The sequence below is a fragment of the Nannobrachium achirus genome (genome assembly GCF_963921795.1).
Source record: "Nannobrachium achirus genome assembly, chromosome: 4".
In the NCBI taxonomy this organism is placed as follows: Eukaryota; Metazoa; Chordata; class Actinopteri; order Myctophiformes; family Myctophidae; genus Nannobrachium; species Nannobrachium achirus.
The window spans coordinates 52066729-52138817 of NC_137813.1; the positions used below are offsets into that span (position 1 = coordinate 52066729).

The 72089-nt window shown below is 41.5% G+C and overlaps 1 protein-coding gene and 2 long non-coding RNA genes across 3 annotated transcripts; 2 read left to right on the top strand and 1 right to left on the bottom strand.

Annotated features, from left to right (window-relative positions):
• Positions 1–14097: 14097 nt before the first annotated feature.
• On the top strand, positions 14098–18380 carry LOC308284381. Its single transcript, XR_013962009.1, has 2 exons — positions 14098–14277; positions 16292–18380. It is a non-coding gene; the product is annotated as an uncharacterized lncRNA (long non-coding RNA).
• A 2795-nt stretch (positions 18381–21175) lies between these two features.
• LOC308284380 lies at positions 21176–25419 on the bottom strand. The gene is made up of 2 exons (XR_013962008.1): positions 25306–25419; positions 21176–23264 (listed from the first exon to the last, which is right to left on the bottom strand). It is a non-coding gene; the product is annotated as an uncharacterized lncRNA (long non-coding RNA).
• A 5512-nt stretch (positions 25420–30931) lies between these two features.
• On the top strand, positions 30932–45960 carry LOC308282989 (scavenger receptor cysteine-rich domain-containing protein DMBT1-like; the record flags this gene model as incomplete). The annotated part of the gene is made up of 15 exons (XM_080723376.1): positions 30932–31211; positions 31696–32001; positions 32092–32400; positions 32489–32650; positions 33395–33538; positions 34025–34118; positions 34448–34716; positions 39322–39564; positions 39911–40060; positions 40510–40624; positions 40742–41009; positions 43266–43461; positions 43835–44056; positions 45069–45162; positions 45792–45960. 15 exons carry the CDS (start codon positions 30932–30934, stop codon positions 45958–45960), a joined length of 3021 nt encoding a protein of 1006 aa, XP_080579502.1.
• Positions 45961–72089: the final 26129 nt, after the last annotated feature.

The following is a 72089-nucleotide window of genomic DNA, read 5'->3' on the forward strand; positions in this document are numbered from 1 at the left end:
TTTGCTGAGATATACTTTGTTGTAGGGATAATTTATTAGTGAATATATTTTCCCCATCAACTTGAATGGCAAAATGCTAAAACACAACTTGCAATTTCCCAGAATTGCAACGTTCAAGTTTAACCGAATTCCTTATTTCTTTAGCTATTAGGTATTAGAAGAGGGATTGATTGATTGATTGATTGATTGTGTGTGTGTGTTTGTTTGATTGATTGATTGATTGATTGATTGATTAATTGATTAATTTAATTAGCAGGATTGTTAACAGTACATGTAGTACAGTCAAATGTTATGCTAAAAGGAAAACACAAATGTCTCAACTTCTTAATGTTGATGAACAAATAAACAATTCTACTTTTGATGACCCTTTAAGACAGTTATAGTGCTGGTTTGTAATTTGAACAATAATGTGCAGTAGCCTATATGTTTTTTTTTCTTTCTTTTTTACTTTTTCACACACAATCACAGCTAAGTGTATCTACAGAGAGAGTAATTATTGAATTAAATAATGAACAGTAGTTGTTTCAGGTTCAGTTTTATTGTCACACATATCCATACAGGTACAGATACAATGACATGCTTGTGCCAGGAGCACTCTCAGCCTATCTTGCACATGGTAGCGTGTAATGTCCAATCTCTTGTGTTTTCGTTTCTTGACAAGACGGTAGTGTGTGACAGTCGTGTAGTAGTGCAGAAACCACAACTCGAGAGAACATTTTAGAGTGAACATCACAGTGAGCTGACCGCTTGCATGGAAGGAAGTCCTGCAGTGTGTGTATGCCTGCACCTAACTCTCCAAAGCTTACGGTAGTTCAGAGCATTGAAAGGATTCTAAACCCACCACAAGCTTGTGGTGTTAGAATCCTTTCAATGCTCTGAACTACCGGACCAAAATGGACCAATCCTGCAAACTTTGGAAGCCAATGTTTGCCAATTCGGATGGGATATGAAATACCGGACAGATCCATCTTGATCACATGACTATAAAGATACTGTGTACCGATTTCAAATCTGAAGGAATAATAGGAATAGTAGTCTCCCTTTCGGCTCTTGGAGACAAAAATGTGTTTACATAAAAAAATGCAGGGCAAAGGTTTCTCCTTGGCCTCTAGGGAGTGCACATACAACATTTTACACTGATCGGTGGAGTTATACTGTAGGTTAAAACACAAATCGGCCTGTTAAAGTGCCACCATGAGAACATTATAGTTCTATGCTAATCAGATAAATGGAAACACCTGTGTTGGTCCTCAACATGGCCATTTAGGACTACAAATGCAACCCATGAATATTTGATGACGGGGTCATCGGTCAGTGGGAGACTCAGTAGGAGACATTAGGAGAACGCCAATCTTCAAAATATTGGCTTAGGAATGCGATAAAAACTAATGGTGTGTGTAACTGATAGAAAATAAGTCATTTTATGGATGACCTACTTGCTACTCCTTTAAAGTCTGCTCAAATACATCAGCTAGGAGATATTATTGCGACCGCCAGGTCGCAGTTACTATCAAAACCTTGACCAGCTGTCCGTCAGTCAGTCAGTCAGTCAGTCAGTCAGTCACACGTCACACGTCACACTTTTGCCCTGCTCATATCTCCGCAACCGTTGCCCCGATCCATGCCAAATTTTGCACACACACTCCTTGCCTGCCAAACCACAATTCTCACATGACCCTCTTCTAGCGCCACCATGAGGCCAATTCTTGCAAAACACATTTATGGACACAGCTCCTACAATTTTTGCCCTAAAATCACGCAAATCGGTACACAGTATGTCTACACTCATGTCATCAACATGGATCTGTCCCATTTAGCGCCACCTTCAGGCCGATTTTTTTAAAACACATTTTTGGACACTGCTCCTACAGATTTTGCCCTAGAATCACGCAAATTGGTACACAGTATGTCTACACTCATGTCATCAACATGGATCTGTCCCATTTAGCGCCACCTTCAGGCCGATTTTTTTAAAACACATTTTTGGACACTGCTCCTACAGATTTTGCCCTAGAATCACGCAAATTGGTACACAGTATGTCTACACTCATGTCATCAACATGGATCTGTCCCATTTAGCGCCACCTTCTGGCCGATTTTTTAAAACACATTTTTGGACACTGCTCCTACAGATTTTGCCCTAAAATCACGCAAATCGCTACACAGTATGTCTAAACTCATGTCATCAACATGGATCTGTCCCATATAGCGCCACCATCAGGCCGATTTTTTCAAACACATTTTTGGACACTGCTCCTACAGATTTTGCCCTAAAATCACGCAAATCGGTACACAGTATGTCTACACTCATCTCATCAACATGGATCTGTCCCATATAGCGCCACGATCAGGCCGATTTTTACATATTTTGCCCTAAAATCACGCTGCGACCTGACGGTCGCTTATCTCTCGATTAGGGAGTCTTACTGGTCTTACCACATTTTGGTAATTCATTGGCATAATAAGCATTATCTCATCTGCATATTTAATTGGATCAGCTTTTGATTCGCACCTATCGAAGGCTATAGTGTAATATATTTTTTGTATACCAAAATAATCAGCAAAGTGCCTAAGTAACTATGTTAATTACTGTGTGTGATGCTGTTCTTTCCTCAAGCATGTTTTAGAAAGCACCACATCTCAACTAAGCACTACTTCTTTGCTTTATGTTTTTTTGCTTTATGTTTCATTATATTCATTGGCACTTGTCTCATACTAGAAATTCGCGGCGGCTGTGCCGCCGCTCCATTCCTAGGACTTCGCGCCCTCCGGGCGCTCAGGCAGGACTGCTCTATATTTGATCATTGATGCTTGTCTTGTAGCGGGGACTCTGCTGCCGTGCTCTGCACTCACTTGTGGAGGCAGCAGCAGCAGCTGCACATGCAAACACAGTAGTGTCAAATTTCACTCTCTCTCTCTCTCGCTTGCCCGCCCCCCCTCCCCTGTTGCCTCCTCTCTCTCGTGCTTAGCGAATGAGCGGACGGCATAGGGTTATGGGCGGTATTCCTTACGTCCTGACGACTACCGACTACCTATGCGACGACTACCTATGCGACTACCTATGAGTTGAAGTCGATGTAAAGGGGGCGTGAATGGGCTTGGAAGTGGGATGCGGCAATAAGCCCATTGTAAATATAAGATTGTCACAAGGTTAGACACCTCATGCACTTCCTCATTTGTTGAATGTGGTTCGCCCTGCAAACCACATCCACAAAGATGGTGTGCAAAGTTTGAAAAGAGCACATATGTAGCATTCATGTTACTTGGAGTGTTACTAGGAATATTTTCACTTTGAAAAGGTTACAGTTCGATATAGGAAGGCACTTTGCTTTTTTGACCCTTTGCAATTATTCATCATTTCCCAGCTGTATGTACTATGTCGTTTTGTCTACATGTTTCAAAGTGTAATGTCACCAATAGAAAAACATGAAATTAACTTATGGTCTGTTTTTCCACCTGCAGTTATCCTGTACATACCTTCACATGCAGGTAAGTAACCTGTCTTCTTATTTTCCTTTCGGCTGTTCCCTTCAGGGGTTGCTGCAGCGAATCATTTGCCTCCATCTCACCCTGTCCTATGCCTCTTCTTCTTTCACAACAACTAACTTCATGTCCTCTTTCACAACATCCATAAATCTACTCTTTGGTCATCCTATAGGCCTCCTGCCTGGAAGTTCCAACCTTCTACCGATATACTCCCTCCTCTGTACATGTCCAAACCATCTCAGTCTGGCCTCTCTGGCTTTATCTCCAAAACATCTGACATGCGCTGTCCCTTAAAGCCCCTTTTCGACTGACATGGCCCAACAACACACCACTCCACACCACACCGCCCACCTTTTCCACTACAAAGACCTGGGTGGAGTGGTGTGAAAGTGGTACTAAACATGGTACCAGTATCTCGCAACTCATGTCATCAACACTACCTGCACATGGCCCTCTTATAGTGCCACCATGTTACAGATTTTTGCAAAACACATATTTTGCCACTGCTCCTACTGACTTTGAAGTTTGCACACAAATCACGCAAGCCACGCACATCCCCCTACACCCATGAACCAATGCCACTTACAGCCCAATTTGTGTATACATGTGACCTGACTATAGAATTTCTATTTTATTTTATTCTTTATTAATATATATCGGACCAGTTACCCATATATGGAGATCCCTGATACCCATATATGGAGATCCTTGGAGATACGGGCATATTGGTTGGATCAGCGGTTCTACAAAAAAAAAGCTAAGAACATAGGCAAAAATCGGAGCAAAAGTTGGAGTCTGTAGAACCAACCGTGTGCTGTGAGACCCCAGACATGCTTACTCGGTTACTCGTTATGTGAAAGTCCTATGACGTCTATGATGTCTGACATCATACATACAATCCCTTTTATGCCCATACATGGAGATGCCTGTCTCCAGCCGCACTGGTTGGACTGACATGTATAGTCTATCGGATATATGGCATTCACAGATATGGGCTTAATATTGATGACATCAGGGATCTCCATATATGGGCTTAAAAGGGATTATATTAGTGTGGTTCCCCTGACATCACAGTGATGTCAGAGCATTTTTTGTCTTGATAGAAGCTGCTCAGATTAGATTAGTTGGGTCTTCCCTGTGCTCTGGAATGAAGTGGAGATCCTTCATATCAACTACTGGGGATCTTTTTCCTTTCATGTTCAGGTTTAGTGAGGCTGGTGGGTGGAAGTGATGAGTGCTCTGGCAGGGTGGAGGTCTATCACAACAACAGCTGGGGAACAGTCTGTGATGACGACTGGGACCTGAAAGATGCTGAGGTGGTTTGCAGAGAGCTGAGCTGTGGGACGGCACAGAGAGCTCCTGGAGGTGCCCGTTTTTGGTTTGGCCAAGGGACTGGTTCAATCTGGATGGAAAACCTGGGTTGTTCAGGAAGTGAAAGGTCTCTAACTGACTGCCCCCACAGAGGATTTGGTGTACACAATTGTGGACACAATGAGGATGCTGGTGTCGTCTGTTCAGGTAAAAGTAGATGTCATGTCACAAATATAAAATAAATGTACAGTATATCAAATCGCAAAGGTGCAACACTATTGTGTGAGTGTGTGTGTGTGTGTGTGTGTGTGTGTGTGTGTGTGCGTGCGTGCGTGCGTGCGTGCGTGCGTGCGTGCGTGCGTGCGTGTGTGTGTGTGTGTGTGTGTGTGTGTGTGTGTGTGTGTGTGTGTGTGTGTGCGTAAGTGCGTGCGTGCGTGCGTGCGTGAGTCTTCAAAATACTAATAATTATTTTTGATATACCCTGTTCCTCCCCCCTTCCTCCCTCCCTTCCCTCCTTTCAGGACCTCAAACATCTCATTCTCGTCTGCTAGTGGTTGGTTCTGTAGCTGCTCTGCTCCTCCTGTTAATGCTGCTGGTAATTGGTAACTGGCTGATGTTGAGGAGGAAATTCAGAAAGCCTGCAGTCGAGACTATCTACACAGCCTGTGAGTAATACTAATTCTATGCACAATAATGCTACGCACACCAAAGTCCTCATAGTGGTGCCGCCGGCACCACTTTCCAATAACAGTTAGACACACACATACACAAACGCACGCACGCACGCACGCACGCACGCACGCACGCACGCACGCACGCACGCACGCACGCACGCACGCACGCACACACACACACACTACATTTAATAACGTGCAATCTGTTTCTTTAATGGTTCTTACAGCGTATTTGGGTGTAATATAGGGGCACGTCCTGTTAAGGCAAACGCCGATAAGGCAAACGCCGATAAGGCAAACTAATGTACTAAACCTCCTTTTGTTATGGTGAAATGTGAGCTCACCTGCATCGCGTTTCATGATCCCATTCATGCGTTTTATCGTGCGCTTGCCCAGGCCTTACGGCGTGGGCATAAATATAACAATTGCATTCACCACGGCTTCGCGGGCACTCGCGCCTGCGGCGCTCGGGCGCGAAGAGCAGGACCAAGGTCCGCTGGCCTTCGCACCCCTTGCAATGTCGTGGACAATAACTGTGACATATAACCATTGTATAGCTCAAAATTCTTTATTCATCACTACGGTTGGAGACCCGGGCAGTACATTTGCCCAGTTTGCTTTATCGGCGTTTGCCTTATCGGCGTTTGCCTTAGCGGGATTTCCCCGTAAGATGGTGGATCTACATGTACTACCAGACTAGGAATTGAATGAGGTCAAGTTGATTTGATTTAACATATGACACCAACACTGATATACCTTATAATGTATGTATTTCTTCTTAGGTGTGATGAACGCCCACAATACAGAGGGGAGAGATGGTGATGAAGAAGAGCACCAAGGCACCGATGATGACAGTGATCATGACTATGAGAACCCGTCAGTACATGGAGGGTTTGAAATGAAGCTTCTTTTAGATTTTTTAATGAAGGCTTAATGTCTAAAATGTTAAAATGTCATCCGTGCAATAACCCTTGCACCCTTTGACTGATATTCTTGCCCTGTGTTTATTGCTTATCGAGTGTTTTTAGGTTTTTTATTGTTTTTATGATGTTTTATGTTTTATTGTATTGGAGCTTCCGAGCATACGTTTTTCACATGTATGTACCTAAACCGAGCATCTAAATGACAATAAAGTGAATCTGTAACTGAATCTCCTGTGCTGGTCATTAACTATTGTCTTCTCATGTCGATCTCAGAGACCCTGTGGCAGTCAGCAACATGCACAAACACATCAGCAAGAATGATGCTGTCTATGTTAATACTGACCCAAAGAAGAGCATCAGATATCATCCCAACACTGGAAGGAGAGCAGTGGAGGGTCAGAGTGATGAAGATGAAGAAGGACACTACATGCCCATGAAACCCTGCAGTGAACATGAGCAGGACAACATCTATGTTACCCCAGACATGAACCCTGAGAGCAGCACCAAAGAACACCTCAACCCTGGAAGGAGAGCAGTGGAAAGTCCACTATGTGTTGTTGTTGAAGAAGAAAACAATTACATAGCCTTTGAACCTTGTGATGAAGATAAGCAGGACAATCTATCCTAACTGATATGACTAGCAGGCTAAGACCATGTTCAACGTAAATGTAATTGATTCAATTTAAATCTGTTTTACTTCGGGCAGAGAGAGGAAAGAAATGCGATACAAGACTGTTTTGGATTGGAATCCAGGTCCTCAAATACCAAGTGGCTCAGCCAGTTGAATGTTTGTATTCTATTTAATGTATTGAATAGAATACATTATACACAGCATGTTTGTTATTTTGAATTGATCTGTGTTATTTTATACACCATGAAGTAGGCCTATTTTACGTTGACTAAAGCCTTATGATAAAGAGAAGTTATTGGAAATCATCAGGAGATGGATCTCCTCAGGTAGAACTTTAGTTCAGGTCTGTAGATTTTGAAACAAGCTGGCGAAAATGAAATGCTGAATTTCCCTTACAATGAGCGAAAGAAAATAGTCTAGTTAATCTCTTTGATACTGTAAATAGGTTGCTTTTTGTTATTAGTTTGCATGCATTTTAAGGAAACCTTCATAATCTATTCTAAGCAATCATAGTGTGAACATTGAGAGAAAACTCACAAATATTGGTTTTGGTTGTAATTTAGCTTTCGGTTTATTGTTGCCATTGCTTTTGTACACTTTAACATGGAGGTCAGCCCTTGCCTGTACATTATGCAATGGATTCTTTATGACATTATGCCTGTTTGTTTTTGATGACTGTCAACTGCAAACAATTCACCATCTCAATTTGATAGTTTAACTGTGCATGAGACCACCATAATTCCCCAATATATTTATGTATTAATTTAGTTTTTAAGATACATCTGCAGTGCTTGATTTGTTGAAATGACAGTAGATGCATTATATGTCAATAGGTTATTTGACTGCGACTGAATCCTCCTTGCTATAAATCTCTCATTGCTCACTCAGGAATGAGGCACTTACGGTAGGTATATAATGCGTGCAATGTAATCTGTCTCAATAAAGAGGAAGTCTCACAATAATCATGGTTTCCTGCACACATATAGATGAGAACTCACCACAATAGGGGTGAGACTAGACACTTCCTAGTCTTCAGCTTCACTGGAGACTGACAGAGAAGACCCTTTCAACGTATCTCTGCACCATGGGACCCTTAATATGGAGAAGAATCCTGTATTTTTACATGAGTGAGTGCAGGTTTTATTATTCTATCAATTGATGTCTCCGATGTATTAATATATAGAAAATAAAGGTATGACTACAGATTAACAAAACATTTGGACACACCAACTTAATTGTGTAGCCCACGGTCAAATTAGCCTTCATGATTTTGGGTATAAACAATGACAATCAGTGTAATATCACTTATATGCCGATATCTCATTTTGCTGACCAAAATGAAGCTTCTTTTAGATTTTTTAATGAAGGCTTAATGTCTAAAATGTTAAAATGTCATCCGTGCAATAACCCTTGCACCCTTTGACTGATATTCTTGCCCTGTGTTTATTGCTTATCGAGTGTTTTTAGGTTTTTTATTGTTTTTATGATGTTTTATGTTTTATTGTATTGGAGCTTCCGAGCATACGTTTTTCACATGTATGTACCTAAACCGAGCATCTAAATGACAATAAAGTGAATCTGTAACTGAATCTCCTGTGCTGGTCATTAACTATTGTCTTCTCATGTCGATCTCAGAGACCCTGTGGCAGTCAGCAACATGCACAAACACATCAGCAAGAATGATGCTGTCTATGTTAATACTGACCCAAAGAAGAGCATCAGATATCATCCCAACACTGGAAGGAGAGCAGTGGAGGGTCAGAGTGATGAAGATGAAGAAGGACACTACATGCCCATGAAACCCTGCAGTGAACATGAGCAGGACAACATCTATGTTAACCCAGACATGAACCCTGAGAGCAGCACCAAAGAACACCTCAACCCTGGAAGGAGAGCAGTGGAAAGTCCACTATGTGTTGTTGTTGAAGAAGAAAACAATTACATAGCCTTTGAACCTTGTGATGAAGATAAGCAGGACAATCTATCCTAACTGATATGACTAGCAGGCTAAGACCATGTTCAACGTAAATGTAATTGATTCAATTTAAATCTGTTTTACTTCGGGCAGAGAGAGGAAAGAAATGCGATACAAGACTGTTTTGGATTGGAATCCAGGTCCTCAAATACCAAGTGGCTCAGCCAGTTGAATGTTTGTATTCTATTTAATGTATTGAATAGAATACATTATACACAGCATGTTTGTTATTTTGAATTGATCTGTGTTATTTTATACACCATGAAGTAGGCCTATTTTACGTTGACTAAAGCCTTATGATAAAGAGAAGTTATTGGAAATCATCAGGAGATGGATCTCCTCAGGTAGAACTTTAGTTCAGGTCTGTAGATTTTGAAACAAGCTGGCGAAAATGAAATGCTGAATTTCCCTTACAATGAGCGAAAGAAAATAGTCTAGTTAATCTCTTTGATACTGTAAATAGGTTGCTTTTTGTTATTAGTTTGCATGCATTTTAAGGAAACCTTCATAATCTATTCTAAGCAATCATAGTGTGAACATTGAGAGAAAACTCACAAATATTGGTTTTGGTTGTAATTTAGCTTTCGGTTTATTGTTGCCATTGCTTTTGTACACTTTAACATGGAGGTCAGCCCTTGCCTGTACATTATGCAATGGATTCTTTATGACATTATGCCTGTTTGTTTTTGATGACTGTCAACTGCAAACAATTCACCATCTCAATTTGATAGTTTAACTGTGCATGAGACCACCATAATTCCCCAATATATTTATGTATTAATTTAGTTTTTAAGATACATCTGCAGTGCTTGATTTGTTGAAATGACAGTAGATGCATTATATGTCAAAAGGTTATTTGACTGCGACTGAATCCTCCTTGCTATAAATCTCTCATTGCTCACTCAGGAATGAGGCACTTACGGTAGGTATATAATGCGTGCAATGTAATCTGTCTCAATAAAGAGGAAGTCTCACAATAATCATGGTTTCCTGCACACATATAGATGAGAACTCACCACAATAGGGGTGAGACTAGACACTTCCTAGTCTTCAGCTTCACTGGAGACTGACAGAGAAGACCCTTTCAACGTATCTCTGCACCATGGGACCCTTAATATGGAGAAGAATCCTGTATTTTTACATGAGTGAGTGCAGGTTTTATTATTCTATCAATTGATGTCTCCGATGTATTAATATATAGAAAATAAAGGTATGACTACAGATTAACAAAACATTTGGACACACCAACTTAATTGTGTAGCCCACGGTCAAATTAGCCTTCATGATTTTGGGTATAAACAATGACAATCAGTGTAATATCACTTATATGCCGATATCTCATTTTGCTGACCAGTTTTAAACCAATTTTCTGTAAAGTTTTTGTTGGTAGTTACTGCACTCTGGCTTTGTAGGGCAATATGTGTGTGTTTTTCTCACTTACAGAGATCCTTGAAGTTTCGATTTGAATGAAGTGAGGGCATTCTAGGTCAATTTATGATAGTATAGTAACTGGTATTGAGTTCATCATTATGTATGAATATTTACTGCATGGTCAGAGCCCAACACAGTGTTGTCTGCTGTAAGATAGATCCCAGTAATGTACGATGCTTCCTGGGCACTGAGCAGAGACGGACGGGGTGAGCATCCTCAGTGTTGACCTGTTACATTATTACATAAATGCCTAATCACAATTATTTGAGATAATCACAATTATTTTTTGCATAATTGTCATAATCATTTCCATGTTGAAAATCTTTCATACTGTTTATTTAAAAATAATAGTGGAAATAGCAGATCTGCAATCTCTGTCAAGTTAGTCATTACTGCCCTGTGCACCTTTTGTTTATGAAGCCTAAACAAAGCCAAACAGAAAAGTATTTTTTATTCATAATGTTCCAATGTTTCAATGACAGAAAAGCAATTAAATCGTTAATAGCTATTATTTGAATGACAATTAATGGTCAAGTAAAATGTCATAATCATGGCAATCATGCGCTGCACCCAGATAGAGGCAGTGGGCTGAGACATCCACACTGATGGTGGATGCTGAACATCACAGTGACCCGACGGCTTGCATGGAAGGAAGTCCAGCAGTGTGTATGCCTGCACTTAACTCTCCAAAGCTTAGTTCAGAGCATTGAAAGTATTATTCTAAACCCACCAGCCACCACTAGCGTATACCAATACCAGGGCCCCAGCCTTTATCAAGTTGCAGCTAGGCCTGTCGATGTATTCCCTTGAAGGCCCCCCTGGTCTGCTATGCTGTTGGTTGGCTTCCAATCAATCAGTCAGTCAGTCAGTCAGTCAATCTATTAAATGTTTTAGAAAGTCATTTCATGTACAGCACAGGATGAAAGCGCATCCTGTTGCCTGACCATCTTCTACACACTTGCACAGTGGCAGCTGTGCACATCCACACGCAGACACTTTATATGACACATAAAACGTGTGTATTGTTTTAATACAGATTCATAAACGATTAATATTTTATAGATATTTAGCCTGCTTCATAATTTCACAAAGAATAACATCCCTGGAGAGAATATCTCTGTGATTGTGGTATCTCACAAGGCTACTTACTCATTTAGATGTACCTGCAGCAGCTGTCAATCTAACAGCTGAGTTCTCTCCCCCATCTATGCTTGCTCTCTCACTCTGTCAGCAAATCTGTACCGTGTGTAACTATTTGTATGTTGTCTTTATCTTTAGTACACACCCTTATAAGAACATGTTTAGAATAGCATCTCTGTCAGAATGGACTATAAGAACTGTATGATAATGGTACAGAGGGTTGTGCCCGGAAGGGGCTGACAGGACAGGCCAGGAGGCCTGTCCTCTGATGCTGTGAATGCTGTCACTCTGTTCAACTTTTTGCCTCTTTGAATAAATCTTTGTCAATTCTTCAAATCCTTCATCCTTGTGGAACATTCATATTTTTCTATAACAATTGGCGAGCCAGGAGCAATATATCATCTTTCACCATAGTTGGATACTTGCTCTCGGAAAGGAGATTTTTGAAAGCAGACCTAAAGCAGGTCCACCACCATGAAGGACAAAGAGGAGACCACTACAGAAGCAACTTGCAAGCTATGCAAAATCAACAAGAACTGACTTTCATCAAATCTACAAGAATGGAACCTCGCGGATCAATCTATTCTGTGAAGACAGCTCCAACATCACAGACAGAGGGAAGCTTGCTGTTCACTAACAAGGAAAGCAAGCCTACCACCAAATCACACAGATTGACAGCAGAGGTGACGGAATCGACCACGTCGAACACCAACAGACTTTTGCCACAGTAGGAGGGGACCAAGCAAAGGAGACACATGCTGTGTAGGCACGGGAGCCACTGGACGCTGGACCCACAGCCAAGTGGAACCAAATGGACCCCCACAGCAAGGGAAGATGGGAGGACAACGCCATGAAGACTACAACAACTATATGTTTGATATTAAGCTGAGTAATTTATATAGGAAAAATTAGGACCACAATTAAGTTCTCTTTTAGACAAAATTATTAGGCATCTAACAAGTCCTAGATTTGCCTTCTGACGTCAGACGGAGTTACGCAGCAGATGTAAGACGTCTTGGGATTTGTTCCTTTTATCTCTGTCATGAATAAGATCATAATTGTTGGAAAATGTTTCACCTGAGAAATTCAGGTTAAACAGAATATTAGCTAAAAGTTGATATCTAAAATATGAGTCAACAAGGCATTTGCCACTAATGTGAGAATATTTGGTTTTATGGTCTAAACTCTGGTATTCCAACATTGAAGAGTTGTCGGGCAGCTCCGGAAACGTTTTTAGACATGGAATATTTTGCATGACCGTAACCAGACGAAAATATTCTCTAGGACTTTCCATGATATAAATATAGAATATTTTGCATGACCGTAACCAGACGAAAATATTCTCTAGCCTCGACGGGAGTACATGCGGGCTCTTGATTTTGTAAAACAGAGTTTCAAAGTACAAACAAATATAGATTTCACATTTACTAAATTCTAGAAATGTTTCTGTTGAAAACACTTGTACGTGAGGACTAAATTCCATGTGGCAAGATTCCATGTAGTGAATCGCACTAAACACACTTGGACGTGAGGACTAAATTCCATGTGGCAAGAAAATTATTGCAATTCCACGTGATGCTATGTTTAATTCAGACAACCCTTAAGAACGAGAGAAACCTCTCAAACCCAAACAAGCAGATCTACTATTCTGTAAGGTATAGCTCAACATGTAATTGTCTGAAATGTCTATTGATTTGGCACTCTATAAATCTCCTGTCATATGTAAATGAATGGTTTATTCATTCACAAAAGAACTGTTAATGACCATACTTTGACCATATTATATGGTCAAAGGGAGGAATGTGGTAGAAATATTTATAGCAAAACAAGGCTACTCATTTAGATGTACCTGCAGCTGTCAATCTAACAGCTGACATCCATGGACTGTGACTTCTACTCCTACTCTGTGTCAGCATAAAATCTGTGATGCTATACTATATTATATACCAACACATTATCATCCCCTGTTCGTCAGAGGGTTGACGTGCTGACACATATGCCCATGGCGTTTATTCAAGAAGCTCCAAGACCGGCTCATGAGCCGTGGCGTTTATTCAAGCAGCAGGAGGAATGGGCTCCTTGCGTTCATTCAAGCAGCAGTGGCTGTTGGCTCTCCGCCCACTCTTTCAGTCGTGCTAGTGAGGTTACCATGGCAACGCGTCAATGGAGCGCTCCCTAGCGCACCATTGTCAGAACCGGGATGCTGTTACACACGTGTATCAAACCAGCATCCCGGTTCTGCAACGGAGAGCTCCATTGTCAGAACCGGGATGCTGTTTTGATCGTGTTTTAAATGCACCAGATCACACACCATGAACCACCCACAGAATCCTGTAATTTTTCTGTGCATTTCAATACTAGATTTGTAATTTTTCGATGGCTAGATGGCTTAGAAAGGACAACGTTTATATTCTTTCCAAATATAAAATCAAGGTAGGTTGCAGGAACACACTTCCTAATGAGTCACAGAGAATGACGTTTGGTAGGCCAATCAGAGGTGGGTAAGGGCGGGTCTTCTCGGGAAGGTCGTGTTTTTGATTGGCTAATAGTGCCTGTCAGCATTGCTTTCACACAACACTGTGTGTGAGGATGAGGCTTTGTTTGTTTACAGTTTACACATGCACGCATGCATGCAGTGCCTGGCTGGTAGGAAGCTCACGGAGAGCCACGGATAACGTTTTGTCTTCTATTGCAAAGTCCATTCAGGTAAGAGTAAATACATTGTTAAATCCATCACTAATGTTAGGATGTGGTAGCCAATTGGGATGCGTGTGTTTGTTTCACTGTTTGATTGTCTGCTTTCTTGGGACATTTAATGCTAATGCTGTTGCTAAGCTGATTTAAACAACTACAAGCTAAAACAGGGGTCTTCAACGTTTTCAGGCTAGGGACCCCTTAGCTGAGAGAGAGATGAAGCAGGGACCCCTTAGCTGAGAGAGAGATGAAGCAGGGACCCCTTATGTGAGAGAGAGATGAATCAGGGACCCCTTAGTTGAGAGAGAGATGAAGCAGGGACCCCTTAGTTGAGAGAGAGATGAAGCAAGGACCACTTAGCTGAGAGAAAGATGAAGCAGGGACCCCTTAGCTGAGAGAGATAAAGCAGGGACCCCTTAGCTGAGACAGAGATGAAGCAGGGACCCCCTAGCTGAGATAGATAAAGCAAGGACCCCTTGAGATGAAGCAGGGATCCCTTAGCTGAGAGATAAAGCAGGGACCCCTTAGCTGAGAGAGATGAAGCAGGGACCCCCCACTACACCAAGCCTATTTGCCAACAATAGCAGATCTACAAGCTCTCAACATGGGAGGCGTTGAGAGCTTGTAGATCTGCAATTTTTGTCTTAAGTTCCCCTCAAAATAGGGATTGAACCCCCAAGTTGTTAATTATCCTATCACACAAAGATTTGGCGACCCCCCCCCCCCCCCCCCAGGGCCCCTATAGTAACTCTGAGGACCCCCTGATGAAGACCCCTGCTTTATAGCCTATGCCCCCCCCCACATCCTTATTGATAGGACAGTAGACTGACAGGAAATGCAGATATACAGTACATAGCAATGCATATATAATAATAGTAGATATATAAGCTGCCGTGCTGCGAGTTTGTAGATGTGCTAATTTTGAAGATCCTTGATCAACATGGTTAGAGTGCATATGCTATGGAATAAACTAGTTTATTGTCCTGCACAGACGTGCAGGACACACTACCCTGACACCAAGTGACCAACTGGCCCACTATGAGCCTGTAGACATCTATTTTTTGAGTATGACGCGTGTAGATCTGCTTTCTTGGACATTTCTGTAGTCAATCAATTACCTGGTTATTACATCTATTAACTTTTTATAGTGACTATACAATATAGCACACTCCATAGGAATTAATCTAAACTGTGTGTGTGTGTGTGTGTGTGTGTGTGTGTGTGTGTGTGTTGTATTAAAGATATAACCTAGAATTATATGTATCTCTTTGTATGTAACATGTTCATGCTTTGTGATATGTAAATGCAACCCAATCATATTCTGATTGGGTTGCATATGATGATTTTTTAACCTAGTGTTCAGGTGTATGGCTCTTAAATTTAAATTTATGTAATTGAATTCTATTGGTTCATTAACTAATTGATTGTTGACACCCACCATGGAATATGACCTATTTATAGGCTCCAATGCCACTCACTTGTAACTTGAGAAAGCCCTGTTGGGCGAAACGTTGTTGGTTGAAATTAAAAAACGTGAGAGCATTATACGTGTGCGGACATTATCCTTTATTCATTGTTTCCTGGATCCAGCACCGTATACACATTTTGGGGATGTGCATATGCTATTCCTTTGTTCTGTGTGTGTATTCTCCTCAGAATAGGGATGCGAGGGTTCATGTTGTTAATCTGAAAGAATGATCATTTCACACAAAAAGTGCTGCGAGCTTGTTGATCTGCTGTTTTTGAAGAAAAGAAATTAGTGCAAGTTTTAATCTCTTTTAAAAGCGAACATTTGTAACACAACTCCCTGCACTCTCTAACACTGAGAGTGCACAAATGGAACCAAATGGATTTGGTTCCATTTGTACTTTGTCAAAGTTAAGGGGAGACCTTCAAATTTGTCGTACTGGTCGGGCCAGCGGTTAACAGCAGCAGACTCTTGTAGTTCTGGTGTGAACAGTTTTTGCACTTTTTGATTTAGTAAAAATGTGTCTAAACTCAATTCCACTCTCATATATTCATATAGGTTGATGGAGGATGGGATTCCGTCATCTTATGAGGACCTAACTGGAGCATAGCTGGTACAACCTGCAGGGAGCCTCTGCTAAGACACTGCGAATATACACCCAAGCCCTGGTCTTCTCTGCAGCGGATTACTGTGCCCCAGTCTGGAGCAGAACCCCCGTGCATGGCAAGGTTGATGTGGCTATCAACAGTGCCCTCCGTATCATAACTGGATGCCCGAAGCCTAGCCTACCCCAGTGTCCCTCTTGCCATTCGTCATGGGAATAGCCACGGCCGGCTGCCTCCCACGTCCTGAGATGCTGGCATGGCTATATGCGACACCGATGAAATGAAACTAGCTTTTACTTTTTCCTCCACGTCGCTGACTCCAGTTGCAGGAGCGCGTTGTGCAGAGCTTTGTTCAAAATAACTGAGGAACACACTGGAACAATGTTGACGGACATCTTTTCCTATGTTGGATTGGATTAATACCCTTGGTGTCAATGCGTTGGAAACGTGGAGGTTTTACCTGCCTTTTTTGCTTTGATGCCGCCTTTTGTGGACCTGCTTTTACCTGCGGCTATGTGGACCATAACACCATGTACATACATACATACTGCTGCTAAGTGGACCTAATCTCATACATACATACATACATGAACTTTACACTTTGAATACGGTACATCATCATTGGCAGGATCTGCTGGTAGGGCTCTGGGTGGCATAATAGCAAAAAAACAAACAGCTGGGTGATCTGGGATATGCTGCTTACTCCAAACTATTTCACACGTGTGTTTGCCCTGTCATGGACTATTATGGCAGGTGTATGGGGCTCAAACACAAATATGAAAAGGGCAAATGGTCCAAAATAGAGCGATACAGTATTTCCTAGGTGTGCATACATTTGCCCAGGTATTGGCAATAACAGGAGATATGGGATGGGAACCGTGTGAAGTAAGGTGGAAGGGCAGCATGGTAGCCTATTGGAATAGATTAATCAGAATGCCAGAAAATAGAGTTGCCAAGAAAATATTTATTTGGGATGTATCAATAAAAGGTGCATGGGCATTGGGCAAGTACTGTGGATGAGATGCCCCTGCACCTTGAAACTGGTAGATACAGAGGAGTAGTGGAGGAAGAGGGGGTTTGTATTTATTGTGACATAAATGATATTGAGAATGAGTTCCACTTTATGTTCTACTGCCCTTTGTATCATGAGCTACGTCAAAGACTGTTTAATAAGTGTAAAAACCTAGATTTGATATGGTTAAGTGACGCAGAGAGACTTTGTTGGATTTTTGAACACAAGATATTTGCACTGGCAGAATATTTAGAGAAAGCATGGGACAAACAGACAAAGAAAACATATATGTAAGGTATATTTATTTTGTTTTGTCATTTTCTTTTCTTTTCTTTATAATATTATTGTTGTGCACTGTGTGCAGTTTCCAATAATGGAATGTGGTATTGTTTATTCATGTTTGGTGTCTTATAAGCTCGCAAGGGATGGGTCTTTTCGAAGTATACCATGACACGAAAAAAATAAATAATAATAACCGGTTATGCTTAACGGTTACACGGTTAATTTTCATAATAATATGATCGCATTGTCCTGGTCCTGGATACTGATGATAGCCAAAGATATTATTATGCCAAGGTACTATATTAGTGTTGTGTTGGTGGTGAAGGTTTTCCATGAGGTGATTTATATAACCAGAATACACTGTGCCCGTTTGTCTTCTCATTCTGTATGCCCATGGCAAAGAGCATTTTTACTAAAATGTCCACCTGCTGGACAGGTTATTCAATGATTGGAATTGATTAATTCAGAATCAAGCATTCAACTAAGCTGTGAGTTAGATGATGAACATGTTTCCCCTCTCTCTGCCCTGTTTTTTTCCTGAAAATAAGTACACCTGTAGAATGTGACCACAATGATTCTGATTCACAGAAAAAAAAAATTGTAATACAATCATGAAATCATGTTTTCATTCCCACTTCAGTTCTAGGACACTTCGTAGCAACACCAGTGCATATTACCAGTACACAGGATGCCAAAACATGTAATGTGTGATGTATATGTGCCAAGAACAATAAATTCCAGGAATATGTATCATGTCTTTGTGTTTATTGATAATGAAATATAGCTATGTATTCAAGCAAATTGTGCTGTTACAGTATGTCATACATACGTACATGTTAGTACAGTAGGTGTATAATCCAGCTATATTTGCAGACTAAATGTGCTTTACAGTAACAAGGACAGAGATCACCAGGCAGGGAGTTTCACTGCCAACAGCAAATACCTGGTTGTGATACTGTAGTGTTATATTGTAGTAATAGTGTGTTATTACTGTCATATTACATAGTGATACAACCTTTCTGACATGATATGATATAGTACTATTGTCAGTTTGGTTTTCATCATAGCTTTCCATCAACTGGACTATACTGTATATGAGGCAGATATGTGTACAGCAGGGTTCCCCAATTAGTTTTCCCCAAGGGCCGAATTATGTCTAGGATACAGGGCCACAACATTGCAGGGGGTGACGGTGGTGTTCCCACTACTCCAGCGACAGTTTTCGTCGTTGTCAGGTGAAAATCTTGAATGTCTAAAACTGTTCGTTTTGAATTTATCATATTAAAAATGATTTAAACTAGTGAAAACAGCCGATCTACAAGCACACAACGCTTCGCGTTGCGAGGCGTTGTGTGCTTGTAGATCTGCTGTTTTCACTACTTTTGTGCGACGGCCTTGTATGATTTACGAAAGAACGTACAAATTTGGAGATACGAGATTTCCACCCGACAACGACGATATACTAGCTTTGTTGCTGCTCTTATACCACCATTATTACTGGGGTTGGTGTGGGCCAGACAGTAGCCCCCCGCGGGCTGCAAATGGCTCGCGGGCCGCCTATTGGGGAACCCTGGTGTACAGTATCAGATGTATGAACAGTTAGAAAGATGTTAAATCAACAGCATCTGTCAGCAGTGAAACAGCAGTTAACTTAAGCAGGCAACTGAACTGTCTTGCTTCTGGAGCCCTGGTAGCCAGGCCCTGGACTGCTCAAGCTGCGGCAAGCACCAAGAACTAGAGGCAAGAAAATTTAATATGGGAGCCAACCCAGGGTAAAGCACTGGAGGGGCAAGAAGTACCACATGCTGTAGATGCACTGTGCGACAGCTTATAGCTAACAACACTGTAGATTTCAGGGTTTAGGTTTCTCAAACCTTCAAAGTTCAAGGTCTCCTCTTAACTCTGACAGTGTACAAATGAGCCAAATGAACCCTAACGAGTCCATTTGGGTTCCATTTGTACACTGTCAGAGTTACAGATTAGTATGGGTCAATTTGGACCCCCCTAAAGGAACCCACAGTGTCCCTGGAATCCACTTTGAGAAACACTGCTGCTCTAGGTTAGGGTTAGGGTTAAGTTTAGGGTTCGATTTAGGGTTAGGGTTACTGTGACGTCAGACCACTCTAACAGAATGGGTTTGCCACTCTGATAAAAGTCAGATATTGATCATAGTGTAGGCCTCACCAAGAGGCATTCCTTGTACGGTGGCACCTACTGTAATATAGACGATCTACAAGATCACTACGGGTTGCTGATGCTACTCATTTTGAGCTTGTGTGGATTGGTTCTTTTCAGGAAGTGGTGATTCCAGGGACTCTTTACGGACTAAGTTCCTTTAGGGGGGTCCAACTTGACCCATACTAATCTGTAACTGTTCATACATCTGATACTGTACACCAGGGTTCCCCAATAGGCGGCCCGCGGGCCATTTGCAGCCCGCGGGGGGCTACTGTCTGGCCCACACCAACCCCAGTAATAATGGTGGTATAAGAGCAGCAACAAAGCTAGTATATCGTCGTTGTCGGGTGGAAATCTCGTATCTCCAAATTTGTACGTTCTTTCGTAAATCATACAAGGCCGTCGCACAAAAGTAGTGAAAACAGCAGATCTACAAGCACACAACGCCGCCTCGCAACGCGAAGCGTTGTGTGCTTGTAGATCGGCTGTTTTCACTAGTTTAAATCATTTTTAATATGATAAATTCAAAACGAACAGTTTTAGACATTCAAGATTTTCACCTGACAACGACGAAAACTGTCGCTGGAGTAGTGGGAACACCACCGTCACCCCCTGCAATGTTGTGGCCCTCGGCTTGGTATCCTAGACATAATTCGGCCCTTGGGGAAAACTAATTGGGGAACCCTGCTGTACACATATCTGCCTCATATACAGTATAGTCCAGTTGATGGAAAGCTATGATGAAAACCAAACTGACAATACTATATCATATCATGTCAGAAAGGTTGTATCACTATGTAATATGACAGTAATAACACACTATTACTACAATATAACACTACAGTATCACAACCAGGTATTTGCTGTTGGCAGTGAAACTCCCTGCCTGGTGATCTCTGTCCTTGTTACTGTAAAGCACATCAAAGGGGATTCCAGACGGTACGCGGTCACCGCCTGCTAGTAATTCATTTTCAACGGGAGGCGGGCGGCTTTTTCAGCCGCGCAGCGAAGTTTTGGGGCGGCGAGGAGAGCGGGCGCGGCCCCGTGAAATCTCCCGCGAGCGTGCTCGTTTGTGCATGCGTACGCGGGCGGTGAGAGATGGATTGTGTTCATCTTTGTGAAATACCGCGCGGCGTTTAATCACTGAACGAGTGTGTTTGTGTCTCACCGCGGTGCGGCCACCGCTGATCCTAGCGGCAGCCCCGACGGCAACCGCCTGCCGTGTGTAGAGCACCTTAGTCTGCAAATATAGCTGGATTATACACCTACTGTACTAACATGTACGTATGTATGACATACTGTAACAGCACAATTTGCTTGAATACATAGCTATATTTCATTATCAATAAACACAAAGACATGATACATATTCCTGGAATTTATTGTTCTTGGCACATATACATCACACATTACATGTTTTGGCATCCTGTGTACTGGTAATATGCACTGGTGTTGCTACGAAGTGTCCTAGAACTGAAGTGGGAATGAAAACATGATTTCATGATTGTATTACAATTTTTTTTTTCTGTGAATCAGAATCATTGTGGTCACATTCTACAGGTGTACTTATTTTCAGGAAAAAAACAGGGCAGAGAGAGGGGAAACATGTTCATCATCTAACTCACAGCTTAGTTGAATGCTTGATTCTGAATTAATCAATTCCAATCATTGAATAACCTGTCCAGCAGGTGGACATTTTAGTAAAAATGCTCTTTGCCATGGGCATACAGAATGAGAAGACAAACGGGCACAGTGTATTCTGGTTATATAAATCACCTCATGGAAAACCTTCACCACCAACACAACACTAATATAGTACCTTGGCATAATAATATCTTTGGCTATCATCAGTATCCAGGACCAGGACAATGCGATCATATTATTATGAAAATTAACCGTGTAACCGTTAAGCATAACCGGTTATTATTATTTATTTTTTTCGTGTCATGGTATACTTCGAAAAGACCCATCCCTTGCGAGCTTATAAGACACCAAACATGAATAAACAATACCACATTCCATTATTGGAAACTGCACACAGTGCACAACAATAATATTATAAAGAAAAGAAAAGAAAATGACAAAACAAAATAAATATACCTTACATATATGTTTTCTTTGTCTGTTTGTCCCATGCTTTCTCTAAATATTCTGCCAGTGCAAATATCTTGTGTTCAAAAATCCAACAAAGTCTCTCTGCGTCACTTAACCATATCAAATCTAGGTTTTTACACTTATTAAACAGTCTTTGACGTAGCTCATGATACAAAGGGCAGTAGAACATAAAGTGGAACTCATTCTCAATATCATTTATGTCACAATAAATACAAACCCCCTCTTCCTCCACTACTCCTCTGTATCTACCAGTTTCAAGGTGCAGGGGCATCTCATCCACAGTACTTGCCCAATGCCCATGCACCTTTTATTGATACATCCCAAATAAATATTTTCTTGGCAACTCTATTTTCTGGCATTCTGATTAATCTATTCCAATAGGCTACCATGCTGCCCTTCCACCTTACTTCACACGGTTCCCATCCCATATCTCCTGTTATTGCCAATACCTGGGCAAATGTATGCACACCTAGGAAATACTGTATCGCTCTATTTTGGACCATTTGCCCTTTTCATATTTGTGTTTGAGCCCCATACACCTGCCATAATAGTCCATGACAGGGCAAACACACGTGTGAAATAGTTTGGAGTAAGCAGCATATCCCAGATCACCCAGCTGTTTGTTTTTTTGCTATTATGCCACCCAGAGCCCTACCAGCAGATCCTGCCAATGATGATGTACCGTATTCAAAGTGTAAAGTTCATGTATGTATGTATGTATGAGATTAGGTCCACTTAGCAGCAGTATGTATGTATGTACATGGTGTTATGGTCCACATAGCCGCAGGTAAAAGCAGGTCCACAAAAGGCGGCATCAAAGCAAAAAAGGCAGGTAAAACCTCCACGTTTCCAACGCATTGACACCAAGGGTATTAATCCAATCCAACATAGGAAAAGATGTCCGTCAACATTGTTCCAGTGTGTTCCTCAGTTATTTTGAACAAAGCTCTGCACAACGCGCTCCTGCAACTGGAGTCAGCGACGTGGAGGAAAAAGTAAAAGCTAGTTTCATTTCATCGGTGTCGCATATAGCCATGCCAGCATCTCAGGACGTGGGAGGCAGCCGGCCGTGGCTATTCCCATGACGAATGGCAAGAGGGACACTGGGGTAGGCTAGGCTTCGGGCATCCAGTTATGATACGGAGGGCACTGTTGATAGCCACATCAACCTTGCCATGCACGGGGGTTCTGCTCCAGACTGGGGCACAGTAATCCGCTGCAGAGAAGACCAGGGCTTGGGTGTATATTCGCAGTGTCTTAGCAGAGGCTCCCTGCAGGTTGTACCAGCTATGCTCCAGTTAGGTCCTCATAAGATGACGGAATCCCATCCTCCATCAACCTATATGAATATATGAGAGTGGAATTGAGTTTAGACACATTTTTACTAAATCAAAAAGTGCAAAAACTGTTCACACCAGAACTACAAGAGTCTGCTGCTGTTAACCGCTGGCCCGACCAGTACGACAAATTTGAAGGTCTCCCCTTAACTTTGACAGAGTACAAATGGAACCAAATCCATTTGGTTCCATTTGTGCACTCTCAGTGTTAGAGAGTGCAGGGAGTTGTGTTACAAATGTTCGCTTTTAAAAGAGATTAAAACTTGCACTAATTTCTTTTCTTCAAAAACAGCAGATCAACAAGCTCGCAGCACTTTTTGTGTGAAATGATCATTCTTTCAGATTAACAACATGAACCCTCGCATCCCTATTCTGAGGAGAATACACACACAGAACAAAGGAATAGCATATGCACATCCCCAAAATGTGTATACGGTGCTGGATCCAGGAAACAATGAATAAAGGATAATGTCCGCACACGTATAATGCTCTCACGTTTTTTAATTTCAACCAACAACGTTTCGCCCAACAGGGCTTTCTCAAGTTACAAGTGAGTGGCATTGGAGCCTATAAATAGGTCATATTCCATGGTGGGTGTCAACAATCAATTAGTTAATGAACCAATAGAATTCAATTACATAAATTTAAATTTAAGAGCCATACACCTGAACACTAGGTTAAAAAATCATCATATGCAACCCAATCAGAATATGATTGGGTTGCATTTACATATCACAAAGCATGAACATGTTACATACAAAGAGATACATATAATTCTAGGTTATATCTTTAATACAACACACACACACACACACACACACACACACACACACACACACACACACACACACACACACACACACACAGTTTAGATTAATTCCTATGGAGTGTGCTATATTGTATAGTCACTATAAAAAGTTAATAGATGTAATAACCAGGTAATTGATTGACTACAGAAATGTCCAAGAAAGCAGATCTACACGCGTCATACTCAAAAAATAGATGTCTACAGGCTCATAGTGGGCCAGTTGGTCACTTGGTGTCAGGGTAGTGTGTCCTGCACGTCTGTGCAGGACAATAAACTAGTTTATTCCATAGCATATGCACTCTAACCATGTTGATCAAGGATCTTCAAAATTAGCACATCTACAAACTCGCAGCACGGCAGCTTATATATCTACTATTATTATATATGCATTGCTATGTACTGTATATCTGCATTTCCTGTCAGTCTACTGTCCTATCAATAAGGATGTGGGGGGGGGGCATAGGCTATAAAGCAGGGGTCTTCATCAGGGGGTCCTCAGAGTTACTATAGGGGCCCTGGGGGGGGGGGGGGGGTCGCCAAATCTTTGTGTGATAGGATAATTAACAACTTGGGGGTTCAATCCCTATTTTGAGGGGAACTTAAGACAAAAATTGCAGATCTACAAGCTCTCAACGCCTCCCATGTTGAGAGCTTGTAGATCTGCTATTGTTGGCAAATAGGCTTGGTGTAGTGGGGGGTCCCTGCTTCATCTCTCTCAGCTAAGGGGTCCCTGCTTTATCTCTCAGCTAAGGGATCCCTGCTTCATCTCAAGGGGTCCTTGCTTTATCTATCTCAGCTAGGGGGTCCCTGCTTCATCTCTGTCTCAGCTAAGGGGTCCCTGCTTTATCTCTCTCAGCTAAGGGGTCCCTGCTTCATCTTTCTCTCAGCTAAGTGGTCCTTGCTTCATCTCTCTCTCAACTAAGGGGTCCCTGCTTCATCTCTCTCTCAACTAAGGGGTCCCTGATTCATCTCTCTCTCACATAAGGGGTCCCTGCTTCATCTCTCTCTCAGCTAAGGGGTCCCTGCTTCATCTCTCTCTCAGCTAAGGGGTCCCTGGCCTGAAAACGTTGAAGACCCCTGTTTTAGCTTGTAGTTGTTTAAATCAGCTTAGCAACAGCATTAGCATTAAATGTCCCAAGAAAGCAGACAATCAAACAGTGAAACAAACACACGCATCCCAATTGGCTACCACATCCTAACATTAGTGATGGATTTAACAATGTATTTACTCTTACCTGAATGGACTTTGCAATAGAAGACAAAACGTTATCCGTGGCTCTCCGTGAGCTTCCTACCAGCCAGGCACTGCATGCATGCGTGCATGTGTAAACTGTAAACAAAGCCTCATCCTCACACACAGTGTTGTGTGAAAGCAATGCTGACAGGCACTATTAGCCAATCAAAAACACGACCTTCCCGAGAAGACCCGCCCTTACCCACCTCTGATTGGCCTACCAAACGTCATTCTCTGTGACTCATTAGGAAGTGTGTTCCTGCAACCTACCTTGATTTTATATTTGGAAAGAATATAAACGTTGTCCTTTCTAAGCCATCTAGCCATCGAAAAATTACAAATCTAGTATTGAAATGCACAGAAAAATTACAGGATTCTGTGGGTGGTTCATGGTGTGTGATCTGGTGCATTTAAAACACGATCAAAACAGCATCCCGGTTCTGACAATGGAGCTCTCAGTTGCAGAACCGGGATGCTGTTTTGATACATGATCAAAACAGCATCCCGGTTCTGAAAATGAAGCGCTCCAAGCGCTCCGTTGACGCGTTGCCATGGTTACCTCGCTAGGCGACTGAAAGAGTGGGAGGCGTCTGAAATGGAGGCCTTTGGGCATGTCCTTTGACGTTTAGACAAGACGCGGTGATTCCTTTGAAGTTTAGACAAGACGCAGTGAGGCAACTTGACGGGGCGTCTTGCGTGATACGCGGTAGGGATGAGAACGTGTTGTATATACTGTATGGTACTTAGTATAGCTGTTTAGATTCTCTCTCCATCTAGGGAGAGCACCTTGGTGTATAAGAGGTGTCCCATATGACACTTGAGGAGGTCTTCTGCCCAACAGGGCAAAGCTCTGGCCGGGAGGCCGGGAGGCCAGATACACAGCTCTCTGATGCTGTGTATGCTGTTTCTCTGTTTCTGAAATCTTCAATAAATGTTTGACTTCACCTTGACTGGAACATTAATATTTTTCTATCACAAGATATACAGGTTCTGTTCCAACTTCTTCCATTTTGTTTGAACTTGAGGGAATTGGTAATCACCTCAATTAGATTTTCTGTCTGAATTTGCTTGTTTGAAAGAAATTTACGTTTTCATTGAGTTGGCAACACTCACCCTTAAACTTTTTTTTTTGCCTCAAAGGAGTAGTTCACGCCATGAAGCCTTGAATTCATGGAGATTTTTTAGTTTGTGTCTCCATGTATTCTAAGCTTAAGTAATTAAGCTTATTCTAAATAAGTAATTTAATGGATGAACTACTCATTTTAAGACTGCTCAAATACATCAGCTGGGAGATCAGGGGAACCACTTTAACAGAATGGGTTTTCCGCTCTGACATCATGCTCTGACTTCACCATGATGTCAGGGGAACCACTTTAACAGAATCCCTTTTATGCACATATATGGAGTTCCCTGATGCCATCACTATTAAGCCCAATCTAACAAGACTTCATATGGGAATGTCCATATATGGAGGCCACACCGGCCACATACCACACTAACAGCATCCATATATGGCCCAAGACAGCCCATGGCTGGTTCTACAGACATCTCCATGTATGGGCATGAAGGGATTGTATGTATGATGTCAGATGTCATAGACGTCATAGGACTTTAACATAACGAACTAGAAGTAGTGCTCTTCCGAGCACAGGTCTCCAGCACCAGGCCAGGCGTCCTGGTGGTGCTACTGTATAATAGGCCAATATAAAAAGGGTGGCATATGTTCTTCACGTTAGACCTTTCATGGCAATCGGATGCTGCATGCATGATTTGAGGCATTGTGTTCCAAAAATGTGTTTTGCTAAAGTCTACCTGCTGGTGGCGCTATAAGAGGCCAATGTGAAAAGGGTAGCATTTGTTCCTTGACATAGTGGTAATATGTGTGGCAAATTTCAAGGTAATCGCAAGCTGCATTGATGATTTGAGGCATTTTGTTCAAAAACGGAGCAATCCCGCAAACTTTGGAAGCTAATATGATAACACATGATAGAGATACTGTGTACTGATTTGTGTTATTTTTGGAGAAAATCTGAAGGAGTAATATCCAAAAATGTGTTTTACATAAGTCGGCCCAAAGGTGGCGCTATAAAAGGCTGATGTGAAAAATGCAGTGAAAAGGTTTTTCCTTGGCCTCTAGGGAGTGCGTGTACACAGTTTGACACTGATCGGTGGAGTAAAAACACAAATTGGCCTGCATAGCGCCACCATGGGGCTGATTTGAACATTTTGACGTGGCATTTCTTCCTCGGCCTAGTGGGAATGTGTGTGTGCGACTGAACTGAGTCAGTGGGTCCCTAGACATGAAAAATCACCGAGGTGCTCGTCCGCCATAGTGGCACGAATGGCGCAATGGCCAAATCAAATATGGCTGCCTTCGGCTATGATGAAAATCCAACTTTTCTGTTTCTGGGTGTATATGCACATGTAATACCTCTATTTGGACTAATTGTGGTGTGGGGAATTCATTTCTGGGTATTACCCAGGGGGCAAAGGAAGGTGTGCTGCATTTGCCCCGACATACAAAGTTGTCCACCAGAAATATTATCTATGACCCAGTAGGATCACAACCTATATGGACAACCCGGTCAATTTGTACAACAAAGTCCAATATGGCCGCCTTTAGTTTTAATGGGGGGTGAATAGGGCAACATTTTTAAATGAGGGATATTTCCACGAAACTTCACAGGTTGATCAATGGTATACATATGAACATTTTTTGTATTGCAAGTTTCCATGAAATCCAATATGGCCGCCACAATATGGCCGCCATAATGTAAGGACCCAGAAAATAGGTTTTGCCTCTAACTTCTGAACCAGATGAGCTAGAAACGCAAACTTGGTGTCTATTTCATGGTGTCTGACCATGGGAGACTCAATGGAATAGCTAATTTTATTATTGGGTGTGTCTGGACCTTTATTGTGCATATTTGCAAGATGGTGGACTCCCAAAATAGAGCTTTAACATAATTTCTACCATGATTGTTGACTGCTTTTGCAAATACAAGCAATATGAATCCATTTTCTAAGATTTATGGCACAGAAGGGACTGATATCTGTATTATTCTTGAGTTTGCATGTTGTCAAAATGGCTGTAAACGAGATATTATATTTCCTGTCCGATTCTACTGTATGTAGTTGTAGCAATGACTTCAGATAAAATCAGAGACCAAAACAATGTATCTAAATTATTTTTTAATTAAAAAAAAAGAAAAAAAAGAGAGAGATTATCTCAATGAAATGAATGCAACTGCCTTTTTGGGTCTTTCACACATAGACATGCACATGCTTTCCAACAACTTCAGCTTCAGGGAAATTATAATGAACACATGATTAAAACAGGCTGCATTATAATGCAAATAATTGCTAGTCACTATCACTGTCATGTGTACCTATCCTGCTGCATCTTGTCTCCAGTCCTTGGCAACGACACCCCAAGTAGCATGCAATTCCCTTCTTCGCACATGAACAGTTTTTCTGGCAGCCTTTGATACAGCTACATGATATTGCCTTGTCCCTAGGCCAGGCTGGCTCTGTAGATGGACAGGGGACTGCCTTCCCATCACTGAGAGACCATCCATATTCAATGAAGCAAGGGATGTCTGGCTTCGCGATGTGTGCAGTTTTATCTATTATGGCTGCTAGAGCAGCTCTTTTCAGGTGCAGGCCAAAGGCATTTTCTGTAGGTGGCAGCAGCTTCAACAGGGTTGATCGGTTATTTAGGGAACTTGTACACTTTCAGCTTTGCCAGGTCAAAGTCCTCCGAATGGTCAGCTTTTGATGCACAGCTATTGTGAGGTCTCTAGCCTGATTCTTGACATCCTCTGAGAGGGAATAAGAGGAATTTTCACCAAACTCCTGAAGTGCAGGGAGATCTAGACCCATGCTGGTCTTGAACCATGCCTTCTTTCCAGTGAAAAAGGGATAGAGTGGAGCTTACAAAAAATACTATAAAAGTGCAAGTAATGAACAAAATCGTTTTTGAAAAAATGGCATTGACATGGATATTTCAGAGACAAGATGATCCTTAATGGTCAAAACAATGTCAGAAATGCATTATACATGTCAGCATTAGTTGATTTAGACCTACTGCACCTGTTTTTATTCCTAACAATGGCCAAGTTATGGCCCACGGTCTTCGGAATAGCAAAATGACCTTGACCATGACCTTTTGAGGTCCAAATCACCCAAAATGGTCAAAAATATCAGAAATGAATTCCCCACAACACAATTAGTCGAAATAGAGGTATTACATGTGCATATACACCCAGAAACAGAAAAGTTGGATTTTCATCATAGCCGATGGCAGCCATATTTTATTTGGCCATTGCGCCATTCGTGCCACTATGGCGGACGAGCACCTCAGTGATTTTTCATGTCTAGGGACCCACTGACTCAGTTCAGGTGAGAAACTCCCCTAACACCAAATTGCGAACAGGACTTTAAGCCAGATACTGGTTTATCAATCCTACAAACTTTGGAAACCAATCTTAGCCAATCAGGATAGAATAGGCAAAATCGGACAGATCCATGTCGATCACATGACTGTCGAGATACTGCCTACAGATTTGTAGGATTTTTGGACAAAGTCTGTAAGAGTAGTGTACAGAAATGTGTTTTGCGAACATTGTCCTCATGGTGGCGCTAGAACAGGCCCATTTGAAAAATGTGGGTCAGAGGTTCTGAATTGGCATCCAGGGAGTGTTTGTGGTCATTTTGGCAGCGACCGGCCCAACGGCGACTGAGATTAGGGGGTAACAAACTGCGAGGACGCACGGACGGACAGACGGACGCACGGACGGATGTAGGGGAAAACATACTCAATGACAGAGTGGGCATGTTTGGGCTCTCACAGCATATCTCCATATACAGTACATATGGGTACCAGGGGTCTCCATATATGGGTAACTGGTCCGATATACATCACTGGCCAGATGGCCAAGACATGGTGCGACCTCGCCAAGGCGAGGTAACCTGCAAACCACATCCAGAAAGGTGTGAAAAGATTGAAAAGAGCACACGTTGCATTCATGTTACTTGAATTGTTAGCAAGAAGATTTTCACTTTGAAAAAGGTTACAGTACAATACAAGGTTCAAGGTCCAAGGTTCAAGGCTCAACTTTATTGTCAACAATACCAATTATAGGTAAAAGACGAGTGAAATTCATTGTGTGCTGAAACCAAAACAGCAGCTACAGTCTTAAGAATACCACATTAAAATCTATGTGGGTTCTTAAATAACTAAGCTGCTTAAATAGTCTATATTAGGATCAAAACTACCTGAAAGTACAGGAATGCACATTGCTTTAATTCATTGTCCCTTAGTTTGCAATTATTGTGAAGTAATTTTCCAGCTAAATCTTTGTATGTGTGTAGTTGTCAACATGTTTCAAAGTGTAATGTCCTTCACTGGTAATAGGAAATAATGTTGACACCAATAGTAAAACATGAAAGTAACTCATGGTCTGTTTTTCCACCTACAGTGTCTGTTATCCTGTACATACCATCACATGCAGGTAAGCAACTTATCTGAAAGAAAAGTATATTGAGAAAAAAAAAAATTAAATGTGAATTCATTTATTTTTGACTTGATAGAAGCTTCCCAGATTAGATTAGTTGGGTCTTCCCTGATGTGTTCTGGAAGAGTGGAGATCCTTCATAACAACCGCTGGGGAACGATCTGTGATGACAACTGGGACCTGAAAGATGCTGAGGTGGTTTGCAGAGAGCTGAGCTGTGGGAAGGCACAGAGTGCTCCTAGAAATGCCCGCTTTGGCCACGGGAATGGTTCGATCTGGATGGATGATGTGGGTTGTTCAGGAAGTGAAATGTCTCTAACTCAGTGCCCACACAGAGGATTTGGTGTACATAACTGTGGTCATGGTGAGGATGCTGGCGTCGTCTGCTCAGGTAAGAGCAGTGTGGATGTCATGGAACTCATCACAGATAAATGTTTGTTTAAACATAAGAATGTTGTAATACTATTTATTTCATGTTCAGGGGTGAAACTGGTGAATAGTGGACGGTGCTCTGGAACAGTGGAGATCCTTCACAACAACAGCTGGGGAACAGTCTGTGATGACAGCTGGGACCTGAATGATGCTGAGGTGGTTTGCAGAGAACTGAGCTGTGGGACGGCACAGAGTGCTCCTAGAGATGCCCATTTTGGCAGAGGGACTGGTCCAATCTGGATGGATGATGTGCGTTGTTCAGGAAATGAAAGCTCTCTAACTCAGTGCCCACACAGTGGATTTGGTGAACACGATTGTAAACAAGCCAAAGATGCTGGTGTCGTCTGCTCAGGTAAGATCAGAGGATGTCATGGAACTCATCACAGATAAAGCTTTGTAAAATCATCACAAAGTTGTAGTAACACTATTTATTTCATGTTCAGGTTTAGTGAGGCTCGTGGGTGGTGGTGGACGGTGCTCTGGCAGGGTGGAGATCTATCACAACAAAGGCTGGGGAACAATCTGTGATGACAACTGGGACCTGAAAGATGCTGAGGTGGTTTGTAGAGAGCTAAACTGTGGGACGGCACAGAGTGCTCCTAGAGGTGCCCGTTTTGGCAGAGGGACTGGTCCAATCTGGATGGATGTTGTGGGTTGTTCAGGAAGTGAAATCTCTCTAACTCAGTGCCCACACAGAGGATTTGGTGAACACAACTGTCTTGGTGAGGATGCTGGTGTCGTCTGCTCAGGTAAGAGCAGTTTGAATATCATAGAACTCATCACAGATAAATATTTGTTTAAACATCACAAAGTTGTAACACTATTTATTTCGTGTTCAGGTTCAGTGAGGCTGGTGGATGGTAGTAGACGATGCTCTGGCAGGGTGGAGGTCTATCACAACAACAGCTGGGGAACAGTCTGTGATGACAGCTGGGACCTGAAAGATGCTGAGGTGGTTTGCAGAGAGCTGAGCTGTGGGACGGCACAGATTGCTCCTGGAGGTGCACATTTTGGCCAAGGGTATGGTCCAATCTGGATGGATGATGTGCGTTGTTCAGGAAGTGAAATATCTCTAACTCAGTGCCCACACAGTGGATTTGGTAAACATGATTGTAAACACGCCAAAGATGCTGGTGTCGTCTGCTCCGGTAAGATCAGTGGATGTCATGGAATTCATCACAGATAAACCTTTGTATAAACATCACAAAGTTGTAACACAATTTATTTCATGTTCAGGTCCGTTGAGGCTGGTGGATGGTAGTGGACGGTGCTCAGGCAGGGTGGAGATCCATCACAACAACCGCTGGGGAACAGTCTGTGATAACAGCTGGGACCTGAAAGATGCTGAGGTGCTTTGCAGAGAGCTGAGCTGTGGGACGGCACAGAGAGCTCCTAGAGGTGTCCGTTTTGGCCAAGGGAATGGTTCAATCTGGATGGAAAACCTTGGTTGTTCAGGAAGTGAAAGGTCTCTAACTGACTGCCCCCACAGAGGATTTGGTGTACACAATTGTGGACACGATGAGGATGCTGGTGTTGTCTGTTCAGGTAAAAGTTTTCATGTCACAAATATAAAATAATTGTACAGTATATCAAATCGCAAAGGTGCAACACTATTGTGTGTGTGTGTGTGTGTGTGTGTGTGTGTGTGTGTGTGTGTGTGTGTGTCGGTCGGTCGGTCGGTCTGTCGATCTGGGATTGTTCGCCATCTGCTGTGTTCAGTGTTCAGTGCCAGTATAGGCCAAGTTCAAACTGACCATTTCTTTCTTTTCAAATCTTTTTTATTAAGGTACAGTGTAACAATGAGGCAGGTACACACACATATTGATGACACCCCAAGTCCCATTCTCATCACAATCATTGGTATAAAATAGCACACGATCTGAGGCCATCACGGTTCGTACAAATTCAAAGCTTAAAAGCAAGTGAGGCTTTGAAAAATAACTTTTTAAAGAAAGTGGGAGCAGCAGCTCCTCAAACACACGACCCATTCGTGACCCGGAAGCACTCTCAAACTGACCATTTCAAAATACTAATAATTATTATTTTTGATATACCCTGTCCCTCCAGAACTTCAATTCCTTCCTTCCTCCCTCCCTCCAGAACTTCCATTCCTTCCTTCCTCCCTCCCTCCCCTCCCTTCAGGACCTCAAACATCTCGTTCTCGTCTGCTAGTGGTTGGTTCTGTAGCAGCCCTGCTCCTCCTGTTAATACTGCTGGTAATTGGTCGCTGGCTGGTGTTGAGGAGGAAATTCAGAAAGCCTGCAGCCGAGACTATCTACACAGCCTGTGAGTAATACTAATTCTATGCACGAGAATGCTACGCACACCAAAGTCCTCATAGTGGCGGAAGAATAATCTAAATGATAGTCTTCAAAAGACAAGGCGAGGTGGCCACACAAAGTGCCAATACTTTATTTTTGGACGCAGATATAAAAGAGACCAATGTTAAGTAAAGTTTATATTAGCTATTCTTACTCTTTCAAATAACAGTTAGACACACACACACACACACACACACAAACGCACGCACACACGCGCGCGCGCGCGCGCACACACACACACACACACACACACACACACACACACACACACACACACACACACACACTACATTTAATAACATGCTTTTTCTTTAATGGTTCTTACAGTGTATTTGGTTGAGATGGTGGATCTACGTACTACCAGACTAGGAATTGAATGAGGTCAAGTTGATTTGATTTTACATATGACACGAACACTGATAAACCTTATAATGTATGTATTTCTTCTTAGGTGTGATGAACGCCCACAATACAGAGGGGAGAGATGGTGATGAAGAAGATCACCAAGACACCGATGATGACAGTGATCATGACTATGAGAACCCGTCAGTACACTGAGGGTTTGAAATGAACCTTCTATTTGATTTTTTAATGAAGGCTTAATGTAAAAAAAAATGTGAATGTCTAAAATGTTAAAATGTCATCCGTGCAATAACCCTTGCACCCTTTGAGTGATATTCTTGCCCTGTGTTTATTGCTTATTGAGCGTTTTTAGGTCTTTTATTGTGTTTTTATGATCATGTTTTATTGTATTGGAGATTCCGAGCATTCACATGTATGTACCTAAACCGAGCATCTAAATGACAATAAAGTGAATCTGTAACTGAATCTCCTGTGCTGGTCATTAACTATTGTCTTCTCATGTCGATCTCAGAGACCCTGTGGCAGTCAGCAACATGCACAAACACATCAGCAAGAATGATGCCGTCTATGCTAATACTGACCCAAAGAAGAGCATCAAAGATCATCCCAACCCTGGAAGGAGAGCAGTGGAGGGCCAGAGTGATGAAGATGAAGAAGGACACTACATGCCCATGAAACCCTGCAGTGAACATGAGCAGGACAACATCAATGTTAACCAAGACATGAACCCAGAGAGCAGCACCAAAGAACACCTCAACCCTGGAGGGAGAGCAGTGGAAAGTCCACAATGTGTTGTTGTTGAAGAAGAAAACAATTACATAGCCTTTGAACCCTGTGATGAAGATAAGCAGGACAATCTATCCTAACTGATGATTAGCAGGCTAAGACCATGTTCAACGTAAATGTAATTTATTCAATTTAAATCGGTTTTACTTCGGGCAGAGAGAGGAAAGAAATGCGATACAAGACTGTTTTGGATTGGAATCCAGGTCCTCAAATACCAACTGGCTCAGCCAGTTGAATGTAATGTATTCTATTTAATGTATTGAATAGAATACACAGCATGTTTGTTATTTTGAATTGATCTGTGTTATTTTATACACCATGAAGTAGGCCTATTTTACGTTGTCTAAAGCCTTATGATAAAGAGAAGTTATTCGAATTCATCAGGAGATGGATCTCCTCAGGTAGAACTTTAGTTCAGGTCTGTAGATTTTGAAACAAGCTGGAGAAAATAAAATGTTGAATTTCCCTTACAATGAGCGAATGAAAATAGTCTAGATAATCTCTTTGATACTGTAAATAGGTTGATTTTTGTTATTAGTTTGCATGCATTTTAAGGAAACCTTCATAATCTATTCTAAGCAATCATAGTGTGAACATTGAGAGAAAACTCACATATTGATTTTGTTGCCAATGCATTATACAATGGATTATTTATGAAATTGGGCTTGCAATGTAATCTGACTCAATAAAGAGGAAGTCTCACAATAATCATGGTTTCCTGCACATGTCTATAGATGAGAACTCACCACAATAGTTATAACACTAGACACTTCTTCCTAGTCTAGTCTTCACCTTCACTGGAGACTGAGAAGACCCTATCAATGTATCTCTGCACCATGGGACCCTTACTATGGAGAAGAATCCTGTATTTGTACATGAGTGAGTGCCAGGTTTTATTATTCTATCAACTGATGTCTCCGATGTATTAATATATAGAAAATAATCTGATCTATATAGAACATAAAGGTATGACTACAAAGCAACAAAACATTTTTGGACACACACACTTAATTGTGTGCACGGTCAAATTAGCCTTCATGATTTTGTGTATGAACAATGACCTCAAGAACAGATATACAATCAGTGTAATATCACTTATATGCCGATATCTCATTTGGCTGACCAGTTTTAAACCAATTTTCAGTAAAGTTTTTGTTCGTAGTTACTGCTCTCTGGCTTTGTAGGGCAATATACCGTATTGTGTTTTCTCACTTACAGAGATTCTTGACGTTTCGATTTGAATGAAGTGAGGGCATTCCACCTATGATAGTATAGTAACTGGTATTGAGTTCATCATTATGTATGAATATTTACTGCATGGTCAGAGCCCAGCACAGTGTTGTCTGCTGTAAGATAGATCCCAGTAATGTACGATGCTTCCTGGGCACTGAGCAGAGACGGACGGGGTGAGCATCCTCAGTGTTGACCTGTTACATTATTACATAAACGCCTAATCACAATTATTTGAGATAATCACGCTTATTTTTCGCATAATTGTCATAAACATTTCCATGTTGAAAATCTTTCATACTGTATATTTTCAAAAATAGTGGAAATAGCAGATCTGCAATCTCTGTCAAGTTAATTGTCATTACTGCCCTGTGCACCTTTTGTTTACGAAGCCTAAACGAAGCCAATCAGAAAAGTATTTTTTATTCATAATGTTCCAATGTTTCAATGACAGAAACACAACTAAAACTTTAATAGCTATTATTTGAATGACAATTAATGGTCAAGTAAAATGTCATAATTATGGCAATCGTGCCCTAGACCCAGATAGAGGCAGTGGACTGAGACATCCACACTGATGATGGATGCTCTCATATGGGATGTTAGCCAGACAGGATTGTATCTGTCACAGGCTATGCCTATACAGAGGGTCCCTTTTGCTCTTACCATGGGTCCACTTCCTGGTCACAGTTTACATTTTAAAGTTGAATCATTAGAGGAGCGGAAAGCTGAGACGTGGTTGTTGTCACAGAGGGTCCCAGGTCGGACCAGGGAGAGAGAAGCTTCACGAGGTCTTGGCTCCAAACGCCATCCATGTCAGTGTGGTTCTCAGCCTTTTTAGGCAGCGACCCCCCAAAATAACCCACCACTAGCGTACAATACCAGTAAGACTCCCTAATCGGGAGATAAGCGACCGTAGGTCACTTATCTCCACAAATAGGGCAAAAATGTGTTTTGGCAAAATCTTCCTGATCCATGTTGATGACATGAGTGTAGACATACTGTGTAGTGATTTTCGTGATTTTAGGGCAAAATCTGTAGGAGCAGTGTCCAAAAATGTGTTGTGAAAAATCGGCCTGGAGGTGGCGCTATATGGGAGAGATTCATGTTGATGGGATGAGTGTAGACATACTGTGTACCGATTTGCGTGATTTTAGGGCCAAAATTGTAGGAGCAGTGTCCAAAAATGTGTTTTGCAAGAATCGGCCTCATGGTGGCGCTAGAAGAGGGCCATGTGAGAAATGAGGGGTGCGGTCTCCGCGTCCCGGTCGCTCCTAGCCGGAGTTACGGCATTTTATGTGAGCTGCAGTGTAGGGGGTCCTCCACTGGGGGTGCCACCACTTTTGCATCCGTTCTGGAGCACCAGGAGTCGGTGGTCCCCGGGAATTCCCCGTGAGCAGCCCCGTTGGGGTGGTCATTTGGTCAGTTTAGCACATTTGGTCATTTTTTACATCTGGGGGTCCCCCAGGGACCTGGGGGTCCCTGGAGCTCCGGGCGTCCTTGGAGGTTGTAGTTTGGCAGGCAAGGAACGTGTGTGCAAAATGTGGCATGGATCGGGGCAACGGTTGCGGAGATATGAGCAGGGCAAGAGTGTGACGTGTGAGGTGTGACAGACAGACTGACGGACTGACGGACTCACTCACAGTTTGTGCAGGGTTTGAGTAAATGCGACCTACGGTCGCAACCAGGGCCCCATGCTCTAGCCAGGGTGAATGAACTACCTTTATCAAGTCATTTATCAAGTGCAGCTACCGGTAGGTAAGTCGATGTATCCCCTTGAAGGCCCCCCTGGTCTGCAATGCTGAGTCATTTCATGTACAGCACAGGATGAAAGCGCTCAAGTGTGAAAACACCCTGTTGCCTGATCATTCTCTACACTACACACTTGCACAGAGGCACACAATCACACATCCCACACACAGACACTTTATATTATGATTGAACAAACATAAAACGTGTGTATTGTTTGATTCTCATTTCTTATGTACAGAATAAATCTTTAGCCTGCTTCATAATGTGATTAAAGGACAACTTTGTTTTTTTACATGTTAGATTGCAATTAGAGAAAAGAAAAGATGAGTGTTATAATGTTTTCATTTACTGCTTTGTTTTAGCGATTTTGGTGTTTTCAGTGGGTGGGGGCATGCATAACCCTAACCCTAACCCTAACCCAAGTGGCTAAATATGTATTTTTAGACAAAATATGACGTCAATGTCTTTGTTACTATTTACACCAGCCCCCATAAGTCATATCTGCCCATGGGCTTACTGCATGCATGCCTCCAAGCTGGGGGCATGCATGCAAATCAAAATCTTTAAAGCTATACTGTGTAAGTTGCTCAACTAGTGGTCAGTAGCGATATCTACTTAGCCCCTGATCTACTTAGCCCCTGTCACGGCTAAGTAGAAAACATATAAAGAAAAGGCTTTTGGGGCTGAAATTAACGGAGTGGGGGTTCTAAAACTTTAGCGATTTAATAGTTAGGACAATTTTAAGATATGTTTTATAAAAAAAGTTACATAGTATAACTTTAACATCACTAAAACGATAGAAAGAAGTAAATGAAAACATTTTAACACTCATCTTTTCTTTTCTCTAATGCCTATCTAAAATATGAACCCTTGTAAAAAACAAAGTTGTCCTTTAATTTCACAAAGAATAACATCACTGGAAGAGTATACCTATCTGTGTGTTACGTTTTCTGGGGGGCAGATTTGAAGGTTCTTCCAATATGATTGAACTTTGCTAATCAACTCAACTAGATGTTTGTCTGAATTTGCTTTACATTTTCATTAAAGCCTCACTATGTCACTTTTATTTTGTCAATAAAATGTAATTTTGGTATATGGTAGAGTATGTTAATACAATCTAACTTATTGGCACATGGCTGGATTTAGTCTCCCTGCTCTTTTATTGAGAGATTCAGATTGTGTCAAAGGTCATGTCTCACCTCTCGTTACGTTAACTACTGATGCTGTTCTTTCTTCAGGCACCACATCTCAACGTTGCACTACTTCTTGTTTGCTGTATGTTCTATTCACATTAATGCTAAACACTCTCATTGTCACAGCATGCACTTCCTCATTGACAGGGTTCTAGTAAGATGGACACAAACCCATCATGTTGAAACCAATAGAAAAACCCCTGAATGAACACACAAGTAAATCAGTGTTTTTCCACCTACAGTGTCTGTTATCCTGTACATACCTTCACGTGCAGGTAAGCAACTTCTCTTAAAATAGATTAAAAAGGTTTATTTTGAAAAAGGGTAATGTTATGACATTGTAAATGTGAATCAATTTCTTTTTGACTGATAGAAACTGCTCAGATCAGATTAGTTGGATCTTCAAATCTGTGCTCTGGAACAGTGGAGATCCTTCACAACAACAGCTGGGGAACAGTCTGTGATGACGGCTGGGACCTGAAAGATGCTGAGGTGGTTTGCAGAGAGCTGAACTGTGGGACGGCACAGAGTGCTCCTGGAGCTGCATATTTTGGCCAAGGGACTGGTCGAATCTGGCTGGAAAACCTGGGTTGTTCAGGAAATGAAAGTTCTCTAACTCAGTGCCCACACAGTGAATTTGGTGTAGGACTACATGACTGTGGTCATGGTGAGGATGCTGGTGTCGTCTGCTCAGGTAGTAGATGTCATGTCACAAATATAATAATGATGAATTATAAATGTACAGTACAAAGATGTTTCCACCCTGTGGAAGAGTGTGTGTGTGTGTGTGTGTGTGTGTGTGTGTGTGTGTGTGTGTGTGTGTGTGTGTGTGCGTGCGTGCGTGCGTGCGTGCGTGCGTGCGTGCGTGCGTGCGTGCGCGTGCGTGCGTGTGGGCAGTTCCAAACTTTCCATGCGAGCAGCCAGTAGGCCACGGTCTAACTGGCATTTTCAAGTTTTCAAAAAACAAACGTACAACTCTATTAATATTCCTCACTCCCTCCCTCTGCCTCCAGAACGTCCAACATCTCGTCTGCTAGTGGTTGGTACTGTAGCAGCTCTGCTCCTCCTCCTACTGCTGCTGTTAACTGATCGCTGGCTGCTGTTGAGGACTTTGAGGAGGAAAGCTTTCAGAAAGCCTGCAGCCAAGACTAACCACTCCGTCTGTGAGTGATGCTAATTCTAAACATACTGTTGCGCCATCGGTGTACTCCGACTGGTCAAGTCTCCGGTCAAATATAAAACTAGCAGCCAGCACTCTGGGGTCTCCATGACAGGAGGAGGCGCAAATAACTGATGAAGATGTTGGCAAAATGTGATTTAGCTTACTTAGTTAGTTGTAAAGGATTTTCATGCTGCCTGGCACATAAAAATACATCTGCTGTGAATCTGCTGTGAGATGGACCTGACTATTTCAGTCAGGGCCATCAGTCACGCTTCGTGAAATGAAAATATGATTTGTACTAAAGGTGCAATCAGTTTCTTTTATATTTCTTGAGAGTGGGAGGGTAATATACTGTAATATAGACCAGATTGGAATTGAATGAGATCAAGTGGATTTGATTTGATTTACACCAACACTGATATATATGTGTATGTACGTATTTCTTCTAAGGTGTGATGAACGCCTACAATACAGAGGGGAGAGATGGTGATGAAGAAGACGTCAATGCAGAGGTCTCCACCTGTCACCAAGGCACCGATGATGAGAGTGATGACTATGAGAACCTGTCAGTACACTTCAAAGTTGATTTTAATGAAGTCTAAAACATGTGTTTCCAACTTGCTGGTCATTAACCTCAATCTAGACATCACGCTGAACTAATATCTTCTCATGTCGATCTCAGAGACCCTGTGGCAGCCAGCAACATGCACAAACACGTCTGCAACCCTGATGAGGAGAATGATGACGTTTATGCTAATATTGACCCAGAGAAGAACACTGAAGAGCATCCCAACCCTGGAAGGAGAGCAGTGGAGGGCCAGAGTGATGAAGATGAACACTGCATGCCCATGAAACACTGCAGTGAACATGATCAGGACGACATCTATGTTAACAAAGACATGAACACAGAGAGCAGCACCAAAGAACACCTCAGCCCTGGAAGGAGAGCAGTGGAAAGTCCACTAAGTGTTGTTGTTGAAGAAAACAACTACATAGCCTTTGAACCCTGTGAAGAAGATAAGCAGGACAACATCTATGCTAATACTGATGACTAGCAGGCTAAGACCATGTTCAACGTAGATGTAATTACAAGTCAGTTTTATTCAATTTAAATCTGTTTTACTTCAGGCAGAGAGAGGAGATAAATGCGAAACAAGAAAAATAAGTTTTGGATTGGAATCCAGGTCCTCAAATACCAACTGGCTCAGCCAGTTGAATGTAATGTATTCTATATAACTTATTGAATAGAATACCTTATACACAGCATGTTTGTTATTTTGAGTAGATACAGTAGGATATTTTATACAACATGAAGTAGGCCTATTTTACGTTGACTAAAGCCTTATGATACTGTAAAGAGAAGTTATTTGAATTCGTCAGGAGATGGATCTCCTCAAGTAGAACTTTAGTTCAGGTTTGTAGATTTTGAAACATGTTGGCAAAAATAAAATGTTGAATTGTCCTTACAATAAGCAAATGAAAATAGTCTAGATAATATCTTTGATACTGTAAATAGGTTGCTTTTTGTTATTAGTTTGCATGCAATTTAAGAAATCTTCAATTCTATTCTAAGAAATCATAGTGTGAAAATAGAGAGAAATATTCCAAAGGAATTGGTTTTGGTTGTACGTAATTTAGCTTTCGGTTTATTGTTGCCATTGCTTTTGCACACTTTAACATGGAGGTCAGTCCTGGCCTGTACATTATACTATGCATTCTTTATGACATTATGCCTGGTTTGTTTTTGATGACTATCAACAGCAAACAACTCAACATCTCAACATTATAGTTTGACTGTGCATGAGACCACCATAATTCCTCAATATATGTATGTATTGTATTAATTTAGTTTTTAAGACATATCTACTGTACAGTGATTGATTTGTTGAAATGACAGTAGATGCATTATATGTCAAAGGGTTATTTGACTGCAACTGAATACAGCTTGCTTCAAATCTCCCATTGCTCATTAGACACTAGGTATAATGCCCAAATTGGGTTTGCATTGTAATCTGGCTCAATAAAAAGGAAGTCTCAAAATAATACCTCGTTTCCTGCACAGTTGCTATAGAAGTGACCTCACTACAATATACAAATCCCCACTTCTTCCTAGTTTAGTCTTCACCTTCATTTGGAGACTGACAGAGAATACCCTATCAATGTATCTGTGCACCATGGGACCCTTAATATGGAGAGAAATCCTGTATTTGTACATGAGTGAGTGCCAGGTTTTATTATTCTATCAATTGATGTATGTATTAATATACCGGTATAGAAAATAAAGGTATGACTTCCTTTAGCTGGCTTCGCACAGCAAACCACATCCACAAAGAGTAATGGCATGAAAAAGAAAAAGGTTGAGAATAGCACAGGTTATATCTGTAGCATTCATGTTACTGAATTGTTAGTAAGAAGATTATCACTTTTAATAAGGTTACAATTTCATGACAGGGTTTTAGTAAGACGGACACAAACCCTTTGCCCATGACAATATGAAATTATGTTGAAACCAATAGAAAAACACATGAAAGTAAATCAGCATGCACTGTTTTTACAGTGTCTGTTATCCTGTACATACCTTCACATGCAGGTAAGCAACTTCTCTGAAAATAGATTATGAAAGGTATATTTAGAAAAAGGGTATGACATTGTCAATGTGAATCAATTTATTTTTGACTGATAGAAGCTGCTCAGATCAGATTAGTTGGATCTTCATTTGAGTGCTCTGGGAGAGTCGAGATCCTTCATAACAACCGCTGGGGAACAGTCTGTGATGACAACTGGGACCTGAAAGATGCTGAGGTGGTTTGCAGAGAGCTGAGCTGTGGGACGGCACAGAGTGCTCCTAGAGGTGCCCATTTTGGCAGAGGGAATGGTTCAATCTGGATGGATGATGTGCGTTGTTCAGGAAGTGAAAGGTCTTTAACTCGGTGCCAACACAGTAGATTTGTTAAACATGATTGTAAACACGCCAAAGATGTTGGTGTCGTCTGCTCAGGTAAGATCAGTGGATAACTGGATATCATGGAATTCATCACAGATAAATCTTTGTAAAAAATCACAAAGTTGTAACACAATTTATTTCATGTTCAGGTTTAGTGAGGCTGGTGGGTATTGGTGGACGGTGCTCTGGCAGGGTGGAGGTCTATCATAACAACATCTGGGGAACAGTCTGTGATGACGACTGGGACCTGAATGATGCTGAGGTGGTTTGCAGAGAGCTGAGCTGTGGGACGGCACAGAGTGCTCCTGGAGGTGCATATTTTGGCCAAGGGAATGGTTCAATCTGGATGGAAAACGTAGGTTGTTCAGGAAGTGAAAAGTCTCTAACTGGCTGCCCCCACAGAGAATTTGGTGTACACAATTGTGGACACGATGAGGATGCTGGTGTCGTCTGTTCAGGTAAAAGTAGATGTCATGTCACAAATCTAAAATAAATGTACAGTATATCAAATCGCAAAGGTGCAACACTATTGTGTGTGTGTGTGTGTGTGTGTGTGTGTGTGTGTTTGTGTGTGTGTGTGTGTGTGTGTGTGTGTGTGCGTGCGTGCGTGCGTGCGTGCGTGCGTGCGTGCGTGCGTGCGTGCGTGCGTGCGTGCGTGCGTGCGTGTGCGTGCGTGCGTGTGTGTGTGTGTGTCGGTCAGTCGATCTGGGATTGTTGGCCTCTGCTGTGTTCAGTGTTCAGTGTTCAGTGCCAGTATAGGCCAAGTTCAAACTGACCATTTCAAGTCTTCAAAATACTAATAATTATTTTTGATATACTCTGTCCCTCCAGAACTTCTTCCTTCCACGCTCCCTCCCTCCCCTCCCTCAAGAACTTCCACTCCTTCCTCCATCCCTCCCCTCCCTTCAGGACCTCAAACATCTTGTTCTCGTCTGCTAGTGGTTGGTTCTGTAGCAGCTCTGCTCCTCCTGTTAATGCTGCTGGTAATTGTTCGCTGGCTGATGTTGAGGAGGAAATTCAGAAAGCCTGCAGCCGAGACTATCTACACAGCCTGTGAGTAATACTAATTCTATGCACAAGAATGCTACGCACACCAAAGTCCTCATAGTGGTGCCGCCGGCGGTGCCGGAAGAATAGTCTAAATGATAGTGTTCAAAAGACAAGGCGAGGTGGCCACACAAAGTGCCAATACTTTATTTTTGGACGCAGATTAAAAAGAGACCAATGTTAAATAAAGTTTATATTAGCTATTCTTACTCTTTCCAATAACAGACGCACTCACACACAAACCAGTGGCGTCAGTTCAGAAAAAAGTAAGGTATGGCAACATGACTGGTGTCTTGCACGCGCGTGCAAGACACCAGTCAGGCATGATACATTTATTTTAAGAAGTACATTCTATTTTTTCCCCCCAAAATTGCTATGGTTTCTTGGGCTGGATATGGCGGCCTGAAAAAGTTGTTCAAGTGCACCTAAACTTGGCATAAACTTGGCGTAAATGTGCCACAATTAACAATAATGCATTGCACCTGTGCAGCTGACCTGCAGAACCAGGGAATATACCATTCTGTCAAGATGGGGAGAATAAAAGTGTGGAAAATATAATTATAATACCTTGTTAAATTTTGCATTTGTAGTTATTTTAATGTAATTTAACAACATAACCAGCAAAGATAGACAAAGAGACATTCAGGGATTTATATTTTAAAGTAACTTGTATTCTCCCCCCTGGACCCAGGGTATGGCTGGCAGCTGCATACCCCTGCCATACCCAATTGACGCCCCTGACACAAACGATTGCACGCTCGCACGCACGCACGCACGCACGCACGCACGCACGCACGCACGCACACACACACACACACACACACACACACACACACACACACTACATTTAAGAACGTGCAATCTGTTTCTTTAATGGTTCTTACAGCGTATTTGGGTGTAATATAGATGGTGGATCTACGTGTACTACCAGACTAGGAATTGAATGAGGTCAAGTTGATTTGATTTAACATATGACACGAACACTGATATACCTTATAATGTATGTATTTCTTCTTAGGTGTGATGAACGCACACAATACAGAGGGGAGAGATGGTGATGAAGAAGATCACCAAGGCACCGATGATGACAGTGATCATGACTATGAGAACCCGTCAGTACACTGAGGGTTTGAAATGAACCTTCTTTTTGATTTTTTAATGAAGGCTTATGTTAATTTTTGGTGCCATGATTTTTTCTCTTCAATGTCCCACGATGCCATGGTCTCAATAGACTTCCATGTAATTTATAGTGCACGGATCGTGCACGCCCATGCCTAGATGATGCACCACGTGTGTGCCCACTGTTCACAGCTTTCAAACAAAAAAATCCGCTTGGAAATCCGTTCTGGCATTCATGATTTATCAGCCATTATGTTTTCTTCAGATGTAAACAAACATGGCTGCCATGTTTGAAAGAATGGGTTGGTATGGGGGTTAAACATGCAATTTCGCGATCGCGATCATGCCTAAAAAAATGTGAATGTCTAAAATGTTAAAATGTCATCCGTGCAATAACCCTTGCACCCTTTGACTGATATTCTTGCCCTGTGTTTATTGCTTATTGAGCGTTTTTAGGTCTTTTATTGTGTTTTTATGATCATGTTTTATTGTATTGGAGATTCCGAGCATACGTTTTTCACATGTATGTACCTAAACCGAGCATCTAAATGACAATAAAGTGAATCTGTAACTGAATCTCCTGTGCTGGTCATTAACTATTGTCTTCTCATGTCGATCTCAGAGACCCTGTGGCAGTCAGCAACATCCACAAACACATCTGCAAGAATGATGCTGTCTATGTTAATACTGACCCAAAGAAGAGCATCAGATATCATCCCAACCCTGGAAGGAGAGCAGTGGAGGGCCAGAGTGATGAGAATGAAGAAGGACACTACATGCTGATAGAATAGAAATGTATGATATGTTTTTGTTGTAAACATGTAGCATTTTGTTTAATGTCAAAGTCTCTATAATGCCTTATTAGTCACAGCATCAACCTCTGTGAGTCACTGCTTCAATGCATATTTTCTCTCGGCCAGCTGTGGGTCTGGCAGCCTACAGGTGTTGTGAGGTCGCACCTACAGTGTATATTGGAAAGAGCTCAGACCAATCAGTCCTTTTGATGTAAACTTCTATTGATCTATTGTAACTCTTCCTGACTTTGATCAAAGGGGTGTCATGTATCTCACTTTGCTGTCTGTCTGTCTGTATATGCCATGATTTGTTTATTGGGCATGTATTTAAGCCATGTATTCTTGTAGTTAAAAGACAGTTACCTGCCTGTCGCACCGTGGAGGGGACATGGCTCTGCTTATGGGCTCTCTGTGCTGTGACTATCTGTACAGACTTTTGCTATGATGGACGCTGTTCTTGGAATACTCTGTTACTGCCTTCTAGAAATAAACGCTGGGACATCTACTCATCACCGTTCTGGAATCATATTCTTTTAGTTATAGAGATTTAGAGTGAATTTCTTACTTAACACATGCCCATGAAACCCTGCAGTGAACATGAGCAGGACAACATCTATGTTAACCAAGACATGAACCCAGAGAGCAGCACCAAAGAACACCTCAACCCTGGAAGGAGAGCAGTGGAAAGTCCACAATGTGTTGTTGTTGCAGAAGAAAACAATTACATAGCTTTTGAACCCTTGTGACGAAGATAAGCAGGTCAATCTATACTAACTGATGACTAGCAGGCTAAGACCATTTTCAACGTAAATGTAATTTATTAGTGGCCAAGGCCACGAAGTGGCAAATGGCCACTTATTGATATTGGACTTCAGCACTATTATTATTCCGCCACTTTTTCTCTAGCGGCTAGACCGTGCAGTCGCTTTTTACGAAACTCGGCAGTATGGCAGAGGACTATGCCAAACGGCTAAAACGCGAAGCTCGCAACAATCGGCCAAAGGGTGGCACTGTAGGAAGCAGGCGCGGTTCTAGCCCTGAGCAGTAGGGGGTGCTACAGGGAGCTTTTGCCAGCGCGTGCGCGTGCACGTCTCGCGCGCGAAAATTGGCGGTTTTTCGCGGATTTGATCACGTTTTATTCGGATTTCCGCGGTTTATTTCTTTGCTAAACAATCGGGAACGGCACACTAGTGACACTACACTTTCCCTTTGCCTCTCCACATGCACCAGCCAGCAAGATAGTCTTGGAATTCTTGGTACCAACACTCCAACAGACAGACAACACCAGGCAGTGTCATATAATCATTCAGTTCCAAAAGCTTTTCAGTTAATCTACTTAATTTTACACCACTCTGTCTACTACAGCATAACAGCAAGCATGATGGTATTGCTTCCAAAACGTTTTTAGCCCGTGAACCAAGAGAAACTAAACCCAAACAAGTAGAAGTGAAAATAGCCAATCTGCAAGCTCACAACGAGTCGCTTCACGCTGCGTTGTGAACTTCTAGATCTGCTATTTTCGATTTAATTAACATTTGTCTCAGCGGACAACTTTTGACATCAAGAAAAGAGTTCGGCATAGGCAAGCTGCAGCAGCAGTCAAGTGTACACTACTCACCATCCAGAAGAATTAGATTCCAAAACCAGTTGACAACAATCAACAGCAGAGCAGCATATTTTATCCTGTTTATCCATTGTCCCAGTTTTTGGAAAAAGATTGATGAAAAGCCCCTCTCTCTTATATGCAACTTTGGGAAAGTTGTAAAGGCTTTGGTGGTGATCTTGTACAGTTTCCATAACATCTCCTCATAAAGAACTTCAATTGAGTGTATAATGTTTCTTTTATATGGGTTGTAAGTTGTCCTCCTGCGTGCCTTCGAGGCGTTGTGAGCATGCAGATCGGCTATTTTCATACTTCCCATGGACAGTCAGTGCGCATTGCAAGATGACGCTGAAATGGACTGCAGACTGTCTTCTCTCTCCCCCCAGCGCCCCGTTCGCAAATTAATGTGTAGGCTAAACTGTTCTGATAATACAAATTGTTTTGACTGTCTATTCATTCATCATGTGTAACTTAAACTGCGCGCTAGTAGGCTATTGCAAACCAATGCAGCTTAACATAACAAACCGACAACTAAGGCCAACCCAGCAACAACTATCGTTTCCTGTCTTACTTTCACAATAAAGTGTCACCCGCTTACTTCCCAATGCAGCTTATTTCACGCAGGTTATTATTAACAGGAAACAGTGTAGCTTAACCCGTGTGTTTTTGTGCAACCAAGTGTGCATGGGAGAGAGAGTGATGAGGGTGAGAGAGAGAGACATTGAGAAACAGAGAGAGAGAGTGAACTCAGAGAAGTGCCGTTTTTTCTCCGTCTGACCGTCTCTCTCCCGATTTTGCTAGCCCCGAAAACTACTGGTGCTAGTCAGGAAAATACTGGTGCTTAAGCACTAAAAGCCTCCGCCTAAAACCGCGCCTGGTAGGAAGCCTTTGAAGAATGCCAACTTTGAACTGGTGTAGCTCATGCCCTGTTTCAGGTACAGCAATGAAACCTGTATACACTTATGCGTCTCCTCATGCCGAACAACTTTTACGCTCTGACTTTTGACCTCTGACCTTTACTTCTCCCACAATTTTGAATTATATGAAAAACAGTCAAAATCTATCTCCTCCTGGGATTTTCGCGTAACGTGCGCGAAACTTTTTTTACATGAACTTTGGACCAATACGGTCATCGCACAGCGGCCGTATTTCTTTTAAAGCGAAACATTATTTTTTAATAATTCACTGTATAATGCAGTTTCATGCAAATTATTCATCTGCCTCTAAATCATACATGCAAAGTGACACGTTCATGGCATTTGGCAAATATGTAGAGGGTTAGTCCAAATATCACTGAAAGCAATCTTACTCCAATTGGCCAAAGGGGGGCGCTATACGAAGCGTTTGAAAACTCAAACTTTAAAGGGGCATAAGTCATGCCTCGTTTCGTTTGAAGACATGCAACTTGCTTACACGCGTGCCTTGACTCAAGCAAAAGACATCTGTGTCTTTGTTAAGTAAGCTTCGCCCTTTGATTTTCCGCCATTTTGAGCAGTTTGTAAAACGCTTAAACCCGCTTTTATTCCGGAATTTTCGCATCACGTGCATGGAACTTTTTTTACATTAACTTTGGACCAATATCTAAAGATCTGTCAGATCGGATTTTTTAAAAATTGAAACATGCTTTTTTAATAATTCAATCAATATTGCAAGTTTTATGCAAATTATTCTTCTGCCTCTAAAACATACATGCAAAGTAAAATTTCATGATGAACTACTATAGAGGGTTAGTCCAAATATCACTGAAACCAATCTTACCCCAATTGGCCAAAGGGGGGCGCTATATAATTTTGAAAGAAGGCGTCAAGTACATTACATGAAACTTTATTTCTTCTTTTCTTTTTTTTTGAATGACAGGTCCATTATGTGTGACTGCCGTAGTGTAGTGGTCAGTGCCTGTGCCTGATATTCGGATGGTTGTGAGTTCGAACCCCACGTTGGGTTGAGTTGATGTTAACATCCTGGATGCCCATGGCATGTGTGTATGTCAAACTCTTTAATGTTGACACGTCTGCTCTAACTCCAGATCACGTTCATGTTTAAAATGAGCCCTTCTCTACCGGCCGTTTTTTTTCTGTTCTGAGTAAAAGAAAATATGATCACTCGAAAATGTCAGAAATACTCAGATTACATTTACTCAGATTGATTTCACCCCAAGCCTCCAAAATATAAAAAAGAAATCAATAAAATCAAGGCACTCAGCCTACATAGAACTTTTTTTTTAAACAAACATGGTTAACAGATCCTGTGGCTGCCTAGTGTAGTGGTCAGGGCACATGCCTTACATGCAGAAGCTCGTTGGATCGAATCCCACCTGGGTTTGTATAAGCATAAAACCATGACATTTGGTAGACTTTACAGTTTGGTTCCTTGAACAATGTCTGATATGGAGCCTTCCTAAAAATGTCCCCCAACCCCCCTTGATGCGTATTTTAATATCCGCCATTACTAAATAATGTATTTTGCTTCATAAATCCTGAAACCTGAAACAAGCATTATAATACAAACTGTCATGTCTACACCTATGTTGTGATTTCCAAGGATTGCAATGATACCATGTACCAGCTCAGTGGCCTGGTGGTTTGAGTGTCTGCCCTGAGACTGGGAGATCTGGGTTCAAACCCGGGTTGCGTCATACCAAAGATTCTAAAAAATGGGACCCAGTTCCTCCCTGCTTGAAACTCAGCATCTAGGGTTGGATTGGGGGTAACTCCCTGTGACATACTAGCGTCATGTCCAGGGGGTGTACTTGTACAACAAGTTACCTTACGCTACAGAAACAGGAGATAGGCTCCTGCCCTATGAGATTCATAGCCTGGCCGATTCATATGGTCTTCATAGCTCAGCAAGGCTTTCTATGTACATCATCAAACTGTCCAGGTGCATAGTATCACAGTTTTGTTTTTATGTCTGTTGCATATAGGCCTACAGTCTTTTGCATACATGTTGTGTAGAGGCCAATTTGTGCTTTTATCTATAACATAAAGGAAGCGAATGCCTGACACAAATAAAATGAAATGGCAAATTTGAAAATTAAATTGAAATACAATAAATGCTTTTTAATCTTCAGGAAATGAACGCATTTTTTGAGACAAAAATGAATTTAAAATGCAATAGCATTTACATTTTATCTACAGATGTGCTCATTCTATGACAAAATTAAAATGATAAATAAAAGATCATTTTAATTTTAATTTTCAAAAAATACCCTGCTAATTAGTGGACAATATTAAAATGAAAATGCAATTTTGAAAATGAAAATGAAATGAGGGAAATGCTTTTTATTTTGAGACACAAAGGAATGTATAATTCAATAGCATTGACATTTCATCTCTAGGTGTGCTCATTCTATGACTGATTGAAAAAGAAAAAGCAAACCACATTGCATTTTCATTTTCAAATCCTGCAGGGTAGGACTTGAAAATGAAAATGCAATGTGGTTTGCTGGGTTGCCATGTTCACTAAAAGTGAGCTCTCTGGGCTTTCCTCTCCATAAATTTAGCTAATTCCATTACCAGTCCCATCTCCATGATATTTAGATCTAATTCCATCACCAGTTCCATCCGCATGATTTGTAGATCTAATTCTATGAGTCCCATCCTCATGATTTGTAGGTCTAATTCCATCGCCAGTCCCATCCTTATGATTTGTAGATCTAATTCTATCAGTCCTATCTCAATTATGTGTAGGTCTAATTCCATCGCCAGTTCCATCCGCATGATTTGTAGATCTAATTCTATACAGTTCCATCCGCATGATTTGTAGATCTAATTTCATCGCCAGTCCCATCCTTATGATTTGTAGATCTAATTCTATCAGTCATTATGTGAAGGTCTAATTCTATTGCCAGTTCCATCCCCATGATTTGTAAGTCTAATTCGATACAGTCCCATCTCCATGTTCTTTAGATCTAATTCAATGATTTGTAGATCTAATTCCATCACCAGTCCCATAATGTGTAGGTCCAATTCCATCGCCAGTTTCACCAGTTCCATCCGCATGATTTTATATCAGATCCATCCCAATGATTTGTAGATCTAATTCTATCAGTCCCATCTCAATTATGTGTAGGTCTGATTCCATAGCTAGTTCCATCCGCATGATTCCATCCGCATGATTTGTAGATCTAATTCTATCAGTCCCATACCCATCATTTGTAGGTCTAATTCCATCACCAGTTCCATCCGCATGATTTGTAGATCTAATTATATGAGTCCTATCCCCATGATTTGTAGATCTAATTCCATCACCTGTCCCATCCCTATCATTTGTATGTCTAATTCCATCGCCAGTTCCATCCGCATGATTTGTAGATCTAATTCTATCAGTCCCATTTCAATTATGTTTAGGTCTAATTCCATTGCCAGTTACATCCGCATGATTTGTAGATCTAATTCTATGAGTCCCCTCCCCAGGATTTCTAGGTTTAATACCATCACTGGTCCCATCCCTATGAGTTGTAGGTCTAATTCCATCACCAGTCCCATCCTTATGATTTGCAGATCTAATTGTATCAGTTCCATCTCAATTATGTGCAGGTCTAATTCCATCGCCATCCCATCCCCATGATTCATAGTTCTAATTTGATAGCCAGTACCATCTCCATGATTGTCTATTCCCATGATTTTATATCTAATTCCATCCCCAGCCCTATAATTTGAAGATCTATTTCCATACAGTCCCATCTCCATGATGTATAGATCTAATTTCAGACAGTCCATGCCCATGACTGTCATCACCAATCCCATCCCCATTTATTTGTAGATTCCATCAGTTCAATTCCCATGGGATTTCTGAACAGTCCATAGTCCACCAATGAGAAGCTGAGTGAGTAGACGGAAATAGTGCCATTTTATAGTGCGCTTTAGGACTGATCTTATGAGATGAGGTTGAAAATTGGCAAAGTGCTCCTTTAACCTCCGCAGTTATGTCATTACAAAGTAGTTCATGAGCTTAATAAAGGAGCTGAGGGTAAAGGTGATGGACTGGCCAAGCATGTCTACAGACCTAAACCCTATTGAGCATCTGTGGGGCATCTTCAAACGGAAGCTGGAGAAGCGCCAGGTCTCTAACATCTACCATCTCTGGGATGGAGGTCATGGAGGAGTGGAAGAGGATCCCAGTGGCAACCTGTGAAGCTCTGGTGAACTCCAAACCCAAGAGGATTATAGCAGTGCTGGAAAGTAATGGTGGCCACACAAAATATTGACACTTGGGCCCAATTTGGACATTTTCACTTAGGGGTGTACTGAATTTTGTTGCCAGCACTTTAGACATTAATGGCTGTGTGTCTAGTTATGTTGAGAGGACAAGAACATTACACTGGTCTCCATTCTGTAAACTGACTACTTTACATTATATCAAAGTGTCATCTCTTCAATGTTGTCCCATGAAGAGAAATGATTAAATATTTGCAGAAATGAGAGGGGTGTACTCACTTGTGTGAGATACTGTACATACTCACAGAGATTTGTCGTATTTATTATAAGCAGATGAATTATGTGGATGGGACTATATCGAATTAGACCTACAAATCATGGGGATGGAACTGGCGATGGAATTAGACCTTAACATAATTGAGATGGGACTGATAGAATTAGATCTACAAATCATGCGGATGGAACTGGCGATGGTATTAGACCTACAAATCATGTGGATGGGATTCATAGAATTAGATCTACAAATCATACGGATGAAACTGGTGATAGAATTGGACCTACACATTATGGGGATGGGACTGGTAATGGAATTAGATCTACAAATCATGAGGATGGAACTGTATAGAATTAGATCTTCAAATCATGCGGATGGAACTGGCGATGGAATTAGACCTACACATAATTGAGATGGGACTGATAGAATTAGATCTACAAATCATAAGTATAGAACTGGTGGTGGAATTAGATCTACAAATCATTGGGATGGAACTGGTGAAACTGGCGATGGAATTGGACCTACACATTATGGGGATGGGACTGGTGATGGAATTATATCTACAAATCATGGGGATGAACTATCAAATTAGATCTAAAGAACATGGAGATGGGACTGTATTGAATTAGACCTACAAATCATGGGGATGGAACTGGCGATGGAATTAGACCTAAACATAATTGAGATGGGACTGATATAATTAGATCTACAAATCATAAGGATAGAACTGGCGGTGGAATTAGATCTACAAATTATTGGGATGGAAGTGTATAGAATTAGATCTACAAATCATGCGGATAGAGCTGGCGATGGAATTAGACCTACACATAATTGAGATGGGACTGATAGAATTAGATCTACAAATCATAAGGATAGAACTGGCGGTGGAATTAGATCTACAAATCATTGGGATGGATCTGATATAATTAGATCTACAAATCATGTGCATGGAACTGGCGAAACTGGCGATGGAATTGGACCTACACATTATGGGGATAGGACTGGTGATGGAATTAGATCTACAAATCATGGGGATGTGACTATCGAATTAGATCTAAAGAATATGGAGGTGGGACTGTATCGAATTAGTCCTACAAATCATGCGGATGGGACTGGCGATGGAATTAGATCTACAAATCATGAGGATGGAACTGTATAGAATTAGATCTGCAAATCATGCGGATGGAACTGGCGATGGAATTAGACCTACACATAATTGATAGAACTGATATAATTAGATCTACAAATCATAAGGATGGGACTGGCGATGGAATTAGACCTACAAATCATGGGGATGGGACTCATAGAATTAGATCTACAAATCATAAGGATGGGACTGGCGATGGTATTAGACCTACAAATCATGGTGATGGGACTGGCGAAACTGGCAATAGAATTAGACCTACAAATGATGGGGAGCCCAGAGAGCTCACTTTTAGTGAACATGGCAACCCTGCAAACCACATTGCATTTTCATTTTCAAGACCTACCCTGCAGGATTTGAAAATGAAAATGCAATGTGGTTTGCTTTTTCTTTTTCAACCAGTCATAGAATGAGCACACCTAGAGATGAAATGTCAATGCTATAGAATTATACATTCCTTTGTGTCTCAAAAAATGCGTTCATCATCTGAAGATTAAAAATCATTTCCCTCATTTCATTTTCATTTTCAAAATTGCATTTTCATTTTAATATTGTCCACTAATTAGCAGGGTATTTTTTGAAATTATCTTTTATTTATCATTTTAATTTTGTCATAGAATGAGCACATCTGTAGATAAAATGTAAATGCTATTGCATTTTAAATTCATTTTTGTCTCAAAAAATGCGTTCATATCCTGAAGATTAAAAAGCATTTATTGTATTTCAATTTAATTTTCGAATTTGCCATTTCATTTTATTTATGTCAGCTATTCGCTTCCATATATTTTACGTTGACTAAAGCCTTATGATAAAGAGAAGTTATTCAAATTCATCAGGAGATGGATCTCCTCAGGTAGAACTTTAGTTCAGGTCTGTAGATTTTGAAACAAGCTGGCGAAAATAAAATGTTGAATTTCCCTTACAATGAGCGAATGAAAATAGTCTAGTTAATCTCTTTGATACTGTAAATAGGTTGATTTTTGTTATTAGTTTGCATGAATTTTAAGGAATCCTTCATAATCTATTCTAAGCAATCATAGTGTGAACATTGAGAGAAAACTCACAACTATTGGTTTTGGTTGTAATTTAGCTTTCACTTTATTGTTGCCATTGCTTTTGCACACTTTAACATGGAGACAGTCCTTGCCTGTACATTATACAATGGATTATTTATGAAATTGAGCTTGCAATGTAATCTGACTCAATAAAGAGGAAGTCTCACAATATTGATTGATTGATTGATTGATTGATTGATTGAAGACTTTATTAGAAGTTTGCATAGGAAAAGGTACAGTTTCATGACGGTACAGTTCACTGGTACAAGGTCTACTAAAAGGAGATCCATGAAAAGACTGGAAACCATTGAAGTATCTCATATAACATTGAATGATAGACAAATAGAACACAGTACTATGCAGTAGATATGTAAAGAAAAACAAAAAAGAAAACAGTAAGTCTAAACAAACAGTATATACAAAGAAGGGGCAGGGGAGGGTAGGGTTGGGCTAGGTTCATTTTTTTACCAGTTGCGAACGGCTGCTGCCTGTAAGTGGTTTTTCAGGGCAATCTATATCATGGTTTCCTGCACACATCTATAGATGAGAACTCAGCACAATAGTTATAACACTAGACACTTCTTCCTAGTCTAGTCTTCACCTTCACTGGAGACTGAGAAGACCCTATCAATTCATCTCTGCACCATGGGACCCTTAATATGGAGAAGAATCCTGTATTTGTACATGAGTGAGTGCCAGGTTTTATTATTCTATCAACTGATGTCTCCGATGTATTAATATATAGAACATAAAGGTATGACTACAAAGCCCTACAAAGCAGCAAAACATTTTTGGACACACCAACTTAATTGTGTAGCCCAAAGGTCAAATTAGCCCTCATGATTTTGTTTATAAACAATGACCTCAAGAACAGATATACAATCAGAGTAAGAGTTTTTAAAAAAAGTTTTTTTTTTCTTAGTTACTGCACTCTGGCTTGTAGGGCAATATATGTGTGTTTTCTCACAGAGATTCTTGACGTTTCGATTTGAATGAAGTGAGGGCATTCCACGTATGATAGTATAGTAACTGGTATTGAGTTCATCATTACTAATTAGTTCATCATTATGCATGAATATTTACTGCATGGTCAGAGCCCAGCACAGTGTTGTCTACTGTAAGATAGATCCCAGTAATGTACAATGCTTCCTGGGCACTGAGCAGAGACGGACGGGGTGAGCATCCTCAGTGTTGACCTGTCACATTATTACATAAACGCCTAATCACAATTATTTGAGATAATCACACTTATTTTTCGCATAATTGTTTCATACTGTATATTTTCAAAAATAGTGGAAATAGCAGATCTGCAATCTCTGTCAAGTTAATTGTCATTACTGCCCTGTGCACCTTTTGTTTACGAAGCCTAAATGAAGCCAATCAGAAAAGTATTTTTTATTCATAATGTTCCAATGTTTCAATGACAGAAACACAATTAAAATGTTAATGTTAGCTATTATTTGAATGACAATTAATGGTCAAGTAAAATGTCATAATTATGGCAATCGTGCCCTGCACCCAGATAGAGGCGGTGGACTGAGACATCCACACTGATGATGGATGCTTGCATCTGGGATGTCAGCCAGACAGGATTGTATCTGTCACAGGCTATGTCTATACAGAGGGTCTTTGCTCTTACCAGGGTCCATTTCCTGGTCACAGTTTACATTTTAAAGTTGAATCATTAGAGGTGACGAAAGCTGAGACAGGGAGTTGTGGTTGTTGTCACCGAGGGTCCCAAGTCGGACCAGGGAGAGAGAAGCTTCTGTATCAACGAGGTCTTGGCTCCAAACGCCATCCATGTCAGTGTGGTTCTCAGCCTTTTCAGGCAGCGACCCCCCAAAATAACCCACCACTAGCTTATACCAATACCAGGGCCCCATGCTCTAGCCAGGGTGAATGAACTACCTTTATCAAGTTAAGTGCAGCTACCGGTAGGTAAGTTGATGTATCCCCTTGAAGGCCCCCCTGGTCTGCAATGCTGAGTCATTTCATGTACAGCACAGGATGAAAGCGCTCAAGTGTGAAAACACCCTGTTGCCTGACCTTTCTCTACACACACATGCACAGAGGCACAATCACACATCCCACACACAGACACTTTATATTATGATTGAACACATAAACATAAAACGTGTGTATTGTTTGATTCTCATTTCTTATGTACAGAATAAATCTTTAATAGATATTTAGCCTGCTAACATAAAACGTGTGTATTGTTTGATTGTCATTTCTTATGTACAGAATAAATCTTTAATAGATATTTAGCCTGCTTCATAATGTGATTAAAGGACAACTTTGTTTTTTTACAACAAGGGTTCATATGTTAGATTGTAATTAGAGAAAAGAAAAGATGGGTGTTATAATGTTTTCATTTACTTCTTTGTTTTAGCGATTTTAGTGTTTTCAGTGGGTGGGGGCATGCATAACCCTAACCCAAGTGGCTAAATATGTCTTTTTAGACAAAATATGACGTCAATGTCTTTGTTACTATTTACACCAGCCCCCATAAGTCATATCTGCCTATGGGCTTAATGTGTCTAAAAATAAATATTTAGCCACTTGCATGCATGCCCCCAAGCTGGGGGCATGCATGCAAATCAAAATCTTTAAAATCACTAAAACGATAGAAAGAAGTAAATGAAAACATTTTAACACTCATCTTTTCTTTTCTCTAATGACTATCTAAAATATGAACCCTTGTAAAAAACAAGTTGTCCTTTAATTTCACAAATAATAACATCACTGGAAGAGTATACCTATCAGTGTGTTACTGCCTGGGGGCAGATTTGCAGGTTCTTGCCTTTCAATATTAATTGCTAATCACCTCAAATAGATTTTTGTCTGTATTTCCTTGTCTGAAAAAAAAAAAAAAAAAACATTAAATTTTCATTAAAGCCTCACTATGTCACTTTTGTTTTGTCAATAAGGGTTATGTTAATACAATATAACTTATTGGCACGTGGTTGTATTTAGTCTCCCTGCTATATGGGTACCAGGGGTCTCCATATATGGGTAACTGGTCCGATATACATCACTGGCCAGATGGCCAAGACATGGCGCGGGTCGCTTGTCGCCCTGAGGCGTCTTACTATTCATTGTCACTTGTTTCTCATTGTCGCAAGGTTTAGACACAGCACATGCACTTCCTCATTAGTTGAATGTCAAGATATAGGGGGCTTTGCTGGCTGCGCCCTGCAAACCACATCCAGAAAGGTGTGAAAAGTTTGAAAAGAGCACAGGTTATATCTATAGCATTCATGTTACTTGAATTGTTAGCAAGAAGATTTTCACTTTGAAAAAGGTTACAGTACAATACAAGGTTGAAGGTCCAAGGTTCAAGGCTCAACTTTATTGTCAACAATAGCAATTATAGGTAAAAGACAAGTGAAATTCATTGTGCGCTGAAACCAAAACAGCAGCTACAGTCTTAAGAATACCACATTAAAATCTATGTGGGTTCTTAAATAACTAAAGCTGCTTAAATAGTCTATATTAGGATCTAAACTACCTGAAAGTACAGGAATGCACTTTGCTTTAATTTATTGTCCCTAAGTTTGCAATTATTGTGAAGTAATTTTCCAGCTGAATCTTTGTATGTGTGTAGTTGACTAGTTGTCAACATGTTTCAAAGTGTAATACCCCTCACTGGTAATAGGAAACAATGTAAAACATGAAAGTAACTCATGGTCTGTTTTTCCACCTACAGTGTCTGTTATCCTGTACATACCTTCACATGCAGGTAAGCAACTTATCTGAAAGAAAAGTATATTGAGAAAAAAAAAATTAAATGTTAATTAATTTATTTTTGACTTGATAGAAGCTGCCCAGATTAGATTAGTTGGATCTTCTTCTATGTGCTCCGGAAGAGTGGAGATCTATCACAACAACAGCTGGGGAACAGTTTGTGATGACGGCTGGGACCTGAAAGATGCTGAGGTGGTTTGCAGAGAGCTGAGCTGTGGGACGGCACTGAGTGCTCCTAGAGATGCCCATTTTGGCAGAGGGTATGGTCCAATCTGGATGGATGATGTGCGTTGTTCAGGAAATGAAAGGTCTCTAACTCAGTGCCCACACAGTAGATTTGGTGTACATAACTGTGGTCATGGTGAGGATGCCGGTGTCAACTGTTCAGGTAAGAATGGACCAACAACGTTTCTGAAAATAGAAAAAAGGATATAGTTTGAAAAGATGTAATGTTATGACATTGTAAACGTGAATCTGTTTCTTTTTGACTGACAGAAGCTGCTAAAATCAGATTAGTCGGGTCTTCTCTGTGCTCTGGGAGAGTGGAGATCCATCACAACAACAGCTGGGGAACAGTCTGTGATGACGACTGGGACCTGGATGATGCTGAGGTGGTTTGTAGAGAGCTGAGCTGTGGGACGGCACAGAGTGCTCCTAGAGGTGCCCGTTTTGGCCAAGGGAATGGTTCAATCTGGCTAGAAAACGTGGGTTGTTCAGGAAGTGAAAGGTCTCTAACTGACTGCCCCCACAGAGGATTTGGTGTACACAATTGTGGACACGATGAGGATGCTGGTGTCGTCTGTTCAGGTAAAAGTGGATGTCATGACACGCGCGATCGGTCGGTCGTCGGTCGGTCGGAGATTCCTCGGCAACTGCTGGAGTGTTCTGTGCCAAACCTTTCACGCACGCAGCCAGTAGGCCAAGGTCTAACTGACATTTTCAAGTCTTCAAAATAAGAATTATTTCTCTAATGATACTCCTTCCTCCCCCCTCCCCCCTACAGGACCTCAAACATCTCGTTCTCGTCTGCTAGTGGTTGGTTCTGTAGCTGCTCTGCTCCTCCTGTTAATGCTGCTGGTAATTGTTCGCCGGTTGATGTTGAGGAGGAAATTGAGAAAGCCTGCAGCCGGGACTATCTACACAGCCTGTGAGTAATACTAATTCTATGCACAAGAATGCTACGCACACCAAAGTCCTCGTATATGAGGACTATAGTGGTGCCGCCGGCGTTGCCGGAAGAATAATCTAAATGATAGTCTTCAAAGACAAGGCGAGGTGGCCATACAAAGTGCCAATACTTTATTTTTGGATGCAGATTAAAAAGAGACCAATGTTAAGTAAAGCTTATATTAGCTATTCTTACTCTTTCCAATAACAGTTAGACACACACACAAACGCACAAACGCACGCACGCACGCACGCACGCACGCACGCACGCGCACACACACACACACACACACACACACACACACACACACACACACACACACACACACACACACACACACACACACACACACACACACACACACACACACACTACATTTAATAACGTGCAATCTGTTTCTTCAATGGTTCTTACAGCGTATTTGGGGGTAATATAGATGGTGGATCTACATGTACTACCAGACTAGGAATTGAATGAGGTCAAGTTGATTTGATTTTACATATGACACGAACACTGATATACCTTATAATGTATGTATTTCTTCTTAGGTGTGATGAACGCCCACAATACAGAGGGGAGAGATGGTGATGAAGAAGATCACCAAGGCACCGATGATGACAGTGATCATGACTATGAGAACCCGTCAGTACACTGAGGGTTTGAAATGAACCTTCTTTTTGATTTTTAATGAAGGCTTAATGTTAAAAAATGTTAAATGTCTAAAATGTTAAAATGTCATCCGTGCAATAACCCCTGCACCCTTTGACTGATATTCTTGCCCTGTGTGTATTGCTTATTGAGCGTTTTTTAGGTCTTTTATTGTGTTTTTATGATCATGTTTTATTGTATTGGAGCCTTCGAGCATACGTTTTTCACATGTATGTACCTAAACCGAGCATCTAAATGACAATAAAGTGAATCTGTAACTGAATCTCCTGTGCTGGTCATTAACTATTGTCTTCTCTCATGTCGATCTCAGAGACCCTGTGGCAGCCAGCAACATGCACAAACACATCTGCAAGAATGATGCCGTCTATGCTAATACTGACCCAAAGAAGAGCATTAGATATCATCCCAACACTGGAAGGAGAGCAGTGGAGGGCCAGAGTGATGAAGATGAAGAAGGACACTACATGCCCATGAAACCCTGCAGTGAACATGAGCAGAACAACATCTATGTTAACCAAGACATGAAACCCTGCAGTGAACATGAGCAGGACAACATCTATGTTAACCAAGACATGAACCCAGAGAGCAGCACCAAAGAACACCTCAACTCTGGAAGGAGAGCAGTGGAAAGTCCACAATGTGTTGTTGTTGTTGTTGAAGAAGAAGAAAACAATTACATAGCCTTTGAACCCTTGTGATGAAGATAAGCAGGACAATCTATCCTAACTGATGACTAGCAGGCTAAGACCATGTTCAATGTAAATGTAATTTATTCAATTTAAATCGGTTTTACTTCGGGCAGAGAGAGGAAAGAAATGCAATACAAGACTGTTTTGGATTGGAATCCAGGACCTCAAATATCAAGTGGCTCAGCCAGTTGAATGTAATGTATTCTATTTTATGTATTGAATAGAATACATTATACACAGCATGTTTGTTATTTTGAACTGATAAAGTAGGATCAGGCTTGTTGTTATCAAGTCTGTGTTATTTTATACACCATGAAGTAGGCCTATTTTACGTTGACTAAAAGCCTTATGATAAAGAGAAGTTATTCGAATTCATCAGGAGATGGATCTCTTCAAGTAGAACTTTAGTTTCAGGAAACAAGCTGGCGAAAATAAAATGTTGAATGTCCCTTACAATGAGCGAATGAAAATAGTCTAGATAATCTCTTTGATACTGTAAATAGGTTGCATGCATTTTAAGGAAACCTTCATAATCTATTCTAAGCAATCATAGTGTGAACATTGAGAGAAAACTCACAAATATTGGTTTTGGTTGTAATTTAGCTTTCAGTTTATTGATGCCATTGCTTTTGCACACTTTAACATGGAGGTCAGTCCTGGCCTGTACATTATACAATTAATTATTTATGAAATTGGGCTTGCAATGTAATCTGACTCAATAAAGAGGAACTCTCACAATAATCATGGTTTCCTGCACACATATAGCCTATACATGAGAACTCAACTCACCACATTAGTTATAAGACTAGACACTTCTTCCTAGTCTAGTCTTCACTTTCACTGGAGACTGACAGAGAAGACCCTATCAATTCATCTCTGCACCATGGGACCCTTAATATGGAGAAGAATCCTGTATTTGTACATGAGTGAGTGCTAGGTTTTATTATTCTATCAACTGATGTCTCTGACATATTAATATATAGAAAATAAAGGTATGACTACAATGCAACAAATCATTTTTGGACACACCAACTTAATTGTGTAGCCCACGGTCAAATTAGCCTTCATGACAGGCAGTTGAGGCATTACATTTAGTTTGACTCGGATAAATTAAATATTGTGAAAATATTTTCAAAGGTTTTTCATTATATTTTTGGACAATTTGGCAAATGTTTGTGTGTGTGTATACGTCAGAGTAAGAGAATGTGTGTGAGAGAGAGTAATTATTGAATTAAATAATAAGGAAACAAACAGTGATTGTGTTCCATCTCACACATGGTAATGCGTAATTTCCCATCTCTCATGTTTTTATGACAAGAAGACGGGACTCCTGTCACAAATCAGTCTAGTTGTATAGTGTGGAAACCACAACTCGAGCGAATGTTGTAGAGTGAACATCACAGTGACCCGACAGCTTGCATGGAAGGAAGTCCTGCAGTGTGTATGCCTGCACCTAACCTCTCCAACGCTTAGTTCAGAGCATTGAAAGTATTCTAAACCCACCACTAGCGTATACCAATACCAGGGCCCCAGGCTCTAGTCTGGGAGAATGAACTAAGTACAGCTAGGTCTGTCGATGTATCCCCTTGAAGGCCCCCCCTGGTCTGCAATGCTGTAGGTCGGCTTCCAATCAGTCAGTCAGTCAGTCAGTCTATTAAATGTTTAGTTCATAAATGTTTTAGAAATTGCTGAGTCATTTCATGTACAGCACAGGATGAAAGCGCTCAAGTGTGAAAACACACCCTGTTGCCTGATGTCTACACGGGAGCGTGTCGCTGTTACTACATGTCATCTTTTCGACACTCGACTCTAATCCTCACCCTAACCTTAACCTCCGTGGAGTGAGTCGCTAACCCTCCGGTCGAAATGATGGGCGTTCGCAAAAGCGAGATTTCCCCGTCTACACTACACACATGCACAGAGGCACACAATCACACATCCCACACACAGACACTTTATATTATGATCGAACACATAAACATAAAACAGGTGTATTGTTTGATTCTAATTCCTTATGTACAGAATAAATCCTTAATAGATATTTAGCCTGCTTCATAATGTGATTAAAGGACAACTTTGTTTTTTTTACAACAAGGGTTCATATAATTGTAATTAGAGAAAAGAAAAGATGAGTGTTATAATGTTTTCATTGACTGCTTTCTATTGTTTTATTAGGTTTAATAAATTAGTTTATTTTAGTATTTCAGTGGGTGGGGGCATGCGTAACCCTAACCCTAACCCTAACCCTAACCCTAGCTGGGGGCATGCATGCAAACAAAATCTTTAAAATCCCTAAAACAATAGAAAGAAAGAAATGAAAACATTTTAACACTCATCTTTTCTTTTCTCCAATGACTATCTAAAATATGAACCCTTGTAAAAAACAAAGTTGTCCTTTAATTTCACAAAGAATAACATCACTGGAAGAGTATACCTATCAGTGTGTTATTGCCTGGGGGCAGATTTGCAGGTTCTTGCCTTCCAATATGATTGAACTTGAGGTAATTGCTAATCACCTCAACTAGATTTTTGTCTGAATTTCCTTGTCTGAAAAATCTTTACATTTTCATTAAAGCCTCACTATGCCACTTTTGTTTTGTCAATAAAATGTAATTTTGGTATAAGGTAAAGTATGTTAATACAATATAACTTATTGGCAGTTGGCACGTGGTTGTATTTAGTCTCCCTGCTCTTTTATTGAGAGATTTGGATTGTGTCAAAGGTCATGTCTCACCTAGACACATGTAAATTACTACTCCAGAGGTAGGCCTACTGGTTTCTAGGATTAGTACCCGCCGCAGTGGTGTCCGGTAAGAACTTAACCGAATGTTGACCGATGGTCAAGATTCAATTTATCCCCTGAGCAAGCAGGCAGGCTCTATTAGCTCAATGGTAAAAATGTAAGCACTTAAGCTGGAAACTGGAAAAGCTAATCTGGAATAGAGGAGGAAAGTTACATAGTCCTGCTTTAAACTGGCAACCCTCATCCTCAAAAAAACTAATTTTGCTCGAAATACATCAGTTAAGAGATATTCTATGCTATTTTCCACATTTTGATTATTATTTGGCATAATGGGCATGATTTTTATTAACCTGGGCCAGGTTTTGAAGGCACCTATCTGTGCTTAATATAGTATACTATATATATCCAAAATGAGCAGCAAAGAGCCTTAATAACTCTGGTTATGTTAACTACTGATGCTGTTCTTGCTTCGGGGATGTTTTAGAAAGCACCACATCTCAACTTAGCACTACTTCTTGTTTGCTCTGTATGTTCTATTCACATTAATGCTAAACACTCTCATTGTCACAACATGCACTTCCTTTTGCGGGCTTCGCACAGCAAACCACATCCACAAAGAGTAAAGGAATGAAAAAGAAAAAGGTTGAGAATAGCACAGGTTATATCTGTAGCATTCATGTTACTGAATTGTTACTGAGAAGATTTTCATTTTTAAAAAGGTTAACAATTTCATGACAGGGTTTTAGTAAGATGGACACAAACCCTTTGCCCACTGACAATATGAAATTATGTTGAAACCAATAGAAAAACACATGAAAGTAAATAACCATGCACTGTTTTTCCACCTACAGTGTCTGTTATCCTGTACATACCTTCACATGCAGGTAAGCAACTTCTCTGAAAATAGATTAAAAAAGGTATATTTAGAAAAAAGGTAATGCTATGACTTTGTAAATTTGAATCAATTTATTTTTGACTGATAGAAGCTGCTCAGATCAGATTAGTTGGATCTTCATTTGAGTGCTCTGGGAGAGTCGAGATCCTTCACAACAACCGCTGGGGAACAGTCTGTGATGACGACTGGGACCTGAAAGATGCTGAGGTGGTTTGCAGAGAGCTGAGCTGTGGGACGGCACAGAGAGCTCCTGGAGGTGCCCATTTTGGCCGAGGGACTGATTCAATCTGGCTAGAAAACGTGGGTTGTTCAGGAAGTGAAAGGTCTCTAACTGACTGCCCCCACAGAGGATTTGGTGTACACAATTGTGTACACGATGAGGATGCTGGTGTCGTCTGTTCAGGTAAAAGTGGACGTCAAGTCAGAAATATAATAATGATGAATAATAAATGTACAGTACAAAGATTTTTCCACCCCTGTGGAAAAGTGTGTGTGTGTGTTTGCATGGGTTGGTCGGGGATTCCTCGCCAACTGCTGGAGTGTTCAGTGCCAAACTTTCCATTTTCAGGTTTTCATGTTTAATTCTCTATTAATATTCTCCCTCCCTCTGCCTCCAGGACGATTAAGTCAAACATCTCGTCTGCTAGTGGTTGGTACTGTAGCAGCTCTGCTCCTCCTCTTGCTGCTGCTGTTAACTGATCGCTGGCTGCTGTTGAGAACTCTGAGGAGGAAAACTTTCAGAAAGCCTGCAGCCAAGACTAACCACGCCGCCTGTGAGTGATGCTAATTCTAAACATACTGTAGCCACTTCATCTTGATGCATCGGTGCACTCAGACCAGTAAGTCTCCCGTCAAATATGAAACTAGCGGCAGTCTGGGGTCTCCATGACAGGAGGCACAAACAGCTGATAAAGATGTTGGCAAAATGGGTTGTTGTTGGATGATACAATTATTGTCAGTGTAAGAACTGTGAATGTTTAATTAGTCCTGTATTGACATGATGCTAAACAGAAGGTAATAATTAATGTGAATTGTAGGTGTTTTTAGGTTAGTGAGCCAGCATGAGTAAAATGATTTAGCTTGTGAAGGATTTTCATGCTGCCTGGCACATAACAAATACATCTACTGTGAGATGGACCTGACTATTTCAGTCGGGCCGCTTTTGTGAAATAAAAATATGATTTGTACTAATGTGAAATCTGTTTTTTTTTATATTTGATTTAACATATGACACCAACACTGATATACCTTATGAATGTATGTATTTCTTGTAAGGTGTGATGAACGCCTACAACACAGAGGGGAGAGATGGTGATGAAGAAGACTACGTCAATGCAGGTCTCCACGTGTCACCAAGGCACGATGATGACTATGAGAACCCGTGAGTACATTTCAAAGTTGATTTTAATGAAGTCTAGATGTGTTCCCAACTTCCCATCTCCTGTGCTGGTCATTAACCTCAAGCTAGACATCACGCTGAACTAATGTCTTCTCATGTCGATCTCAGAGACCCTGTGGCAGCCAGTAACCCTGATGAGGAGAATGGTCCCATCTATGCTAATACTGACCCAGAGAAGAGCAGCAAAGATCATCCCAACCCTGGAAGGAGAGCAGTGGAGGGCCAGAGTGATGAAGATGAAGATGACTACATGCCCATGAAACCCTGCAGTGAACATAAACAGGACAACATCTATTACCAAGACATGAACCTAGCCTTTGAACCCTGCGATGAAGATAAGCAGGACAACATCTATGACTAGCAGGCTGAAGACCATGTTCAATGCAAATGTAATTACAAGTCAGTTGTATTCAAATCTGTTTTACTTCAGGCAGAGAGAGGAGAGAAATGCGAAACAAGACTGTTTTGGATTGGAATCCAGGTCCTCAAATACCAACTGGCTCAGCCAGTTGAATGTGATGTATTCTATTTAATTTATAGAATACAACATACACAGCATGTTTGTTATTTTGAGTTGATACAGTATCAGGCTTGTTGTTATCAAGTCTGTGTCATTTTATTCAAATTCGTCAGGAGATGGATCTCCTCAACTTTAGTTCAGGTTTGTAGATTTTGAAACATTGAATTGTCCTTACAATAAGCAAATTAAAATAGTCTAGATTATATCTTTGATCAGGCGCGCGGGAACTAATAAATCTTAGGATGGGCTGGGCTGAGCCGCGTGCGTGTTTTGTGTTTTTTTTTCCCGGGTTTGGGTGATTTTTATTGCGGTTTTGGGGGACTTTTATTACGGTTTCGGTCTGTGATTTCCCCCCACGCAATGGTATAGCAAGGAGCCACAGACAGACAGGCAACACACACACACACACACACTACAATGCCCTGTTCTGTTTCACCAACAGTGTGTTTCAAAAATATAAAACCCCCAGCCATGCAGAATAATAAACTACAGCGCAAAGCCCACATCAGAAAACAAACTGGATCTACATCCACATAATCCACTGGTCTATTTTTGTGTATACAACTGAAACAAACACATATACCGTATTGGCCCGAATATAGGACGATATTTTATTCTAATAAACATATCCTCAAAATAGAGAGTCGTACTATAATTGGGCGTTAGACTTTTCACCGGGGAGATACGTTATGTATGCCGCGTCCAAATTTCGCTGCGCAGTTTGTAGACAGTGTACGGTAAATCACCGTAACAGCTCGCTTGGGCGATTTACCGTACACTGTCTACAAACTGCGCAGCGAAATTTGGACCCGGCTCATTTCACGTTCCGTTTGGCAAGTCGGATGACTTTGGCATTGAACTTACCGAGGCGCGTGCGTGTGCGTTGTCCTCGCGAACATCGGCGTGGATGACGGCCGCACATGAGATCTTTAGCGTGGAAGTTTAATCCAAACAGTAAATGAAGCCCAATGAAGCTAATGGTGGCTGCCTGGTAGCCTTTGGTTCCTGTTTACAGTGGAGAGTCGCATCTGAATGACGAAACGAACCACTGAGCTTGATGGGAAATGTAGTGTTTTTTATTCCCCAGCAGTATGCTGTGTGGACTGTATTCTATTCTGATACACATTATGAGGAGCTGATTTTCAGTATGAATTGGTTAATGCAATACAATACAGCAGAATGTTATCTCTGTATGAGCTTTTCTATGATGATTTTCCAATAAAAACGTTTTTCTTTATAAATAACCTAATATATAATATATAATATTTATATTTTTTTCCAAAAATGATATTTGAAAAATAGGGGTCGTCTTGTAATCGGAGTCGTACTATATTCGGGCTAATACGGTACTAGAAACAAGGCTCAAAATGTATACAGCAATAGGCAGGCTATTACTAACAAAAGAACTAGTCTGCACGGCGGCAGACAGTTTTGCAAATAAGGGCAGAAGGAGCGAATACACTTCCCGGCAGCGGCACCTGCCGCGGCGTCGCCGGACTTGCCGACAACAGCCGCGGCAATGATTCCTATGCCGTGGCAATTATACCTAATCCGTGGCAACGCCGGACAGACCGACAATCGAGCTGCGTCAGACGCTGTTGCCGAACCTATCCCCCCCCCCACCCCCACACACACACACACACGCAGGCACGCACGCACGCGCACGCACGCATGCACACACGCAAGCACCATAAGCAGTGGACCAACGTGCTCATATAGTCAATTATGTATAAATAAATGAATGAAGTATTAAAACAGTCATGTCTGCTCTCTCTGGTGGTCGCTGCTGGTGGACCACCGGGACCGCCGGGCCTCACCGGCAGCCGCCGGTAGCCGCCGTCACCTGCCGGGCCTCACCGGCAGCCGCCGGTAGCCACCGTCACCTGCCGGGCCTCACCGGCAGCCGCCGTCACCTGCCGGGCCTCACCGGCAGCCGCCGGTAGCCGCCGTCACCTGCCGGGACCGCCGGGCCTCAGCGGCAGCCGCCGGTAGCCGCCGTCACCTGCCGCTTCTATACCGGAACCGCCGGTCCATCTGCCGGTGCATCGGCAGCGGCCGCAGTGCTGCCAGAGATGGGTCTGTCTGTCTGTCTGTCTGTCTGTCTGTCTGTCTGAGAGATAAAGAGAGAGAGAGAGAGAGAGAGAGAGCACATAATAAAGTAATAAAGTTAATCTTCTTACCTTGTTAAAACCTCACTTTATCCTTGATAGCGAATGAACTGTCCATGATGTCATGCAATAATCCCTTGGTAAGTGATTGTTGAGAATAAGCCAGCTAAATGACCCCCCCCCCCCCCCCCCCCCCCCGACAGGCACACGCCCCAGCTCACAGCACACCAGCACCTCATGCGGTCGGGTTTACAATACTGTTCGGCTGCTGAGCGGTGACTTCAGGGGTTCACTGGTGGCTTACCCCACCCGCAGACCACGACTGTGCGCTACTACAGTCGGCTGAGGGGATTTTCTAAAAAATTACAACTATGGGGTCACACACACCACAGTTCACTCATATCTGTGCTTCGGCTGAATTCGTCTTTTGTATTTTAAATGGCTACTTTATCGTCATAGAATAGACCAAGTAAAAACACCACTGCATCAACGTCTTATAATCTACTCCTGTCGCACTCTTTATAGACTGAGTTATCTCCGAGCAGAATGACTTTACACATGGATGAGAGCAGAGCTGTTTCTGACACTCAATGAATGAAGAACGTTTTCATGCACCTGCGAGAGAGTGTATCCTGACACACTTTCTCCGCTGTCTCCTTTCTAAGTATCGCTGAACTAAAGATTACCACCTGTGATAACCAGAGTGCAGGCTTTGTTTCAGCCACGCTGGTCTCACATTCCCGATCCCCCTGTTTGGATTTAGAGCTCCCACCGGTGATCACCAGGCCGGGTAAACCTCGCTCTCCTGAGAGCCAAGCCCCCTCCGCCGCCTGCTGACCAGAAGCAGTCCTGAGGAAGCTGCGAGACCACAAAAATGACAACAGACTAACCCGTTTGGCTATGACAATCTAGATCAGGGGTTTTCAAAGTGGGTGACGGGGCACCCTGGGGTGCCGTGACTGAAGTCCAGGGGTGCCGCGAGATCATTTGATAATATTTGGACACTTGAAAAAATATTTAGTGTCATTTTTAAACTTCAAGTACAAAGTCATTTTCAGTCAGTTCTAACCAAAATCACTATTGTCTCAATGTTTTCCTCGCAACATGATCACTAAAATATCGCCACTGTCGGGCAGATGCCATTTCAAATGTGTACGTCTTTTGGTTAAGGAAAGCCCTGCTTCATCATACAAAACTGTCGCACAAAACTAGTGAAAACAGCAAATCTACAAGTGCTTGAAGATCTGCTGTTTTCACTAGTTTAGTACATTTTATAGATGATAAATACAAAACAAACGGTTTTGGACATACAAGGTTTCCACCCGACAGCGGCGATATATGCTATAAATATCAGGTGCTGGGAGTGAAAATTATAATGTAGGGGTGCCTCGGATTAAAAAAAATATATTTATGGGGTGCCCTGAGACAAAAAAGTTTGGGAACCCCTGATCTAGATAATACAGTATATCTGGACTCACCCAAACTCTGGAATAATCCTACAAAGAGATGGAAATGGCAGGTGACCTTTGACCGAGGATGGAGCAGAGGCGCAACACAGTATTTGGTTCCCAAGTAAAAAGGGCTTTTATTGTTTTATTAAAGAGAAAAAATACAGAAAGTAAAAAGTGGAACAAACACAGCAAAAGTATAGATTCCTTGTCTGTCCGACCCAAAAAGAGAGAGCCCGTATTTTAGGCGCTTTCCTCTTTTATACCCCAGAGATGCATGGGGGGGCGGCACAGCCCCCCCCCCCCCCCCCCACCCATTCGTTCAGAGTGTACGTGACTGTTAGCCGTCCTGCGAGATCGGCAGGACGAAGACAAAGATACTTTTTCCATCATGATGCAACATTGAGTGACAAAGCTCTTTGGTCAGAGTTCATACACTATATGCCTGTCTTCTATCTGCCCCCGCTATAACCCCAGGTGGCTTGTGGTTAAGCACTTATCTAGCAATCACTCGCTTCACGGGCTGTGTGGAACATTCTTCAGAGAAGACAGACAGTACATACAGGAAGTTACAAGAGGTGCAAAGCCCCCAATATCACGTACTATTCCGTTGTCTGCTCATGCACAAAGTCAATTAGTTGTTTCCAACCTAACAGTGTAACTGCATGCAATACTCTGATAACTAAGTTACAACAGTGAACCTTATTATCATTGGGTTTCTCAGATGTGTACTGTTAAGCAACACCTATCACTACCTATTTAATCAGATATATTACTGAATCATAACCCTCATTTCCCCCTGTCCTAAACCCTCCACCTGGCGAGCGGCCATTCCTCTGACCCCGGGCATGGACATGGGCGGGTTCTCAACAGTGATGTGTTGCAAATTAATGAAGCAAAACACACAGTCCACCATAAAGTAATCATGTTTCTGTTTACATGCCTGCACCGCGCGTTATGTATTGAAACTGGGAGACTGCTTCCGGGTAGACCTGCCGTTTCCCTAGCAACCTAAGCACAACGGTGGGGGCCAGGGTTGGGCAAGGAGGTAGGGAGGGCTTGGTTGTATCCTCTTGGACCGCGCGGAGGTGCCGAAAGTCGGGGGGGCGAAGATTTACTATTCTATAACTCGGTAACGGCGCTGAGTCTGCTCATGCGACTGGAGGGGGGGCTGATCAGCCACCAGGGGGGGCTGTAGCCCCCGTAGCCCCCCCCTTCCCGCGCTACTGTCTTTGATACTATAAATAGGTTGCTTTTTGTTATTAGTTTGCATGCATTTTAAGGAATAATTCTATTCTATTCTAAACAATCATAGTGTGAAAATAGAGAGAAATATTCCAAAGGAATTGGTTTTGGTTGTAATTTAGCTTTTGGTTTATTGTTGCCATTGCTTTTGCACAATTTAACATGGAGGTCAGTCCTGGCCTGTATATTATACTATGGATTCTTTATGACATTATGCCTGGTTTGTTTTTGATGACTGTCAACGGTAAACAACTCACCAT